The 72,089-nt window shown below is 32.7% G+C and overlaps 6 protein-coding genes and 2 long non-coding RNA genes across 11 annotated transcripts in view; 4 read left to right on the top strand and 4 right to left on the bottom strand.

The window, feature by feature from the left end:
- Positions 1–1,465: 1,465 nt before the first annotated feature.
- On the bottom strand, positions 1,466–25,978 carry LOC134692820 (uncharacterized). 4 transcript variants are annotated; one of them, XR_010102275.1, is made up of 3 exons: positions 25,743–25,978; positions 3,148–3,301; positions 1,466–1,746 (listed from the first exon to the last, which is right to left on the bottom strand). It is a non-coding gene; the product is annotated as an uncharacterized LOC134692820 (long non-coding RNA). The 4 variants fall into 4 exon arrangements; XR_010102277.1 differs by lacking the exon at positions 25,743–25,978 and adding an exon at positions 24,822–24,954; XR_010102278.1 differs by lacking the exon at positions 25,743–25,978 and adding an exon at positions 24,818–24,954.
- Positions 12,566–15,397, top strand: LOC134693180 (uncharacterized). The gene is made up of 3 exons (XR_010102360.1): positions 12,566–12,645; positions 14,014–14,164; positions 15,236–15,397. It is a non-coding gene; the product is annotated as an uncharacterized LOC134693180 (long non-coding RNA).
- Positions 15,962–19,280, top strand: LOC134693181 (3 beta-hydroxysteroid dehydrogenase/Delta 5-->4-isomerase type 2-like). The gene is made up of 2 exons (XM_063553896.1): positions 15,962–16,181; positions 17,593–19,280. Exon 2 carries the CDS (start codon positions 17,631–17,633, stop codon positions 18,147–18,149), a length of 519 nt encoding a protein of 172 aa, XP_063409966.1. The 5' UTR covers positions 15,962–16,181; positions 17,593–17,630; the 3' UTR covers positions 18,150–19,280.
- Positions 25,979–26,029: 51 nt separating the features above from the next.
- LOC134692819 (galactose-binding lectin) lies at positions 26,030–27,591 on the top strand. Its single transcript, XM_063553398.1, has 2 exons — positions 26,030–26,158; positions 26,903–27,591. Exon 2 carries the CDS (start codon positions 26,943–26,945, stop codon positions 27,393–27,395), a length of 453 nt encoding a protein of 150 aa, XP_063409468.1. The 5' UTR covers positions 26,030–26,158; positions 26,903–26,942; the 3' UTR covers positions 27,396–27,591.
- A 10,377-nt stretch (positions 27,592–37,968) lies between these two features.
- On the top strand, positions 37,969–38,456 carry LOC134692051 (D-galactose-binding lectin). The gene has a single exon (XM_063552412.1). The coding sequence runs from the start codon at positions 37,994–37,996 to the stop codon at positions 38,444–38,446; it is 453 nt and encodes a 150-aa protein (XP_063408482.1). The 5' UTR covers positions 37,969–37,993; the 3' UTR covers positions 38,447–38,456.
- A 3,997-nt stretch (positions 38,457–42,453) lies between these two features.
- On the bottom strand, positions 42,454–47,033 carry LOC134692230 (uncharacterized). The gene is made up of 3 exons (XM_063552681.1): positions 46,385–47,033; positions 44,945–44,980; positions 42,454–43,958 (listed from the first exon to the last, which is right to left on the bottom strand). Exons 1-3 carry the CDS (start codon positions 47,031–47,033, stop codon positions 43,792–43,794), a joined length of 852 nt encoding a protein of 283 aa, XP_063408751.1. The 3' UTR covers positions 42,454–43,791.
- Positions 47,034–47,993: 960 nt separating this feature from the next.
- LOC134692231 (uncharacterized) lies at positions 47,994–56,662 on the bottom strand. The gene is made up of 10 exons (XM_063552682.1): positions 56,557–56,662; positions 54,662–54,768; positions 53,538–53,631; positions 52,881–53,036; positions 51,843–51,995; positions 51,195–51,282; positions 50,585–50,620; positions 49,718–49,776; positions 48,920–49,010; positions 47,994–48,114 (listed from the first exon to the last, which is right to left on the bottom strand). Exons 2-10 carry the CDS (start codon positions 54,725–54,727, stop codon positions 47,994–47,996), a joined length of 864 nt encoding a protein of 287 aa, XP_063408752.1. The 5' UTR covers positions 54,728–54,768; positions 56,557–56,662.
- A 12,420-nt stretch (positions 56,663–69,082) lies between these two features.
- The window catches only part of LOC134693163 (uncharacterized), a 5,150-nt gene continuing 2,143 nt past the window's right edge, over positions 69,083–72,089 (bottom strand). Inside the window, exons 3-4 of the mRNA XM_063553877.1 lie at positions 71,330–71,401; positions 69,083–70,739 (exon numbers count right to left, since the gene is read on the bottom strand). Coding sequence (XP_063409947.1) covers positions 70,570–70,739; positions 71,330–71,401 — 242 coding nt within the window. The 3' untranslated portion in view covers positions 69,083–70,569. The remainder of the gene's footprint in view (positions 70,740–71,329; positions 71,402–72,089) is intronic.

Consider the following 72,089-nt stretch of genomic DNA (forward strand, 5'->3'; position numbering starts at 1 on the left):
GTGGTCTCCGGATTTTTACGAGGGTTACGCTCGGGTCACTATGCATACGGAAAATCCTGGAAGCAAGCAATGAAAAATAACTAAACTTCTTCTAAATGTGGACAAATTAAAGAATTTTCCTCATAAAAAATTATATGTACATAAATTGTATAATGAAAACTATCCATTTAGTTATAAAAAACATATGCATATTTTTTTCTAATTTGAGGTTTCTTATGACTTTAATTTTTATGTATTATAGAGACAAGCTATAATGGAGTATAGTTACTTAATAATATATATTTAATGTAAATAAATAATCTACCTTTAAAATTACTACATATAATTACTTTTATATATATATTTACATGTCTGTATATGCTCGGAAACGGGCCCTTTGATTGGATTTAATAAATATTCTTATTCTTATTCGTGTAACAAAAGACTCCTCGGTGACGCTCTTAGTACACGGATGCCCCATCTGCCCTATCACGTTCTATGTTCAGTAGACCGTGATATTGGGGGTCAAAACTCGTATTTGGCATAAGAATTAGAAAGAACATGTCATAGGCAACAGTTGTACTAAGTTTCAAGTTGATCAGTTTTCAACTTCATCAAAAACTACCTCGACGAAAAACTTTAAACTGAAGCGGAACGAACGGACAGACGAATGGACGAACGAACGGACGCACAGACCAGAAAACATAATGCCCATAAATGGGGCATAAAAAAAGTTAAAAAGGCCACAAAAAGGACACATAAAAGTACGAAGTTGATGAGCATTAATTTTATTTATTTATTTGTTGAAGACCGTGGCCCTGTTGATTTAGGGAATGACCATTTAACTTCAAGGGAGATGTGTTGTGTTATGTTTTTAAATAAATATTCTGATACTCAATTTGATGAGAACAAATAATTCTGATCAAGCAAACTTAAATGTCGAAAAAACAATCCTGACTCTAGATTCTTAATACCTTATAGTGTAAAAATGTTGAAATATTAATTTTGATTAAAAGCGTCGAAAATCTAAAAATATTTGTTTGCGGTTCGCGCGAAATCGATATATGAAATCGAAAAAAAAACCACAAACCTCCCCCTTGAATTTAAATGGTTGCTAACTTAGTAGGTTACGATGAAGTAATTCTTTACATAGGCGAAAATAACCTTTTTTAGGTTCTGGTTTTTCGCTATAAAAAGATGAAAAAACGGTCAACACCTTAGGGTGTGGATGAAAATTCCAAAAATTATATGGTTTAGCATTTATTTTAGAAAGAATAATGGCGATTTTGAACGATGCTCTATATTTCGGAATTTTCAAAATAACTCTCATCTACCATTTTGTATTGAAATTCAAATATTAACCAGTACAAAATTGCTACCCTATATGAAAAATTGGGCATTTTAATGTTGATCTTGGGTATACAATGTACTAGTTTTAGACATTTTATTCAACTTTATACAATACATTTAGTTTTACCAGAGCCTAATAATGGAATTTTTGAAATAACTACTGCTGATAGAAGATATAAGCAAATACATGTATAAGTCCCAACGAGCAGCGCTTCTAATTAGCTATAGGGACCACAGCTGTTGCTGCTTGTGATGTTGTTACCACATTTGTAGAGTGCGATTCGGTAATACTGGTACTAGTCATGGTAGTAGTTGTTGAATGAACAGTAGAATGCGTGGTTGTTGTCGTGGCAGCAGTCGCCACCGTTGTCGTCGTACTACCTCTAAATACGGATAGAAATGCCATCGCTGTAACAACTGGAATATCAAAAACGTTAAAAAATTACAATTATATAAGACAATGTAATAACTATTATCGCTATTTTGCGCATTTTTCTTTTGATCTTTTTTTGTAATAATTTTCATATCATGCTTCTTGCCTGAGATGAAAAAAATATCGCTAGAAACTAAGCAGGCACGTGCATTGCTAACGAAATTGACATTGAAATTGACAACGTTGTCATAGGTAAAATAGCGATAAACAGATTATCATTGGTCATCTCAACTCGATTGCTTTTCTCACTTTCGCTGTACCAGCTCAAGCGAGAAAATCAATCTCGTTGAGATGACCAATGATAATCTATAATAACATACAATAAAAATGAAAAGAGAAAGTGTTCATGGGACACAGATGATGCTGTCGCGTGCATATAACTTACGGTGTGATCAAGGAATAAAGGGACATAACTGAAGAACGGTAAAAGTGATCCCACCAAAATGTATACTTAATCTTTGTTTTGCAGTAAAAAGGATTGCTTACAAGTTTTGCAACATTGTGTTGAGGCAAATTCAAGTTCGATAACGGAAACCAATTTCAGTACGTTCTCCGTGACGGACGGATGTACAGCAGGACAAGGGTAACATTAATGCTCCTTCGCTGTTGTTTGTCGTTTGTTCCGTTTTTTTATTTTTTGCCAGCTCATTGTAAATTAGTTGTCGATTAATTAGTTTGAATATCTGTTTAGTATCTTTCCCCTATCTTTAAGAAAGTTTAGATGTAACGAAACATATTTTTTTTACAAAGCAAAACAATTAAGAGCAACTGGTTAGTACAGAAGTCCATCAATATTTTTACTGTCGCAAAGCGATGATATGCGCTACTGGTAACTCTTAAAACAATCGATTTGGCTATCGTGTATAACAAATGTCTGTTACCTTTTACAATTGACATCGAAATACGATCGTTGTTGCAATGGTGTACATAAGATTTTGACCTGTGTGACCTATTGCCTCTGTTTGGACAAAACCCCAATGGCGGATCCAGAACATTTTCGGACAAAAAGTGGGGGGGTGGGGGGGGGGGGGGGGTACCCCAGGCCGCTGGATCTGCTTATGTAGCCTGTAAAAGAGACTGAATAACAGAGGCGTTAATAACTAAGTACACTATACAGGTATCTTTAAAGAACCAGGGGTGGATCCAGCCATTTCAAAAAGGAGGGGATCCCAACTCAGAGTAAAGGGGGTTACAACTACATGTAAATGCTCCCTTTCAAATGCATTGATAGTTTCAAAAAAAGTTATGTTCCAATCCCCGGAAACATCCCCCTGGATCTGCCAATGAGAACGGAGTCGCTGGTGAATACCACTTACCTATTCACTGTCGGAAATGCTACGATGTTAATGCAAAAGGATCTTTTAACAGACGTTCAGTTTACTTACGCATTATTATCCCTGTAGGATCGAAAGTGTCATCAGAGCTCTCTGGTAGTAATAAAAATTTTTGTCCGCCTGGAACTTCAACAATATACTGGCCTTGTGTGTATATGACATTTAGTATGATGACCAGGAGACATATAACAAGTTCTCTGCACATCTGAGAAAGAATTATTGAATTAACTATATAATAGACTGATGTTTAGTAAAACTGTATCATGTATAGCCATATATAAATTGTTGAATGTTTAGATATAAGACAGTTAACAAAATAATTGAATACAAGTTGTACTGCGAGAAGTGTCTGGAAGGAGAACTCAGCCAAATCAATTATTCCTTAATAGTTATCATAGATACCAGGATTATAATTTAGTACGCCAGACGCTTGTCTACATAAGAATCATCAGTGACGCTCATATCAAAATATTTATAAGCCAAACAAGTAAAAAGTTGAAGAGCATTGAGGATAAAAAAATCCAAAATGTTGTGCCAAATACGGCTAAGGTAATCTATGCCTGGGTTAAGAAAATCATTAATAGTTAATGACTTTGAATTTTAAACATAGATAAAATTAAAATAGTTTTATTTTGTGTTATTAAAATTTGCTATTACAAAATGGGAGAAAGTTGAATAAATTAAGAAATGCATAACATTGATTCCTTTCGCGGATTTGGCTGGGTCGATGCCTCTGCTGGTGGACTGTTAGTTTCCGAGGGTATCACCAGCCCAGTAGCCAGTACTTCGGTACTGGCATGAAAATATGGATTGTTTGTGTTTATTGAAGTTTGCTGTTAAAAAATGTTAGAAATTAGTATAAATTAAGGAATGTATCTCCCTCATGCATAACTCTGATTCCTTTCACGGATTTGGCTATACTTTTTTAACCTTTTTTTATTAAAGCTCGTCATCTTTTATATACGCTTTGGATTTCAAATATTTTGGCCACGAACATCACTGAAGAGATATGTATTGTCGAAATGCGCATCTGGTGCAGGAAAATTGGTACCGTTAATGTTATTAATTGTAAGGTTGTGTAAATTCCAAATACTAGGAAAAGTACATAATGCATGTATGGGTTAGTGGGTTGCATACATTATATACTTAGAGTATTTGGTAAACGATGATGATGGGGAGAGTGAGGTGTAAACGTCCATGTGTTATGGATACGGGTCATCTCTTGTATAAGTGAGACAATTTGAGCCGGATTTTTTACTGGATACATACTTGTCTTTGTATATACTCATAATTATTGTGTGCAAAGCGGAGAAGCTTCAAATACAAATTTTCAAAAAAAGATAAGAAACAATGAGGACAGGATACACATATTGAATATTTTAAACCGCAGATTTCATTATTCTTCAATCAAATTTAATGTGGCATACTATTAACAATATTTCTTTACGCATTTTTCTGACAACATATTACACTAATTAATCTTAAAAACGATTGCTGCAAAGCGTCTTCTAAACAATAATAAGTACGCATGAGAACGCAGATTTGTAAGAAAGAACCCACTTCCAATGTCAGCAAAAAGATTTGAAACGAAAAGTTTCCGTAGCAGAGAGATTCGGATATGAGTGTAGTTATAACTTGAATTACGGTGTGGTTTGTAAATAACCATAGAAAATGTGAAAAGGAAAAAAATGTATTTACAGTGAAAATGAAATTTACAATATATGTTTGTTGGAACAAATAATGGTCGATCATTTCTGGAATACTGTACACAAGCCATTCGATTACAATAAATTATGTATACATACATAAACATACATATACATACATATACATACATATACATACATATACATACATATACATACATATACATACATATACATACATATACATACATATACATACATATATATACATATGTTCTTGAAAACCAACCGCTTTACGATGAAAAGAAGTGTAAAGAATCATTTAGACTTATTTTATTGATATTGTTTAATTTAATTTTCCTGGCAAGCAGACATATAATTAGCAATAAACAACGATTACGTCATACCTCGGAAAGAGACACGGAAAAGACGTCCAAACCACAAGAGAACTAGTTCCATCAATGAATACTTTCATTTGAACTTCAGTTGACCAATAACACTTACACGAAAATGTACTTTTGTAAAACATGTCTTACAAAAAGGTAGCTATTCGTTGATCGACGTTCATCCTTAAGTACACTGAAACTTAAACACAGAGGTATCAAAAGGTTAATAAATCAATTAGGAACAAAAAAAATAATGTACATGTCATCGTTCTGAAGGAACTTCCTATTTGTTCCATGTACCTGTTCCTAGCCAGTAGTTATCTGAATGTTGTTTTGTTATTATTCATGTTAATATCACAGTTGGGTGTTAATGGGAAATATGTCATTTATTCTGTTAGAAATTTAAATCAATTTCTATGGTGTCTTCCTCCTATTCCCACTATTTAAAAATACTATTTCTTCTATTCCCACCTGCAAATAACAATAGGTGTTTTGATAAATAATTTGTTTTTATAACAATCAAGATTAATTATAATTTTACCTAAGATTTACCTGTACTTTTTTAAATACTTAAAAATAAAGAAAAATAATGATAAATAGATTGGACTTAGACTTATTTTTAATTTGTACTCAGAAATAAAGATAAATTATGATAGAAGATTGTAGTTAGAATTATTTAAAAAAAAAATTGAATTTGTACTTAAAAAATTAAGAAAAATTATGATAAATAGATTGGAGTCAGATTAATTTTAAAATATTCGAATTTGTAACCTTAAAAAATTGTCGGAGAACTTTCCATCTTGCAAGAACACAATGTACAACAAACACAAGAAGAACCTTCCATTTTACCCAAACTGTGATCAAATCAATCATACTAACAGACGACAACACAGAAGGGCGTATGCTCATCTTCAGTACGCAAAAGAATATAACATACTTATCAGCTGCAGATATAATATATGGTAATCCACTCGTACCCAGTTTATTTCCAGCCAAGAGTGAACTAGTATATACATGGTTCCTGACTTTACTTAAAGATCTCTACCACAAACACCAACTAAAACTTCAGACTTCCAATATCTACCTGGACTACAAAGTCGCCATCTGAAATTCTGCCACTAGACGCAATGCATCTGGAGAAAAGCACAAGAAAGTGGACTTCAGGTCCCATACAAGGATGACGACAATAATCATCAACTAGTATGCTGTGCCGCTGTACTTCCACTTATACCCTTTGCTGAGGTTGAAGGTGTGTGCTTTAATGCCCTAACAGACATAGGTCAGATTGATACAACTAAACAGCCTTTACAGACTATGTAACAACATACTGGGTTGAACATAACAGTCACCTTTGGAACCACTACTTAACACAAGGATCAAGGACAACAAATCATCGAGAGGGATGGCACAGCAAGCTGAAGAAACATTCCACGCAGCCACATCCAAACATCTTTCAACAAATTAAACTTCTGTAACATAAGAACGCCTTGACCATGATCCAGTATGTAGCCAGTGGGAAGAGAGTGGCCCTTTAAAAGAAGTATGTAGAAATCAACAACAGATTAGACGAACTTAAGGTTAGACACCACAACCAGGAAGTCACAACAGTAGAGTTTGGTGATGCAGCCTCCCACCTTCTTCACATAGAACAGATTGTTAAACTTTAATTGACTTGTATACAGTGATTGTCTAATGTTTGTGCTAAAATGTGCTGTTGTATAATTTGTTTTTAAATTATGCTTGTTTGAATCTACAGTTAAATTTGTGCTATAAAAGTAATAAAAATAATTTACTCATATTTGTTTTAATTTCTTTCATATTTATTTTGTTTAACAAAAAACAGAATTCATAGATGCAAAAATAACTTATTACCTGTTCTAATAAAAAAGACACTGGTCAATTAACAGTTGATTAAAAATGTTTGTACAGTATAATCCTTTGTTTGCACAAGTTTTCCTCCTATTCCCACATGATATTTTACCTTTTCTTACCAGATTTATAAAAAGTGGGAATAGAGGGAATGAACCATTTCTATAGACCAGGGACGATTTGGAACTTGGATTTGTAAAGACACCAGTATATATTGAATTGTTTTTTTTTTTACATTCTTAGTTATTTTTGTATTTTTTGTTTTTGTATTACTACTATCTAAATTATTCAGTCATTGCTTCAAACTGGCCAGTTTTGTGTTTCATTTTATAACTGAAAAAAATATGAAGTATTACAAGGAGGTCATACCGGATTTTGTTATATAACTACTTATTATATTCAAACTAAATTATTAGGACAATTTCAACACACTATATTTATATTGTCACAATAAAAACTGTGGAAAATTAAAAAAAATATTAGAACTGTAAAGCACCTAAAAAAGATCAGCGAAGGTCAATAGTGTAAGGGAGATAAATTCCAATTGACCGAATAAAAAATTGTACTGAAATTTGTTAGGACAATATCAGCCAATCCACATGATCCAATTGCAAGAAATTAATCTAAATCAGAATAATAGTTCTTGTCATTTTTTTACTTGATAAAAAAACAAGAGCAAAAAGATTACAATTTGTATTTTTTTTTTTTTTTTATATTTTTTTATATTTCGTTATAGTTTGAAAATGTGAACGGGTTATTTAGTGAGATGTATGATGTCTTATTTGAATATTAAAGGAGAATAATACCCTTTATTACAAAATGTAACTCTGAAGCAGTTATTCAAATTGTAAAAGTCAAATTAACACAAAAAGGGCGAATTATGTACCAGTGTTTTGCTGAACTGAGGTCTCAAATTCTTCAAACTTGTGAAAGCAACCAACTGTTGTATAATGATACGAAATACACATAAATTTAAATTTCTTCCAGCTACAGACAAACGACGCTTACAAATGTGTTGCTTTAAGGTCATGCCCTCTTTTTTTTATATCGTACAAAGATAACTTTAGGGTAAATACTTTGTGATGGTTAAGTGTGAACAACATTATCATTGATTGATTATTTTTGATATGAAACATAATTTCTCTCCTCATGGTTTCGTTTCCTAAAACTGCATTCTTTAACTTAGTATTCAAAAGGTTGTTTGCTCAACGTTTAATATTTTTGAAGTTAAATTATGATTATGATAAAGCTTTTGAACTGATTTAACATGTGGCATAGGTTTTTTTTATATAGAGTATGACCGTGAGGGCATTTCGGTACTATGTTGCCATATACATTTCTACTCACGTGACTTTCGTTTTTGACTGATAACCGAACGTATTTTGTATACTACAGTAATTACACAGATATTGTCAGGTGCAAAATAACATTCGTTATCGCTTTTTATATATTTATTTCATTTAAGGAATGACTGTAATATTTGTTCTGTCTATGAAGAAATAACATACAAAATTTGGTGCACACTGATTAACGCGCGTAACGGGTTATTTAATAGTGTGCACCAATTTTTTTTATGTTATTTCGAACAGACAGAAAAAGATATTACAGTCATTTCTTATAATTTAATTCTAAATTCCATTTTCAACCCTAGAAAACCATGAAAAAACGTTGATGATGGCACGGTCACATGACTAAATTATGTCTATGGGCTCATAACAAAATAACGTAAGCCAATCATAAGACGCGTTACATCCAAAATTAAATTATCAATAGATATTCATGAAAATAATTTTTAAGAACATTGATAAACTTTATGAAAATGTTTCATCTTGAGAAATAAACATATCAATAACAAATCAGAAATATCGAAAATTTATGTAAACACATGTGGAAAAATATGTCAAGAACGTTTTGCAACAAACGCTGGAAAATATCAATGCTTACTCAAATACAATTTATTAGAAAAATGAATTATTACAGAAGAGTTCCCACCATGCACTTGTACTGCACTATCATCAGAATAGTTGGATATATTGACATACACATGGATGAAAATCATATTTAACTGTTATACAAATATCATTATAATATGCAAAAACAAACCAGAATATAATCGTGTTAACACATGATTATATAATTAAAATATAATAGTTATCACGGTGATGTTGGATTCCCTGTCATTTATTCAGCATCCACACATGAAGGTGACTCAGGAAAAAAAAATATATGTGCCTTAAACTTACTTTCGGGTATAGAGATATGATTTTTTCTGAGATATATTTTTTTCTGAGACAAGATTAGTGATTGTGACCATCCACCAGAACTTGCGGCCATCCAATGTTCAGTACTTCAGTACTTTGATTACTTTAGTAATATCAATCAGACTGTTGAACACAGTTATACCTAATAGAGTGAGAATCACATACGGAATCAACAAATATTACGAAGTCAGGGGGTAGAGTCCTGGCAGATTCTAGCTCGTTCTACTCCTGGAGCTTATATAGTTCATATGGGACATCAATCAGCTTTCAAAAATAGCCCATAACTGTTGGCAGTTTATAGAGAAGTATTAAATGACCCCGCCACATTATTTATGTATGTGTCGTCCCAAGTCAGGAGCCTGTAATTCAGAAGTTGTCGTTTGTTTATGTCTAACATATTTGTTTTTCGTTATTTTTTTTTACATAAATGAGGCCGTTAGTTTTCCCGTTTGAATTGTTTCACATTGTCGTATCAGGGTCTTTTATAGCTGACTAAGCGGTATGGGCTTTGCTCATTGTTGAAGGCCGTACGGTGACCTATAGTTGTTAATGTTTGTGTCATTTTGGTCTTTTGTGGATAGTTGTCTCATTAGCAATCATACCACATCTTCTTTTTTATATGTACTAGTAAGTAAGGCAGTGGACAAGGCTATTAAGGTCTGTACAATGCAATGAACGTCTACAGATTGCTGAGAATACATGTACGGTAATAAGTAGTGGATAGAGTTATTAATTGTATACAGGGTACATAAATACTTGTATCAATGATGTTAGATTGGAATTTGTTAAATAAATTACATAAATACTTGTATCAATGATGTTAGATTGGAATTTGTTAAATATAGATTCTCTCTCAAATATTGTGTTACATATTTTTTCCCCCCTTGCAATACAAACGAAAATTCGGTAAAAAAAAGTTAATCATTCTTCATTGATGCGTTTAATTTCTGTAGTTTTCAGTAATCATCACCACATAATTTATATACGTTAAAAAAGTAGTTCATATTTTTCGGAAGTTCAACATTTGGATATACATGTATATAGAGTTCATATATATTTTTTCGGAAGTTCAACATTTGGATATATGAAATAGTTCATATTTTATTTCGGAAGTTCAACATCTGGATATATATTTCATAATATTCCATTCACCATAATAGTATAATAATTGTTAATCCATTTCCGAATTATATATTCCGCTACTGTCTAGATGTATTATATACATGTACCTTATAAAACAGCTAAGTAACAATTTTAAAACACACATACATATATATAGGCGATCTTTAAAAAATATGTGTTTTTTTCTTTTTCCTTTGTTTTTTTTAGAAACTGCACGTTATGATTCCTTTTTGTCTGTCGTGTAACATTTCCACTTCATTATCTTTAAAATTTGGAGAATTTTCCAAAAGTAATAGATACGATTTGTTCGAGAAAACATAAGGAATAATTTGACCCTTCAAATTGGTAGTAGATTGGAAAGCTAGGTTGAAATTGCCTGCCTAAATATGTGGTCTCACTTTACCGGATAGCACGAACGTGCGCCTAACGGATGAAAATGTAGGATGTAGGTTGTCCGTTGACAAAATTGCATCCATTGGGAGTCTGTTGATGTGCTGACCAAATAAAACGGACGCGTAACGAACGCATAACGGACACTCACCGAATATGCAGCGTACGAGAAACGGAAACGTACCGGACAGAACGAATGTCGAACGTACATCAAACGGAAGAGTACGACATAAAACGGCGTCCCGGATAAAATGGTTGCACAAGATACACGGAAAATTAAAGGCGACTATTGTAATACATGTACATCGAATAAATATTCAAAACATTTATATGTAACTGGTTTTGGTTTGTTCTATAAAATTGCCATCAAAGGATAGTGTCTTACCTGAATAAGATCTGCTTTATGCCCTTATTCTAAGATCGATTATGAATAATAATACACTCAGGAAATCTGACATACAAATAATTGGCATTTCTGATACGAAATTTTCAATTGGAATTTATCTGTTTCAGATCCGTTCATCATCCGTTTTATCCGTAATACGTCCGGCAGAAGTCCGTTTTACATTCGTCCAACATTCGTTAAACGTCCGGTTGAAGTCCGTTGGTGAATTTTTCTACCAGACCTCCCACGGATATATAACGGACAAGTAACGGAGACAAAACGGACGCCTACTGGACCTTTTTCCACTGAACGGACAAAAAGTACGCTAAACGGACATGAACCGGATATGGGCGGACGTCTAACGGATAAGAACGGACGTCTAACGGATAAGAACGGACTTCTAACGAACATGAACTGATTGAAAAAAGGTGATCGTTCGGCATCCGTTCGAGCTATCCTTGGTTCGTCTTCAAATACTTCTTAACATGCTTAATTTATCGCGTTTATCTATTATACACGGATGCAACTGTAGCCAAATCAATATCTTAAAATATTACAAACAAATCATTATTTTGGCGTTAATATTGATTCACTTATAGGGTCTTTGCATCGGAACTAAACACATTTATTAAAAAAAACAGTTGTTGGCATGACACGGGTTATGTTCTTCTCATAATATGTTAATATGATGGTATGATACAAAACCTATAACGGGAAGGATTGTGTCTGACGTTCATATGATGAAATTATAATCTTTCAGCCAGTTTAATTGAAGTCTGGAGCTGGCATGTCAGTTAACTGCTAGTACTTAGTCTGTTGTTATTTGTGTATTAATGTCATTTTGTTTATTTTCTCATCAGACTCGGACTTCTCTTGAACTGAATTTTAATGTGCGTATTGTTATGCGTTTACTTTTCTACATTGGCTAGAGGTATAAGGGGGGGGGGGGGGGGGGTTGAGATCTCACAAACACGTTTAACTCCGCCGCATTTTTGCGCCTGTCCCAAGTCAGGAGCCTCTGGCCTTTGTTAGTCTTGTATTATTTTAATTTTAGTTTCTTGTGTACAATTTGGAAATAAGTATGGTGTCATTATCACTGAACTAGTATATATTTGTTTAGGGGCCAGCTTAAGAACGCCTCCGGGTGCGGGAATTTCTCGCTACATTGAAGACCTGTTGGTGACCTTTGCTGTTGTTTTTTTTTATGGTCGGGTTGCTGTCTCTTTGACACATTCCCCGTTTCCATTCTCAGTTTTATTTCATATTCATATTTGGTTTAATTATTAGTATATTGCCTTTAGTTTGCCTAAACATACTAGGGTATTACATACTAGGGTTTAAATGATCCATATGGGCATGGTTCATTTCTCTCTAAAAATCTCACCACACACTATAAAAAAAAAAAATAAACCGCGACCTGTTAAACAAAAATAGGTCAATTTATATATAGAACTAGTGTATTCATTTGATATCGGATATAGTTCTGGGTTGTAAGTATTGAGACTGTCATATTTTATATTGTCATATTTTATATTTATTTTTGAGTTAAAAGTCATTTTAGATATATTCAAATCTACTATCGATAGACAAAGGTACATGTACTTAACCGTCTTCAGATGAAATAGGTAACAAAGATCCGCGGCTAACGATTGTACAATCCATTGTACTGCATTATGTACAACAGTTATCGGAACAGATATATATATATATATATTTGGTGTACACGTTAGCAAAAACTATTTTTATAGGCAATCAGGAATGCAGATCCTTTTTTGTAGTGTATAATGCCTGCCAATAATAGGGTGTGCTAGTATTACAGCATATTAACCACATGAGTTACAGAACAAAATACATTCATGAGGGTCTGGATGGACTTTTCAGAGTAGAAAATATGCACCCACGACCCCTCCCCAAGGGCGGATCCAGCCATTTTAAAGATGGGGGGGGGGGGGGGGTCCCAACCCAGGACAAAGGGAGGGTTCCAACTATATGTTCCCATTCAAATGCATGGATCGTCCAAAACAAAGGGGGGGGGGGTTCCAACCCCCGGAACCCTCTCCCTGGATCCGCCACTGTCCCCCCCTTTCCACCGCCCAAAAATATATAACAAAGAAAGAATTAACAACAAAAATAACAAAGAAAGAGAATAGAGAATAATGGGGTGCTAATTATATATATAAAACAGTAAAACATAACTGTGGAACACAGGAACTTATCCCAGAAACAAATTTCCTGTATACCTGTTATATATAATATGTTGTATATCATGTTAATATAGCACATACTTGGGTAAGATTGCTACGGATGATTCCGTCAACAACAGTACACGTGTTATACACCATTGTGTAGAAAAAATTATGTAGATTTAAAATATGACAAGTTTAAGTGGGGTTGGCAACCGAGAAATCGGCATATAAGGGACTTTCGTGATCGGTTGACATTTTTCAAAAATGCAAGATTACTAGTACCTTGTGTTATCTTAATATAACACAAGGTACTTAACTTAATGCTTAAAGTGTCGCTAAACACCAATCAAACAACCAATTAATCAATCTAATCATTAGTTAATCATTTGATTGGTTTTTTTTTCGACAGCACAAGCATTGATTTCTGAAAAGAAAATCTTACATTATTTCGTCGGGATTACTTTTTGAGACCTTGGAGAGAACAAGCGACCTTTAGTGTGGAAATTAAGATGCTATAGATAGTCAATTAAGATTGGGGTCGAGTCAGCGAGTCAGAACATATTGGAATGATGCGTTGTATTTTATTGTTCTTCATCAATTCATGCTGGTCAGTCTCCCTAAACGAATCTTCATATTGATGTAAATTTGCACAATTGATTTTTTCTATTTCAGTCACCAACTGCAGGCATGGATTCACATATTGTACTGGTGACCGGTGGCAGCGGTTTCCTTGGTCAGCATGTTGTCAAACATTTAGATATGTTTTGTGATGATATCACGGAAATAAGAGTCTTAGACATCAGACAGTATAAAAAGAATTTGGGTAACAAACGTTTTTAAATTTTTTATATTTAAGTACTCTCAAATCGTATTTTCCTGTTGATACTGTTTATAATGCTTTTTTGTTATTTTGTATTTATATGGATCTTGTCTGTACACCAGCTTTAATTATTTGTAATATCTTCAACTTTTCCCTTATTCTTACAACATTTGTATAAACTTCAAGATTATAAAAAAACGGTTTTTTTCTAGAGTAAACATTGATTGGTTAAATATTTCTCAGTGATGTCCTGTGTTTGAATTTGTTTGTTAGCTTTTTGGTCATGAATGTTTGTCTCTAATATTTAATTAACTGTACATTTGTATTCAGATATCGCAGATCAAATTTATTCGTTCATTGTGTAATCATACGTTTTTTGATTGAGTTAAGCCTGCCAATTGATATTTTATCGTATGTTTTTCTATGTTGTGATGTTATGCTATTGTTTCAGAAAAAGGGAGAAGGTTTGGATCCATTAAAACGTTTAATCCCGCTGCAAATGTTTGCACCTGTCCTAAGTCAGGCATCTGATGTACAGTAGTTGTCGTTTGTTTATGTAATATATACGTGTTTCTCGTTTCTCGTTTTGTTTATATAGATTAGACCGTTGGTTTTCCCGTTTGAATGGTTTTACACTAGTAGTTTTGGGGTCCTTTATAGCTTATTGTTCGGTGTGAGCCAATGCTCCGTGTTGAAGGCCGTACTTTAACCTATAATGGTTTACTTTTTAAATTGTTATTTGGATGGAGAGTTGTCTCATTGGCACTCATACAACATCTTCCTATATCTATTAGCCGTCTCACCACACATTCATACACATCTATTTCGAATTACATTTATTACAATCAATTGCTCACTTTGCACAAATCCAAGACATAATGACAAGCTTTTCCATTTCTGGTCAATCAGTCATCTTTTAAAACTTCTATTACAGAGCAGAAAATTTACACAGTAAGATTATCACATCTTTCATTCAATATAATGGAAAGAATATTCTTTTTTAAGGCATGCAAATTGTCTCAGATAACATATTTTTCTTTGTTTTCATAAAAATGTTGAACGACTTTGTTGTAGATTTTAAAGACAGAAAGCCAGTTACATCAATTATAGGAAATCTTACAGACCCGGATGTAGTCAGGAAAGCTTGTAAAAATGTTAAATGTGTCTTCCATATTGCTGCGTTGGTGGAATATAAGTTGTTTCCAGATACCACAGCATTGAATGAGATAAATATTCAAGGTATCTATAACATTCATAAGTTATTACATTTATGTTAAATACAATATAAATATTAGCCAATACATTTTTATAAGTTTGTTTTATCAGCTTCGTACGTGTGGACACATTTTCTAAGTTCTCAATAACTGAATTGAATTCTGGGTCTTGATGAACGGGGACTATGCAAGTTACGAAGGGTATTTTACGGGGGTGGGGTGTTTTCTGGATTATGAACGGTAAAACCTTAACAATGGAAAGCAAGAATGCATACCATGTATACATACGTTAAACAGTATAAGCTACACATGTAAAACATAAATATCATCTGTAAATGAAAACATAAAACGGATTCCAAATATTACTTTCTCGAAATTCATCAAAACACTCAACCTTGGAGATGACTTATCGGCTCTCTTTGTCATGATTTTATTTATATGTATTTGTTCATGGCCTTTTCATTTCGACTTTGTTTTAAATGATTGTCTCCTTTGTAACGCTCGTCGCTTAACAGATCTGTGTAATCATTGTAAATAAATAATAATGTATAGTATTTTAATTTGTTGTCATTTCACAATTATTAATTTTCAAGGTACCCAAAATGTAATAAATGCATGTAAAGAAGAAGGGGTTGAAAACTTGATATACTGCGGAAGTATCTCGTCCTTTTTCGATGGGCACGAGGTATTAGAAGGAACAGAAGAAACTGTACCAATTGCGAAAAACCCGCTAAGTGAATACGCTGTATCAAAAAAAGTTGCATTAGAAATAGTAATTAAGGAAAATGGATGTGTTTTAGAAAACGGTTAGTCATACATTTAATTTTATCAGTCATTACGTTTATATCGTTTTCTGAAGGAACTATATACCCAGGATTTTTTTTTGTATATACAACTTTAATTTAGAATAAAAACCGATATGGATAGAAAACACAAATAGTATCACCATTACAAACACAATTCCATTATAATATTCTTGTAATGATTGGAAAAAAATAAACACAAAATGACACCAATGAATTGAAAATGACCTATACAACTAATTTTAGTAGCATTAATTTGCTCTAAATATAAGAAGTTCTTTTATCACTGATAACTATCCATCAAAGACGAAGAAGAACATGTGATTGTCACGTGCTATACAATAATCAAAAGTTCAGTTTTGACGCTGGCCATGGACATATAAAATATATAACAATTCATAAGAAGTGAAATCGTTCAAAGCAAAATAGCGTTATACATGTATTTAATAATGCAACAAATTCCACGACATTACATAAGCAATTATCATCTCCATCAACATGTCAACAATAACTAGTACAGTGTACATGTATGTTTAAAGAACGTGCTGTTATTTCTATAAATGTGTTTGCCTCTTAGAGACAAAACTAGAAGTATAAAAGTACTTTGTGTTAATACTATAATCAGCACTGATTGATTTATTGTGGTAGCTTGCGTCCAATAGTAAACATTTCAAACATATTTAGCACGATAACAAATTGACAATAAAGAAAATAGGTAGGTCCCGAAATAGAGGACGTACGGGATAAAGGTCGGAGTATTGAGACTGCCGCTGTCAAATGAAAGGTATATTGGATAGGGACAAAATTGTTGACTGGCATCAGCCTGGTCACCTCTGAACACCTCAAAGATTTTTTTCAATGGTTCATAATGGCTGAGACAGAGACAGCTACACCAGAAAGTGGATATAACGTCCTGACCCCATTCTGATCAGACGTGGCTATGCATTTGTACAGCCTGCACAACCAACGTACTCCCCATTTTAGAAAGGGTTTTACTGGCGGTCTTAAAAAAAACAAGAATGACAATATTTCTATTCCCATATCTATTTATTTGGAGAAATCGGATGTTGATTTTTATTGATTGTTTGTGTGTGGGGAGGGGGATAAAATTCTAATTCAAATTGGGTTTGGCTTTACTTTTGATCTTTGTATAAGGTCGTCGACGTTTGAACCAGTTTTGATCTCAGTTTTTACCTTTCAAATGTTACGGCTTCCAGTTTCAATGAAAAGAAGTTTATTATCGAAATGCTCATCTAGTAATAAAATTGGTATAAATTAGTATACAAGTAGTTAGTATTATTGATATATATATATTTTTTCTAGAAGAAATCAGATATTAGTGTGGTCTGTTTTACTGTACATTATTTGTTGTGCTTTTGTCATCCTTCTTGATTTTAATACATTAATTTTATAGGAAAATTTTTCCAGACAGCAGCTGTATTACCTACATCTATGTACGGAGAAGAAGACCTGAGGCGATTAGAAGTGGCATCGTTCTACAAAGAAGGAAATGTGTCTAGGGTAATCGGGAAAACAACAGCGTTGTTACCTCTTGTTTACGTAGGCAATGTGGCAATGATGTTTGTAAAGATCTACGAAAGGATGGGGAAAGATACGGGTATTGGTGGCCATTACTTTTTCACTGCTGACGACACTCCCCCTCAAACTGCTTTTGAGTCTGGGCACATTTACACACCGAAAGAAAATGTCAAGATAACTTTGTCCTGGTGGTATATACCAATGTTTGTAACCATGGCAATAGTTACATTGTTGTATTACATTTTCTTACCAATAAGACCATTTTATAAAGTTGATTTGCCAATATCGAACTGGATTATTTTACATATGAATAAAACTTGTCTCTACAAGAATGATAAAGCTAAGAAAATGCTCGGATATGAACCGTTATATGACTATGAAACTGCACTGAAGAATACTAAGGCGTTTTTTGGTACTGTCAGACAAACATGAATAATTGTATATTTTATGTAACATAAATAATATAAAATTTTATCGTTTTCTCATCATACACTCATTTAGAGTGGGTTTGCAATTGATATTTAATAAACTAATTTATTATTACCGTCTATTTTAAATACAGTTTGTGGAACATAAAATAACGAGACGCGCTTAATGTAACTGCATTTTCTGTCTGCACTAGTCCTTTGCGTTTTATGTAAAAATTGGGTTGCTTTTAATTCAAATATACTAGTAGATAGATGTAACAGACAAATTCTATTTATAAAAAAGATATCTGACACATTTAGATTGGAACAAACTGTAAAAAATAGTTGGATAGGGCTTGACTTTAGATTGACACGAATAGTAAAATACATATGCATGAAGTACAAAAGATGTGAAATACTCTGTACCTAGTATCTAACAGCACTTGCAATTACTGAAAGTAGTACACTTTCAACAAATTTAAAATTTCGTGTTAAGACGCCATATATAAACAGTCTCAAAAATCTTCTAAAGTGTAAGTATAATCTAAAATCTTAAATTTAAAACAAGTGTGGAAAATGACTAGTGAGTGTAGTATGTTTTTATGTTTGACAGTTGTTTCAGAAATTTAAAGAGTTAAAAATCTCTCGTCATATTAGTGTACTTTACTTTAGGTTTAAATGTACCAAATTGTTTATACATAATTAACCCATACAGTTTTTAATATGATTCGTTCAATTGATAGAGAAATAAGTGCGTGTTTACTCGTTCAGATGGAAGCTTATAATAAAAACTATCTCAAGGTCTTTTAACAGTTATATTGATGTCGACAGACATAATTGTAAACAATTAAATGAGCACGCATAAAAAACAAACTAAAAACAGAGTGTAGAGGTAACAATAGCAATTGAATTTAAATATTAAAAGGGAAATCTGAACCACAATCAGTGGGTCGGTTCATTTTTATTTAAATGGTCTCATATAAATGCAATTTGAAATAAGTTACATTTGCATAATCAGTTGTCAATATTATACAAAATAAAAACTATTTTGTTGACGATACGACTTATATTAATTTGCTGTTCATTTTTTAAAAGTTGCGACACCGCAAACTTATTTAATCTGCAATATTCTGTAGTTTTTGGCAGCATGCCACATTTTGTTCAATTTTTGTAAATAAATCAGATCGTTAGTTTTCTCATTTGAATTGTTTTATATTTCGCATTTCTGAACTTTTTATAGGTTACTACTTGTATACACACGTTATGTGTTTGTTTATTGTTGAAGGAAGGACGCGTACGGTGACATATTATACTTGTGAACTTTTTTTGTCATTTGGACTCTGGTTGAGTCTTGTAGCAATGCCAATCATAACACATCTTATTAAATATGATTAGTCTTTTTTATTTGACTAACTGGTTTCAATGTATAGAGTTGGCGATATCAACGATCCACTATCCTCTTTCTTGCTGTTGTATTGACCTCACTCGCGGCATTTGTCTTCACTTTTGGAAGTGATTGTAGGGTTCATGTGATGTTCCTTTAAATTTTTTGAATGTGTTGTGCCATGATCGATTGTAGGGTTCATGTGATGTTGTTTTAATTTTTTGCGAATGTGTAGTACCATGATCGATGATAGGGTTCATGTGATGTTCTTTTAAACTTTTCGAATGATCGATTGTAGGGTTCATGTGATGTTCTTTTAAACCTTTCGAATGCGTTGTGACATGATCGATTGTAGGGTTCATGTGATGTTCTTTTAAACTTTTCGAATGATCGATGGTAGGGTTCATGTGATGTTCTTTTAAACTTTTGGAATGCATTGTACCATTATCGATTGTAGGGTCCATGTGATGTTCTTTTAAACTTTTCGAATGTGTTGTACCATGATCGATTGTAGGGTTCATGTGATGTTCTTTTAAACTTTTCGAATGTGTTGTACCATGATCGATTGTAGGGTTCATGTGATGTTCTTTTAAACTTTTCGAATGTGTTGTACCATGATCGATTGTAGGGTTCATGTGATGTTCTTTTAAACTTTTCGAATGTGTTGTACCATTATCGATTGTAGGGTCCATGTGATGTTCTTTTAAACATTTCGAATGCATTGTACCATGATCGATTGTAGGGTTCATGTGATGTTCTTTTAAACTTTTCGAATGTGTTGTACCATGATCGATTGTAGGGTTCATGTGATGTTCTTTTAAACTTTTCGAATGTGTTGTACCATGATCGATTGTAGGGTTCATGTGATGTTCTTTTAAACTTTTCGAATGTGTTGTACCATGATCGATTGTAGGGTTCATGTGATGTTCTTTTAAACTTTTCGAATGTGTTGTACCATGATCGATTGTAGGGTTCATGTGATGTTCTTTTAAACTTTTCGAATGTGTTGTACCATGATCGATTGTAGGGTTCATGTGATGTTCTTTTAAACTTTTCGAATGTGTTGTACCATTTTCGATTGTAGGGTTCATGTGATGTTCTTTTAAACTTTTCGAATGCATTGTACCATGATCGATTGTAGGGTTCATGTGATGTTCTTTTAAACTTTTCGAATGTGTTGTACCATGATCGATTGTAGGGTTCATGTGATGTTCTTTTAAACTTTTCGAATGTGTTGTACCATGATCGATTGTAGGGTTCATGTGATGTTCTTTTAAACTTTTCGAATGCATTGTACCATTATCGATTGTAGGGTCCATGTGATGTTCTTTTAAACTTTTCGAATGTGTTGTACCATGATCGATTGTAGGGTTCATGTGATGTTCTTTTAAACTTTTCGAATGTGTTGTACCATGATCGATTGTAGGGTTCATGTGATGTTCTTTTAAACTTTTCGAATGCATTGTACCATTATCGATTGTAGGGTTCATGTGATGTTCTTTTAAACTTTTCGAATGCATTGTACCATTATCGATTGTAGGGTCCATGTGATGTTCTTTTAAACTTTTCGAATGTGGTGTACCATGATCGATTGTAGGGTTCATGTGATGTTGTTTTAAATTTTTTCGAATGGGTTGTACCATTATCGATTTTAGGGTTCATGTGATGTTCTTTTAAACTTTTCGCATGTGTTGTACCATTATCGATTGTAGGGTTCATGTGATGTTCTTTTAAACTTTTCGATTGTGTTGTACCATGATCGATTGTAGGGTTCATGTGATGTTGTTTTAATTTTTTCCGAATTTGTTGTACCATTATCGATTGTAGGGTTTATGTAATGTTCTTTTTAAATTTCTTCGAATGTGTTGTACCATAATTGATTGTAGCGGTAGAGTTCATGTTGTTCCTTGGTCTTTAAAAGTTATTATGATTTTTAGACCAATGTTTGTCTTTTTGCAGTCGTTAATAACTGCGTTGATTTTAACATATAATAGTTGAAACTCACGTCAGTCTAGCGTACTTTACATTGTCATTTCGAACCCTTTAATAGCTGACTATGCAGTATGGGCTTTGCTCAGTGTTGAAAGCCGTACGGTGACCTATACATGCTATAGTTGTTAATTTCTGTGTTATTTTGGTCCCTTGTGGAGAGTTGTCTCATTGACAATCATACCACTATCTCCTTTTTTATATATTTACTTGAAATGTACCGAATTAACTTTTTACAATCTTTAGTTCGAAAAATTTACAGAACAACATGTGCGTAATAAAAAAAGGACCTATGTAATCGTTCATACGTCATTCAATAATAAACAATATATTTTTATGTCACTTATTACTGTTATACTGATGCGGACAGCCCAATTTGTAAAAAATAATTGCGCACGAATGCACTATTAACGGTGTTTATAGACTGAGATAATTATAGCCATCGAATTTAAATATTAAAATGGAAATCTAAACCAACATCCACAATCAGTTAAATCTAAAACTAATGTTGTTACTCACTCATGTAAACTGACCCGTGTTGACCTAGGTTTTTTTTACCTTTCAAGCATAATATATCTATGGGTTTCCAAAATGTTTGTCAAAATTGAACATGATGATATTTTTTTTTAATCATAACAAAAATAAAGTAGGATACATAAATTTCTATCTTTCATTTTCATACTTTGCCGTCTGTGTTTATTAATACATTATTTGTACTTTAACGACGGTTGCACTTTAACAATAGAATTGGAGAGCTATATAGTGGTTAGTGCATCGGACTACTAATAGAAAGGTTCCTGGTTCGATCCCCGCTCCGGGGAGAAAATTTCAAGGTCTGAATTTTCGTCTCCCCTTGACACCATTTGCGGATATAGTATAAGGTACGATTTCGTTAGCTCTAAACCCAGGTTCAACACATCTTTTTTTTTAAATCCTGTAAGAAGTTAGGAATATGGCAATTATTGTCATATAATCCCCTTTTTATTAATGTTGGCGCTTGTTTTTGTAGCAGTTCAGTGCTCCTGGTATTTCAATGTTTTCATCAGATGTGTTTCCCACGGTTTTGGTTTTGTGACCCGGATTTTGTTTCCGCCTAATCGACTTATGACTATTGAACTCCGGTATACTACTGTTGCCTTTATTGGAATGATTTTTACCATGATCTATGGTAGGGTTAGTGTTCTTCGTCTTCAGTTATTGTGTAACGTTTGGCTTGTTGTTGTTTGTTTCACATCTTGAGCTCATAATCATATTTAAAGACATAACAAATCATAAGTTGATTTGCCAATGAATCGGTTGAATTTTGTGTCGGTCTAGTGTATTTCTCTTGTTTTAAAGAACTTTATTATGGAATTAACAATATTTTCTTCGATACAGTTGATAAAAAATAAGACCTCATTGAATCATTCAGACGGCAGTTATAATAAAAATATTTCAAAGTCTTTTCATACAGTTAGAAATATGTTAGCAGACAATATTATAAGATTTTTAAATAGGCACACGAATATAACTTGATATTTTTTTAGTATGCTAGTCATCATCGTCTAATGGTAATTATAGCAACCGAGTTTGAATATGATTAGTGAATTTATAGCTCTGCATTTATGACATAATATATAATGTATGAAAAAACAAACCACAATCAGTTATACATTAAGAACACTCTTAAAATATGTATCCAATAAGTGACATGTTACTATGTTGTTTTCGTTATATGAGTCCGAACCATGAAATGATATATGCACTTTTAATTTACATAAAATGAATTAAAAATCAAAACAGTTAGAACATGTAGAAGGCCGTATCAATAAAGTTATGAAATTGAAATGCAATGACAACCTGAATAAACAAAATTTGTAAAATCTTTACAATCATTAACAATGAAAAGCATAATGTTACCTAATCAGTAGGGTTAACTACCGCGTCTAATGTAGTTATAATTGTTGTATGTTTGCTATACTGCTACTTTTGCATAGGTATTATTTCTGTACATAACTTCTATAGTATTGGAAATTTACTTTTAATATTTAGTACTTTTTCTTTACTATAAAATTATTGTAACATTTTAGTACCAGTCCTGTATAATTCCAATATTTATCACAGTATTCCATGTTTGAATATTATAATTTTAAGAGATTTGAAATAGATAAACGTTCAAAATGCTTAAAATATATAACGGTGTTACAAAAAATATGTAGTACTTAAATTTCAAGTACAAATCAAGTACTGTAAAATACAGGTACCTAAATATTACAATAAATTTAAAGTAGCAAAATAGTACTGAATATTAAAAGTAAATTTCCAGTACTACAGATTGTTGATACAAAAAAAAAGTACCTATGTAAAAGTATCTGTGTAACAAAGTTAAAGGAAATTGGAATCAACATAATCCTTGCAGCCATTACCATCCATGCCTTGGAATAGATACAGAATGACTAAATGAACAATAAATCTAATACCGTTAAGTCTTTTGTTGTTTGCCTCACAGTCCACAAGGTAACCAACAGCTTGCATTGAAAGCCAGTGATTGTGTACTTGTAAGGATTGAATGATGTATTTTGTTGAACACTTTTAATAGATGCACATTACTTTAGTGTAGTTATACTTGACGGGATCCGATGATGATATGTTGTATCTGAGACCCTTTGGTTATATAGATTATTTAAAGCAGTTACCTTATTTGAAGAATGTTTTTGGAAACGAAAACCCTGGAGTATCTTATTAACTAGTGGATAAATACTTCATATTAGGGGCTGCTAGAATTTTTTTCTCAATAGATCTAAATAAAATTAATGTGCAAAATGTTGATCTCAAACGACTTAAATTTCCATTTTGTTGACGCAAATTCAGTATTTGAATGCCATCGCCTTGTTGCAAATACGTCGATTAAACGTTACAAATATTGTTTGGCTATTTTCTTTCTTGTTCTTAATTGTGTAGACAAATAAAATAATTAATTATGAGACAACTATCAACCTGAGTTCAATGACGAAGATGAAAGCAGTTATTGGTCCCCAAACGGCCATTTACTAGTATTTAGCCATGAAAGGTCCATACATAAATAATTTACAGCAGATTTCTGTCAGTATGTAGCTAATGGTAATATCTTTGGTTAGCTTGCTTGTTAGCTGAACCGTGAAGTCATTGTTATATAAGGTATACTACCCTCCTTTTAAAGTAGCTTAGTCCTACAGAGAGATAGATTGGTTATCTGTTGGGCTAGTCTACTATTGAAGGAGGGTAGTTTACCTAACCTAACAATGACTTCACGATTCAGCTAACAAGCAAGCTAACCAAAGATATTACCTTAAGCTACATACTCACTGAAATCTGCTGTAAAACAATACAAACGTGTTTGATTGTTGTTTGATTATTATTCTATTCATAAAGTGACTGAATGTTTTATATAAACTACTTTGAAAATTCACAAATCAGTAAAGTACTGAAGATATTTTACACTATTAAACATCTCAATAATATTATGAGTGTAAACAGCCACATGTTTACGGAAACACTTTAAAAAGGTACGGAGGCAACCAACCGCAGACAGATTGACACGTTCGGTTGCAAAATGTGTTGCACTATTTCTTCACATTGGCTAGACATATACAATAACAGAAGGTTGGAATACTAGTTTGTGCTTGAATTAATCCGCTGGTGCACTATAAATAAGTTTTGCTAAACAAAGTTGCTTTACTAGCATTATTTCATTATCCATAAGGACATCGTATTTCAAAAGTAAGTTTTTACAATGTACAACAGTACTTTCAGTGTAACTTTCGCAACGCTTTTATTATCATTTTGCTTTCTGTCGCTTGTTTGCTTTGTTTGTGTATAGGAAAAACCAGTCAAGGTATATTTGTATAATCAAATATTTGAAAGAAGTGTGAACTTTGTTTTTGTTTTGTTGGGAAAATTATCTGATCTAAGGATTAGCCTCTTTCAATTATATTTCCTAGCCAGATGAGTTTTTTTTTTAATTTTACACAATGATGTCTTCTTTTTGTTGTTGGAAAATACTTGATAATTTTAAAATCTTGCACAATTGCAGATTCGATTCATTTCGGTGTTTAGAAATAGGCTTATTGTTTAAAGTTTGAACAACTGTTTACAACCTAGAAGAGATGATAAAGTAAAATAAAGATGGCAAACTTTTTCAAAATGAACCTTGAAATAATTTTAGAAGAAATTAACTCTATTTTGTTTTAACAAATATTCTGTGAAAATCTTAAGCTACATACTCACTGAAATCTGCTGTAAAACAACACAAACGTGTTTGATTGTTGTTTGATTGTTATTCTATTCATAAAGTGACTGAATGTTTTATATAAACTACTTTGAAAATTCACAAATCAGTAAAGTACTGAATATATTTTACACTATTGTAAACATCTCAATAATATTATGAGTGTAAACAGCCACATGTTTACGGAAACACTTTAAAAAGGTACGGAGGCAACCAACCGCAGACAGATTGACACGTTCGGTTGCAAAAAGTGTTGCACTATTTCTTCACATTGGCTAGACATATACAATAACAGAAGGTTGGAATACTAGTTTGTGCTTGAATTAATCCGCTGGTGCACTATAAATAAGTTTTGCTAAACAAAGTTGCTTTACTAGCATTATTTTATTATCCATAAGGACATCGTATTTCAAAAGTAAGTTTTTACAATGTACAACAGTTCTTTCAGTTTAATTTTCGCAGTGCTTTTATTATCATTTTGCTTTCTGTCGCTTGTTTGCTTTGTTTGTGTATTGGAAAGATCAGACAAGATATATTTGTATAATTAAATATTTGAAAGATGAGTGAACTTGGTTTTTGTTTTGTTGGGAAAATTATCTGCTCTAAGGATTAGCCTCTTTCAATTATATTTCCTAGCCAGATGAGGTTTTTTTTAAATTTTGCACAATGATGTCCTCTTTTTGTTGTTGGAAAATACTTGATAATTTTAAAATCTTGCACAATTGCAGATTCGATTCATTTCGGTGTTTAAAAATAGGCTTTTTGTTTAAAGTTTGAACAACTGTTTACAACCTAGAAGAGATGATAAAGTAAAATAAAGATGGCAAACTTTTACAAAATGAACCTTGAAATAATTTTGGAAGAAATTAACTCTATTTTGTTTTAATAAATATTCTGTGAAAATCATGGGCGGTTGTCGTAGAGTTCTATTATCCTGGATTTATTGGGTATCTGTTTTAATGGTATACCTGACATGTTATTTTTGTATACTTGACTAACTAACCGTAATTATGTTGGCCGTGTTTTGAGTTGTAATACTATCGATCTATTATTTCTCACTTCAAAAATTGAAACTTCAAACTTATAAAAATAAGTATGGAGACAAATAAAGACTTAAAGAATACATGCAGCAACTAATCTAACTTATTTTTCCTTTCAGTCGGATATAAAATATCTAAACTTGGAAAAAATATAGAGAAATGACTACGTTTCTTATCAAACACAAGACCAGTGGAAAGTTTCTTCATCCCCAGGGTGGCAGTAGCAATCCTCCCAACGATACTAGTTTGGTACTGCACAGCAGTATCCATGAGAGAATGTACTTCCAGTTCGAGGTTGTTGATGAACGATGGGGCTATATCAAACATGCTGCAAGTGGGAAAGTTGTCCATCCCCTCGGTGGAAAAGCTGACCCAACAAATGAAACCAAGATGGTTCTGCATCAAGCCCGTCATGATCGTGCACTATTTGCCATGGATTTTTTCAACGACAATATTATACACAAGGGTGGAAAATATATCCATCCAAAGGGTGGATCCAAGAATCCACCAAACGAAACTTTAACAGTTATACATGGAGATAAACACCAAGCTATGGAATTCATTTTTGTTTCTCCAAAAAATGTTGACAAACGCGTTCTAGTCTATGCCTAAAATATCGTTGAAATGGACAAAACAGGCGTATACGTAGCTTGCCTACTCGTTAGCTGTTTTATAAATGTAACGAGTTAAACTGCTTTTGACTTTACTTGCTGAGGAATCAACACACATTTAGAAACCGCTCGTTTAAAAGATTGTTACAAATTTGCAATTGTTCTTCTATTTTGTCTAATAAATAATGCATAGTTGATTACAAGCGCAATCTTATCTTTTATAAAAATATGCAGTTCGCCTCACTTATAAGTAAGACATGTTAGAGACGCACAACCTGAATCTGTTAATCACAGGGTATATCGCTTATATAAGTAGAAGGAAGAAAGCAACATAATATGAAAGTAAGAAGGTATGGTATGATAGCCAATAAGATAAGTCTTTCGCGAGAGAATGGCGTTAATGGCTAGACCGACCTTCAAGAATGATCAACACCCTTACCACATAGCAAGCTACAATAGGCTCTGACATTGAACATGTATAACAACATGAGCAATTCAAGATAAAAAAAAAAAACAGTCATTGTTGTTATCGTCTGTGGTGAAACACATTTTTTTTTTAATAATTTAAGTATACAGATACAAATGCATGTTTCTTCATGGTCATGTGATACTTATAATATGTCGGCAATATTTGACCAGTATGAAACAAATTGATTTGAATCGTTAAAATGTTTATAAACCGTTAAAGTATTATTTTTTCTTTTTTTGGGGGGTCAAATTAATGCATTTATAAGTTTGTAAATAATAACATAACATAATACTCAACATTGTACATGTCTATAGATAATTATGAGTCGAGGACCAAACAATCTGGGAGGTTTTGCAAATACCGCAAATACAGCAAATATTTGCCTTGGGTAGACAATCCTTAGCGTTTATAGAAATTTAAAGTTTTGAAACAGTTAATTAATTAATAGTTCCATGGCAAAACAAATAGTTATCAAAGGTTACAGGATTATAATTAAGGTCGCCAGACGCGCGTTTCGTCTACATAAGCTTAATCAGTGACGCTCAGATCAAACAAGTACAAATTTAAGAGCATTGAGAAACCAAAATTCCAAGCAAATGTGTCAAATACGGCTAATGTAATCTATTCCTGAACAATAGAACAATGCAAAGGCACCACACCCACGACCGGTAGATGTCTGGCAAACCAAAAATCTAGTACTTGATCTGTGTTTTGTTGTATTGTGTATTGTTGTATTGTGCATTGTTTTATTGTGTATTGTTTTATTGTGTATTGTTGTATTGTGTATTGTTGTAATAAGCATTGTGTTTAAGTTTCGTAACATTTTGCTAAGACAAACCCAAGTTATAGAAAATAAAATAAGTTTGGGACGTACGGACGGACGGGTGGTACGGATGGATAAGATTATCACTTAATGTCTACTTCGCCGCGGCGGAGGATGACATTATAGGATGCGTTTAACCTGATTGTGTTTTTCATCCAAATGCTTTTCGTCTGTTAAAGGAATACTTGTATGTGTATTTTTTACAGCTGTTTTGAACAAAAATAATGAAAAATGTGTTTCTATTTTCGCGTATTTACTTTTTATAAGTAAGTTCAAACATATTTTTGTTATATTGGATTGGGAAACAAGTTTTGCAACTTATACATATTAAAGTAATCCCTTTCCACTTTGCGGGTGCGAGTGCTGCCTTGTAGCGACATTAGCCTACTATTTTCGAAATCTACAAGGGTGTCTTTTACGTGCAAGAGATGTGGCTTTCTCTTAACACAGGTCAGCCATTCATCGTCCACTTCCGACGGACTATCATCGTTTCCTCAAGACCATACTCGCAAACGGTGTCAAGGGAGAGCCGTAAATTCAAATCCTTAAATTTTCATCCCAGAACGGGAATCGAACCAGGAACCTTTATGTACTAGTTCCATACACTGACCACTACACCACGGCTCTCTTTTATGACAGGCTCAACATATTTAAAGCCATTAATAATTCAAATGTTAGATTTGAGTATAGCATACGGTTCTTGAAAGAGGGACGAAAGATACCAGAGGGACAGCCAAACTCAAAGAACGAAAACAAACTAACATAGCCATGGCTAAAAATTAAAAAGACAAACATACAAATGATAATACACATGACACAACATACAAAACAAAAGACTTAGCAACACGAACCCAACCAGAAACTGGGGTTGATCTCAGATGTTCCGGGATGTTAATCAAATTCTGCTCCACATATGGCACCGTTCGTGTTGCTCATAATATCACAAAGCTCATAATATCACAAAGCCGTTAAATATTCTACTGCGGTAGGTCACATTAAAAAAACGGGAAAGGAATTAACGTATACAGTTTCAGGAGAAATAACTATCAACATGATAATGAACGGGTATTGTATCGTTTAATTTTGGGTCTTCAACCTTGTACTTGTTAAACTTTATAAATATTTTTATATGAGCGTCACTGATGAGTCTTATGTAGACGAAACGCGCTCTGGCGTACTAAATTATAATCCTGGTTCCTTTGATAACTATTAACACCACTGGGTCGAAACCACTGCTGTTGGAAGTTTCATCCCCGGGTGTATAACTAGCCCAGTAGTCAACATTTCGATGTTTGCATGAATATAAAAAATGAGGTCATTTTTTTTTAAATTTCCTGTTTTCAAAACTTAGAATTTTTCGAAAAACTAAGGATTTTCTTATCTCATAGGTTACCTTACCCGTATTTGGCACAACTTTTTGAAATTTTGGATCCTTAATGCTCTTCAACTCTGTTTGGCTTTATAAATATATTGAAATGAGCGTCAGTGATGAGTCTTTTGCAGACAAAATGCACTTCTTACGTACTAAATTATATACCTGGTACATTTGATAACTATTTCGTTGGTTGTGTGTATGATGCTTAAAGATATTCTATTACGTGACTTGTAAACTGAAATCAAAAATTAATCATAATGATTGAATCTGACATGATATAAACAGGTCGTTTTGAAATATCAAATAAAAGACAAAATACTTGTGTTTGCCAGGACGTTTAGCTATTTTGCATTTCATCAAGAATTTTACGTTAAAGTTTTCCGAACGATACAAAGTTATTTTCCCTAAAAAATTGAGGCGATAAAAAGGGAAACACACTTTCAGATAAAACAAAAAAAACAACAACACCAAGCTCATAGTTTTATATTTCAAACAACTTTTCTTGATCAATAAAATATCGCAAATTAAAAATAAACAATAGAAACTATATCAACTCCAATTATTAGACCCCATAAAAACTTTTAAAGATGTCTTTTGTCACTGAGTACATAATTAAAAAAATATACTTGCATATTATTTTCAGCGTTGAAACTAAATTGTTAATTTGAGTACAAGGGACATTTTTTATTTGTTTTATTATCGTAATCGTATATCTCGGCATCTAAATACATTCAACTAGAATTACATGATCACAGATATCTCAAATTGCAGAAAAAGTCACGATTAATGTCAAAAACAGAATTCAAAATGAATAATATCTGGTTTTTTTTTAAGTATGATAGCATTTAAAAGATTTAATAAAATATGTTCTTCATTGTTATCCGGGAATTTTATAACGAACACAGAAATAATATACGGCTTCCGAAATCCTAAGAAATTTGAAAGCATAATTAACCAACATTGTCAGACATATACAATTATAAAAGATATATTTGTGTGTCCTTTAATTAATCCGCTGGTTCACTATAGATGCCTTCGGCAAAACAAAGTTGCTTTACAAGCATTATATCATGCTTTGAACAGACATCCTATTAAGTTAGTAAGTTAGAGTTTTCGGAAAAAACATAAAAGCTCTAAAGTAATATTTAAAATATTTGAATAAATAGTAAACTTTTTTTGTTTTTGTTTTGATCGAGAAATTATCTGCTGATTCAATTATTCGTAACCAGATGAGTTGCTTTGATTGTTTGGACATAACGATCTTCACCTAAAAAAATGTGTGGTTAAGAATGTCTTCTTTTTGTAATGGAAAATCCACGATAATTTAGGTTTAAGTTTGATGCATTTCAGTGTTATGAATTGGGCTTTATGTTAAAAAAAAAAGGGGTAACCTCAGATGTTCCGGAAGGGTAAGCATATCTTTTTCCACATGTGGCACCCGTTGTGTTGCTCGTGTTATTACAGACTAGGTAAACAGTCTCATTAGGCAAGTCACATTCGTGAAAAGGAAACGGGAGTGTAGTTACGACATAAGGAACTTTACATTTTGGATCTCTTGGTTTAAAAGATTCCTTGTGAGCAGCAACCTTTATCAAGGAAAGCAGGATAGGAAATACAAGCCCGGGAATATCGTATATAATGGTCTTTTAGTAATGGATCATAGAAATAATTATAAGCAATGACTGTAATATTTTTTTCTGCTTATGAAAGGATAACATAAAACAATTTGGTGCATCACATTTTTGATGTTATTTCGAATATAGACATTAAAAATGTTACATTCATTCTTTATAATTTAATTCTGTATTCCATTTTAGGCCAGCGTATATCATGAAGAAATGTTGATGAAGTTTCGGTCGCATTGAAATTATATCTATGAGCTGATAGCCAATCAGAAGTATAAATTTGGATTTAAAACCAAATTAAATACTCCAAAGATAGTATAACTCTCATTTTCAAAATCATCAATGATTGAGACATAATGCTCTTAAAAAATAAACTGTTAGTATTTGAGCCATATACGGTTTGAGAGTACAACAAACTTTATCTACAATCAAATCCAAATGCAAGTTGTTTCCATCAATTTCCATCTTTACTGTACTTTTCACTTAAAATTATTGTTAAGCATACTCGTTAAAAAGTAGAGAATACTATTTTCTTTAGCCATTGTGAAATGAGTGTCTTGTAGACAGTATCTATCCAGTTTCCAGATTAAAAAAATATGCATCAATCTTTTTAAATAAATAACCAACACCCTGACAGTTAACAAACATTATATTTAAAGAGCTGATCATGTTTTAAATATTTGAACATTCTCATTAAATAGGGATGCATTTTAACATATGATTATTTTTATTATACACATGATACACAATGGCATATACAAGAAGATACGATCAAAATATGTATATGTATGTATGTACGTACGACTGTAATTATATAGTTACAAGAGAGATAACTTTGTTTCTTTATACAAAGAAAGGAAAAAAATGCTAAATAATTTCGACAAATATCAACAACAAACAATAAAAGTCTCAAAACTGTTTCTAAGGCCCAAATTCTATTTCATAACATCTGTTCTCCTAAATGAATGTCTTCATAGAGTCCAAATGTCAGCTGAGATCCTTCAAATATTCTAACATAAATTCCCAAATATGACTGTAAAAATGAATGTGAATTTGCATTGCTGCGCGGTTTGTCTCGGTGTTTTATTTTTACATTCAACATTCGTGTATATGATAGGGTCCAGCATTTTTTATGAGTGATTTTTAACTACATCTATATCTTATCACAAGACTATTAGTTCTTTTGAACAGTTTGCATTTATCATTTTCTTGAAACTTATTATTTTGGTGTTATTTTGTAATTGCTGCTTTCTATATTAGCCTGTTTTGAAAGTCGACTTGTTCCATGAAGGTCTTTTGTAATTGTTATATTTAAATGCTATATATCTTGTATTCTCTTCTTCATGTAACCCTAGGGTGACTCTGTATACTAAATAAGTTCACTTGGTCTTCTTCTGACCGGCAGTAAAACGTTTGCCTAAGTGGGACATCCGTTTGGCTGTCCGGGATGTATCACGTCTGGTCAGCATGAGATCATTAAATCCGTTTCTTCGTTTAAAGAGAGTGTCACGTTTTTTGCATTGTAAGAATCTTTGCAAAAACTCTTTGCGGGGTCTGTAGGTGGCATGTTGCAAGGAAAAACATTTGCCCCTATCCGATATACCCTTATTTTCTAGTGACAGTCCTTTGGAGTAGGTTCGATAAGGCCCTTAAATGGCCGTCTTATTTCAAAGCGAGAGAGTTTAATCCACCATTTTCTACATTTGAAAATGCTTGTTCCAAGTCAGGAATATGACAGTTCTTGTCCATTCGTTTTTTATGTGTTTTGTTATTTGATTTTGTCATGTGATTATGGACTTTCCGAATTGATTTTCCTCTGAGCTCAGTTCTTTTGTGAATTTACTTTTTACCTTCAATTTCAAATTGGGATGTATTGACCAATATCACAATGAATCATAGCTAATACATTGACTAGATTGGAAAGAGCATTTTTGTTGAAAATTTCCGTTCCTGCGTTCAACAAATGACGTCACGAACAGTATTGAGTATTGTTTTTCGCGAAAAATCAATGAAAATTAGTAAATTTTGAAATTGTTATTGGACAGGAAAAATAGAGCTTCGACAAAAACGATCTTTGAATACAATGTTTGTAATGGAATTCTTCATGTTAACTAGAATATTTGGTTGAAGTCCGGCCAATTTTGTCAAATTTCGTCAAATCTGTTATTTTGACCTTTTTAGAGGAAGAAATTAACGCTTTAGAATAAACCTTTGACACAAATAGTTCTATTTTACTTTCCCCACATTACTTTAAGACAACCTACTCATTTCCCTGACCATCATCCCGGATGGCTTCTATTACAAGACCTACCTATTGTATCTATTGAAAACTTGTTTTTGTCCTGAACATGCATGGACGTTAAGCAATCAACAATAGATCAATTTTATTCAGGTCATCATTTTCTATGGATAAAGCATCCCATTTTTCCTGCATACCATTTCTAACCTCTTCATCTTTTTAGGCAATATAATTATACACAGATATTTCAAATTCATTCATTGGCTTTTAACAATTACAGTAACTACTTGATCAAGAGCACTAGTTTTTATCAGATTTTTGGTTTCTCTACTAAAGTCACACTTTCAAGTTTATTTTTATTCCCGCAATATCTCTTTAACAGTTCATTATACCATATAAGTCTAAACTATTGTTCGATTCCTTAGATACGTATGGTTTATTCTTATCCCCTTTTGCTGCAAATAAACTCATCATAGATACCAGGACTAAATTTTGTATATACGCCAGACGCGCGTTTCGTCTACAAAAGACTCATCGATGACGCTCGAATTCAAAAAAGTTAAAAAGGCCAAATGGGGTACGAAGATGAAGAGCAATGAGGACCCAAATTCCTAAACGTTTTGCTAAATACAGCTAAGGTATTCTATGTCTGAGGTAGAAAAGCCATAGTTTATCGCAAGCAATTTCTGAACAGTATTCCTATTGTAGATTTTAAACCAGCTAATTCTTGCCCAAACGTTATACTGTACATATATTGTCACCTCTAGTAGTAGAAATCAATAATCAAATATCGTTACAGATCATAAGATTTTTACTGTTGAAAATAATTCCATAAAAGGTGTTTCATTCTATTCTCCATTGAATTTGCTATAACAAAGTACCTAATTCACAAACAGTGTTTTCCAACATTTGCAAACCAATACGATAATTAGGAGCTTACTTTCTTATGTATTAGCTGTTCGGCAGCTATATGACATATTTTGTATACCTTATATGTTGTTAAACAAATCTATAGCGATTGAAATAGTATATTTGTCTGTATAGCATTAGGCATTTAATAATATCTAGAATCTACATTACAAATACGTGAGTCGATACAGTTTCAGAAGAGATCATTATTTACATGATAATGGGGGATCAATGTACCGATGTCATTGGTTGTTTAGATGATGCTTAACGCAATCCTACGACATGACTTTGAAGTGAAAATTCATATTTGCTCAAAATCAATAATAGAATCCAATACAACCTATTTCTTTGTTTTGAAATATTAAACAAAAGACAAAAGACAAGATTTTTAGTTATCTTGCACTGCATGAAGATGTGTTTGTATGACATACATGTAGTTAGAACGATATTAAATTATTTTCTAAAATATAAGGCGAAATTCAGGGAAATTACCCGAATGCTTTCAGCAAAAAAAAAAAGCAAACAAATTTTCTATTTCGTTAAACACTTTTTCTCAATATTTAGAATATAACAAAATTACAAAATTACATAAAAAATGACACTATAGCGAATCCCATTAATAGGCCCAACAAAAACGTCCCCCTATTCAATTTCTTATACACATTTTGTAAATGCAAAGGATGCGTCAACTTTCTTGAATACCGTAATTGCATATCTCTACATCAAAATACATTCAACTAAAATTATATGACCTTAGGCCACACCAATTTGATTCCTTGTTCGACGGACCCGCCCGCACCTATTTTTCTCAAAACAGATTTTTTATATTTTTTTTATATTCCCGCTTCCCGCATCCGGAAATGTAATCATGTCCATTTCCCGTACCGTTTTTTTGTAAATATTATAAAAATATATCAACATTTGTTTTTAAAATCACAGTCTAACCTGTATATAACGATTTTAAATATAAAAGCACACCACCATACTTCTTAAATATATGTGAGAATATTTGTTTCAGCATGAAACCTATTTATCCAAAGAAGGAGTGCTCCGATTTATAAAAGCGGAAATATATACCGGTAAAGAACAAAACATTGGTTTCTTTCCCCCTTACTTATATTCCCTATCAAAATATGTTCGTTGTTAGAATAAAGTACAGAACTCCTGAAGGATTTGCCTTCAACGGCAATTATATTGTATGCTGGCGAAACAAAACTATCCATAGCCGCTGCATGTTTATGCACCTGTCCTGATTGATTCAGGGGCCTGTCGTTCAGCAGTTATCGTTTATTGATGTTGTTCATTGGTATTTCCCCGTTTGGATATATAAATTGGATCGTTGGTTTTCCTGTTTGAATTGTGTACGCTAATTATTTTGGGGCCCTGCATAGCTTGTTGTTTGGTCTGAATCAAAGCCCCATGTAAAAGGTCGTACTTTTACCTGTGTTTGATATTATCAGGTTAAGAACAATCTTCCCTCAGACAAGGGGTAATTTTACTGATGTAGAAAAGAAAATAGAAATACCAAGGATTTGTATAGTTCTTCTATTCAAAACCTTTGAAAACTTAGAATTTTGTACTCAAAAAGAGGAGAGTTACATCATATTTTAAACAACTTTTTTTTAAAAGAGGGGTCCACTTATTTAGAATAATATTAAACTGTTAAGGTAAATGTGTTAACATGGTTAAAGTCCAGGAATATTACAAAATTCTTGGACATGTTTTGACCAATTAATACGAGATAGATGTATAGTTCTTTGAGAAATTATGAGCCCTTTTGTACAAACAAATAAATTATAACTTATATTGATCACTCATAAAACATGAAAAAAGGGATATTTATAACATTAAGGGGTTGCCCCCAAACTGAATATGACTTAGAAGGAGAATTGTCTCATTGTCAGTCACACATATATAGACCATATTTAATTATTTCTTGGTGAACAGGGAATAAATACTTCAGAAATTAAAGAAATAACAAAGTACAAGTGATACTGATAAATCAAGTTTTAATATTGTCGAAACCTACTATTTTATGTTTACAAAAAAAAATTATAAACGCTCGCCTTTACTTTTCAAGCTTCGCCTCAAGAATTTGCAAAATAAATATTTTTTTATTTAAATTTTCAAATCGCTCGCTCGCCACAAATTTTGGAGTCCAAAAATCCGTAGAACAAGAAATTAAATTGGTGTGGCCTTAGATATTTTCGCTTGCAATTAAAAAAATTCTCATTGTCATCAGTGAAATATTTACAGATATTTTGTATACCGCTTCCAAATACCTAACTAATGTATAGTATAATTAACCAAGATTTCAGTATTTCAAAATTTATAAGAATCTAACCAGTGCAATCGCATAAACAATTTAAAGATTCCTATAAAATTACCGTGCAGTCTTGGATTAAACGATGAAAAAAACAATACCAATGAAATGTTGTATGATGACCTAGAAGACATCTGCCCACCTGAGGTAAAAAAAAACACTTTATTGACAAATTGGCTGGTGTTTGCACTATGAAATATTGTAAACATTCACAAATCACTGAAGTACTAAATTGTATTTTACACTGTCATAATCCCTCATATTATGAATCATTGAATGTTTAACACTCCATCGTGTAAACTGAAACACTTAAATGGTATGAAGGCATCGCACCGTAGTTCGATTGAAACATTCTGCTGCAAAAAATATTGCACTTTTCTCACATTGGCTACACAAATACAAAAACAAGAAGATTGGATTACTAGTGTGTGCTTGAAGTAATCCGCTGGTGCACTATAAATAACTTAAAAAAAAAAAAAAATGCTTCACAAGTATAGTATCATAATTCGAATAGACACCATATTTAACTGTAAGTTTTTACAATATATCATAGCTATCTAAAAAGTATAAATTTAATTCAGTTTATTTATTACTTGCAATCTTACTATAATCGAAGTACCATGCTATTGCTTTCTGTTACTTTCGTTGCTTTTTTTAAAGTTAAATGTTTGAAAAGACCAACAAAGACTATAGATGTATAACTAAAATATATAAATACATAAAGTATGGCGACAGATACAGATTGAATAAAAACATAAGCAGCAATAAGTTCATCTTATTTTAAACTTATTTTTTTGTTTCAGTCGGAAACAAAATATCTAGACTTGGAAACAGAGATGACTGCGTTTCTTATCAAACACAAGGCCAGTGGAAAGTTTCTTCATCCAAAGGGTGGCACTAGTAACCCTACCAATGGTAATACATTGGTGTTGCATAGCGATGTCCACGAAAGAATGTACTTCCAGTTCGATGTTGTTGATGAACGATGGGGCTATATCAAACATGTTGCAAGTGGGAAAATTGTTCATCCCTTTGGTGGAAAAGCTGACCCGCTAAATGGAACCAATATGGTTTTGCATCAAGACCGTCATGATCGGGCACAATTCGCTATGGATTTTTTCAATGATAATATTAGACACAAGGGTGGGAAATACATCCACCCTAAGGGCGGATCCAAAAATCCATCAAATGGTAACTTAACTGTGATGCATGGAGATAGGCATGGCGCTATGGAATTCATTTTTGTTTCTCCAAAAAATAAAGAAAAACGCGTTTTAGTCTATGCCTAAAATATATTATTGAAATCGACAAACCAAATATAACCATAACTTGCTTACTCTTTACATTTAGATTGCTGATTTATTTGTATGTTTATGTAATGAACTCGAATGTTTGACATGACTTCCTAAAGTTATTGCTACAAGTAAACAACAAAGATTTAGAAACAGCTCGTTCAATTTTATTGCTTTTACATTGTTTGTTTTTTTCAGATATTTAATAGATAATGCAATTTTATCGTTTTTATATTTATGCCGTTCGCCTCATCAATAACAGTTTATTCTAAGTATGTGTAAGATACGCACTTCCACCAGGGTATATGGTTTATATGAATGGAAGAAAGCAAGCAACATGTATAATATGAATGTATGAAGATGTGGACTTATCGGCAATGAGACAATTATCCACCAGAGAACAAATGTCGAAGATGCATTTATAGGTTACCGTACGACATTCAAGAATGATTCAAACCCTTAGAAGAGCAAGCTATAAATTTATATCACATTGACCATATTAAAACAACATGAACAAAAGTTGAAAATTAAACGAGCATTTTTGCAAGGTTTTTTTTTATTTTAAAAATTAAAATCTAAAAATACATAATGCTCAATGAGCATTTGATAAATATATATTTCAACAACTTTGGACCAGCATTAAATAAAATGCGTAATTGAGTCGTAAAATGTGTATCCACCGTTACAGTCATCCTTATAAATGAGTCCAGTTGAGTGAAGAATATTATATTGTTTGTATTCCTTTTATTAAAAAAAAGAACAAGATTACAGAATATACATGTCGTTAGATAATCTCGAGTTAAGGACCACAAATTCCGGAAAAATTTTGCAAAATTATACAGAAAATGTACTTATATATTCCTAGGGTAGAAAGTCTTTGCTAGATACAAGTATCTTGTCTTAGGAAGGAACACATCCTACTTTGTAAAAAGTAAAATCACAAAAATACTGAACTTAGAGGAAAATCAATTCGGAAAGTCCATAATCACATGGCAAAATCAAATAACAAAACGCATCAAAAACGAATGGACAAGAACTGTCATATTCCTGACTCGGTACAGGCATTTTCAAATGTAGAAAATGGTGGATTAAACCTGGTTCTATAGCGCTAACCCTCTCACTTTAATGACAGTCTCATTAAACATAAACAAGCTCGGTTAAAAGTTGGTCAGGCTACCATTTGGCTTTAATTTTATAAACACCCTACAGGAAAAATGGTAGTGTTACATTTTCCCAGCATTAGGTTGGCCTTTTGTGTACCCAAGACAGGTGAAGGAAGTCAACTGAGAAGCGCTGTGATTGAATGTAAGGGTACAATATATTTTTTTATTTATCTATGAATAACTGAAGTGTGTAAATTTACAATATAACTTTTAAAACCTATTGAAATAACTTCTAGAGAATTATTCGAAAAGGCTTCCAAAATTTCATAAATTTGGTGCAAAATTACGGTGGCATGGATAACATAAACAAGGTATGTTGGAAATTGGTCATAATACTTTTGGCTTAATAAAGTAATAATTCCACACATAACTGTTTTATTCAGGTTTTTATGATACAAACTGGTTAATTTAGAAAATGTAAGTATTGTCGCCTATGGCAGAATAAATAGTACCGTTTTCCCTATACTCAAGATAGCAAGGGAAATCAAAATCAATCAGACTTCAGACATAATATACTATTTTGAAGTATTTGATAAGAACATTTGATTTTTATCACAAAGAATCGAATTTTTAATCTGAGAACAGTACTGTGTTGAGAAAAGTGATGAGTCATCATAATAAGTCAAATTGATGGGACCTGATATAAAACTTTAATGACAGAAAAGGATCACTCTGATTCAAACAAAAATTCTCTGAAACTGATATTATCAAGGTGCTTGATTTTTTGATTGACAACATATTTGTTACGTTCGGAGGACGTGTTTTTCAACAGACTGTCGGCATTCCAATGGGAACAAACTGTGCCCCTCTACTTGCCGACTTGTTTCTTTATTATTATGAGGCTGACTTCATGCAGGAACTTCTTAGGAAGAAAGATAAGAAGTTAGCAATATCCTTTAACTCTACGTTCCGCTATATAGATGATGTTCTTTACTAAATAATTCAAAATTTGGTGACTATGTAGAACGCATCTATCCCATTGAACTAGAGATAAAGGATACTACAGATACAGTTAAGTCAGCTTCATATCTTGACTTACATCTAGAAATTGACAATGAGGGCCAGTTAAAACAAAACTTTACAACAAAAGAGATGATTTCAGCTTTCCAATTGTGAACTTTCCATTTCTTAGTAGTAACATTCCAGAAGCACCTGCATACGGGGTATATATCTCCCAATTGATACGATATTCCCGTGCTTGCATTTCCTATCATGATTTTCTTGATAGAGGGTAGCTGCTCACAAGGAAGCTATTAAACCAAGAGTTTCAAATAGTGAAGTTGAAATCATCCCTTCGTAAATTTTACGGACGCCATCACGAGTTGGTTGACCGTTATGGAATAACCGTTTCACAAATGATATCGGATATGTTCCTTACGTCGTAACTACAATCCCCTTCCCTTTCATGAATGTGACCTACCGAATTAAACTATTTACCGGATTTGATATCACATAAGCAACACGACGGGTGCCACATTTGGAGCAGGATCTGCTTACCCGTCCGGAGCACCTGAGATCACCCCTAGTGTTTGGTGGGGTTCGTGTTGTTTATTCTTTTGTTTTCTATGTTGTGTCATGTGTACTATAATTGTTTGTCTGTTTGTCTGTTTGTCTTTTTCATTTATAGCCATGGCGTTTTCAGTTTGTTTTAGATTTATGAGTTTGACTATCCCTTTTGTATTTTTCGTCCCTCTTTTATAGAAATAAAATGTCTTGCAAATAGTTACTTCATTTATATTACAATGTCAATGAAAACGCATGTCAACACATAAGTGCTGACTAGTGGACTGATGCAAAATTCGGGGATGAACCTTTCCCTGGTTGTGGTATCGATATAGTAAATAAATATCCAAGGTTTGAAGTGTTTACGCCAGAGACGCATTTTGCATGCTGTACAAATGACCAGGGATAGGTAAGGTGACTAGCATGTGACTTTTAAGATGAAACTCCACATTAGTGCGGAATTAATCATGGAATTCGATACATTTGTAACATTGAACATTATGTTACCTGTATTTTTGTTCGATTGTTGATTATCTTCATTTTAAATAGACTTCTAAGTAAAATAACAAAATACTGAACTCCGAGGAATATTTAGAACGGAAAGTCCCTAATCAAAGGATGAAACACACCAAACGAATGGACATCAACTGTCATACATTCCTGACGTTTTACAGGCATTCTCAAATGTTAAAAATGGTGGATTGAACCTGCTTTTCTAGCGCTAAACCTTTCACTTGTATGCCAGTCGCATCAAATTACATTATATATGATAACGCGTGAACAAAACAGACATAATAGGTATAATTGTCAAAATAGGGATGCATCAAAACCGTTTCATAAATGATATGTTTGTTATTATTATCATCCGCAAACAAAACAAAAGGTTTATCATGTTTATGGAATCAATCGTGACATGTACGTAATGGTCCGTGGCAAAATTTTCAATTTCAAAGTTCAGTTCAGCGGTTATCATCATCAATGACATATATCAAAACGGCGTTGTTGGGGCCCTTTATAGATGTTTGCCCTGAACCAACTTAAAGGCTCCGTGTTGTAAGCCATACTTTGACTAATAATCGTTTTCTTTCACAAATTGTAACTTAGATGGAGAGTTGGTATTCTTATACCTACAAGGTAAGTAAGTCTATTTGTTTTTATTTTTTTTTTATTTTTTTTTACCTCGTATATAATTATAAGTGTTGAATGATGCATCTTAAAATAAAAGATAATTGCCCCCTGAATTACGCATTTCAAAACAAGCCAATTGAGTCCTAAATGATGCATGTATATGAATAGTGTGTGAAAGCCTTGTTTCAATCAATATGTGACACTATAATAAACAATTTTATTCTATTCTTTTTATTCATGCAAAACAATGACATCAAATGCACTATTTTTGTCCGAGTAGGCCTACTTTCACCGTTCTAAATTTGAGGAAGTAATTGGTGGTATGACACCTATCACGTATCATTATAACACTGTTTAAACTGTAAACTTGTGTTGTTTATAATTTAAATTCAATTTCTTCGTGTACATATTGTCAATATTTCATTTTATTACTTAAAAAAGATTTGGTGTAGAAAATTCAGGGGAGGCAGTTGCCTTCTCTCTGCCTCATAGGTAGTTACGGCCCTGGCAAAAACCATCAATATCACACTTGACTCGTCTTTTAATCTCAACGACATTTTGGCTGAAATTTCTTTTCAGATTAGAATTAAGTTATGTGACGGACAGACGGACAAATGAACAAACATGCACTATTTTGTTATTCATTTCTTTTATGCGGGGGTATCAGTTTGATATCACGAATCTTCAAAGAAATTACATGAAACAAAGCCACAGCCAAACACGAAACAACAAATTCTTTAATTTATATAAACATGTATATTAACATACAATATTTTTAAATAATTGTAAATAATGGTAAGCAAATAAAATTAAATCATTCATAATATAAAAACACATATATCTCCATATCGGATACAATGGCAGAAAGAGGTAGTCCATAGAAAAATAAAACATTATGGTCACCAGTAATTGTTAATTTCAAATTAAAAGTAGCACACATATAAACTTATATCTCATTGTATTCATAATTATGATATATTGTTCTATAGCAAATAACGCTTCTAATTTTGACTTAGTATACAATAAAGTAACATAACAATTCAATAACATTAAGTCGATCCCCAGCATTGAACACATATTTGGCAATAAATGCGATTATTATTAGTTATAACAAGAATGTGTCCCCAGTACACAGATGCCCACTCGCACTATCATTTTCTATGTTCAGTGGACCATGAAGTTGGGGTCATACCTCTAATTTAACATTAAAATTAGAAAGATCATACATGTATCATAAGGAACATGTATACCAAGTTGCAGGTTGATTGGACTTCAACTTCATCAAAATATACCTGGACCAAAAACTTTAACCTGAAGCGGGACAGACGAACAAACAAACGGGCGCACAGACCAGAAAACATGATGCCCCTTTACTATCGTAGGGGGGGCATAGAAATGCATTAACAATTCTTTTTAACCTGAATTGTAGTTCATTATTCGTAAGAACCAAGATTTCAGAAAATAAACATATAAAAGTTATTTTCAATTATCCTTCAGGTTTTTTATTGAAGGAAACTTTTGCTTCGTTTAAAGGAATATCTTATTCATTCAAATTGTCTGCTTGCAGTCGGTTTTGTTCACACTTATTTTGTCACTTATATTTTTTTCAGGAATAAAACTTCCGTTTTGTATAGACTTCATTGTATCTCCAACCAGTCCAAAATCATGGTTTTCTAGATTGCTCATCAGGCTTTCTGTACTCTCTGTATTTCGACCTGAAAGAACCAAATAAAAATGAATGATTAAACCAAAACTGTTTTAAAATAAAAAAAAAAATAATAAAATTGAGAATGGAAATGGGGAATGTGTCAAAGAGACAACAACCCGACCAAAGAAAAAACAACAACTGAAGGTCACCAACAGGTCTTCAATGCAGCGAGAAATTTAAAGCTACGTTCTGTTATATATATGTTTAGAGACAATTTATAGCAAAAACTGCATATAGTATTTATTTCGATTATCTCCTAGTAAATATAAAAGCCATTCCATTCAATCAATATATGTATGAGGGTTTGGATGGGGTTAAATGATTGAAGAATAATGCCCTTAAAAAATTATAGAATAACGGGCCAAAAAAATGAAGATTAGAGAAATGCGAGGTCTAATTTTTGAAGATTAGAGAAAAAAGGGGTACATTTTTTTAAGATTAAAGAAAAAAAGGGGATTTTTTTTTTGAAGATTAGAGAAAAAATGGGTGAAAATGTTTACAGAATAACAGACCCCCCCCCCCCCCCCCCCCTCATTCAGACCCTAATGTATATTAGACTCCCTATCACCAAGACTCAAACAAACAGAAACAACAATCAATCGTATCGAGTTTGTTGTTTGGTGTAAAGAAGAAGTAAACAATTCATTTTTGTTTAGGTTTGTTTTACAAAACCTACTTGTTCTTATTTTTAACATGCATGAATATTTTTTCACTAGGAACAAAATTAGGAAACTATGTATTCTCAATGTATCATTCTAAAAGATCAAGCTACAGTTAAGCTGTAATATTTAATTATAATTGTATTCAGAGCCCCCATATATTTTACATGTTTTATGTAACGGGATTTTTATGTTTTTAATGTGAATAACATTATCATAGAAATATGAAACCCACTATTGACATTATTGAAGAGTACATTTAATAAAAATATCTATATTCCTACAACTGATTGCTTTTATGAAATGTTTAAAATGAGCAACAAAGCATATATACCTGCTGATTCATATCCGCTCGACTGTTCATCTGAAACTACAAATTAGATAGCATTTTACATTTGATTCAAATCAAAATTGCAGATTTAATTTTCTATCTATTTTTCACTGGTATTTTATGAAAAAAAGAAGACGTGATATAATTTTCAATGAGACAAATAATCACTATACACCATACACTAGATAACGTAGATTTTAATGTCTTCATGTTAAGATCAACATTAAATTGATAATATATCATTTGCCTTAATTGTTCACGTAACTGGATACATTCACAAATCGTCCGACGTATACGTATCGGAAAGGTTTTTATAAAATAATAAAATATTGATTGAACTCCATCTTCGCTAGCCAAGGGTTACGATCCACTCCCGCTCTCTTCAAGATAGCGGGTGAAGATAGCGGGAGTGGATCGTAACCCTTGGCTAGCGAAGATGATTGAACTCCGACCTCAATTAAAACTACATTAAAATTAAATGCATTATAAAATATATTCATCGCGACCAACTTGACTCAATTTAGCCTTCCCTCATGAACGTGTTATAGACAATACGTCGATAGACATACGCCAGCAAATACACGAATAATGTAAATGCTCTAATTAGAATAACCCATTAAAGAACAGACAACACCATGAGCAGTAAGCTAGGTATACAAACAATCCACAATGACAGTAAAATTATAAAGTAACAGCTATTCTACTCTACACGTGTTTCAGACGATATCGTCTACTCAACATTGTTGCAGACGAGATCGTCTACTCTACACGTGTTTCAGACGATATCGTCTACTCAACATTGTTGCAGACGAGATCGTCTACTCTACACGTGATACAGAAGTGATCGTCTTCTCTACAAGTGTTTCAGAGGAGATCGTCTACTCTACACGTGTTACAGAAGTGATCGTCTTCTCTACACGTGTTTTAGAGGAGATCGCCTACTCTAAACGTTTTCAGACAAGATCATCTACTCTACACGTGTTTTAGAAGTGATCGTCTACTCAACATTGTTTCAGACGATATCGTCTACTCAACATTATTGCAGACGAGATCGTCTACTCTACACGTGTTACAGAAGTGATCGTCTTCTCTTCACGTGTTTCAGACGAGATCGTCTACTTTGCACGTGTTTCAGACGAGATCGTCTACTTTACACGTGTCACAGAATGATCGTCTACTCTACACGTGTTTCGGACGTGATTTTCTACTAGACACCTTTTTCAGATGTGAGTGTGAACTCTACATGTCTTTAAAAGGTAGAGTCTACCCTACACGTTTTTCAGAAGTGATTATCTGTTCTACTAGTGTTTAGAAGTATTATACGTGTATATGTTATACAATCAGTCTAATAAGTCATACTAACGCTCTAAGATTTACTTTTCCTCATTTATCATTGAAAAAATCTCTTTAATATTGCTAAAATCAGTTAATTATTTAATTTACCTATATAATTACCGATTCCATCCTCCGAAACTTGTGTAATTGGAGTTGACTTCTGTTCGGAAAGTTGTGTAGGTCGAGGATTTTGGCGTTCAGGTAATCTGTCTTCATTTTTATCACGAATGTGTGTTAAATCGGAACTTACGTTATGACCCAATAAAAAGTCAGTGCTATGTTTTCTTTGGTAGTCTTCTGGATATTCTTCTTGAGATAATTCCAGTGAACTAATGTTATTGTCATTTAGGCTATCTAGTACGAAATTGGTTGTATTCGTCGATATATTAGCACAAGATTCGTCGTCAGAAGTTTGAATAACTTTTTCATTATTTACAATCTTCGTGATGATCTTTGGTAAAGCCTCTGCATTTCTAATTTCAATGCTTTTTAATTTGTTTGGGCATCTGTCGTCGGGTATTGAAGATTTTTCCATTTCGTTAGAACTCTTTACAGGAGCATCATGTTCTTTTTTAACTATACTTTCAACCATAGGTACACTATGAATGAGGTCTTTTGCCAAGTTGGCGTTCCGTAAATTATTTTGTAAATGACCTTTCGCTTCAGCATAGTGTCCATTTGTTCCGTTATTTTGTTGATGGTTAAGAAGTCGACCTTCTTCAGCTATATCAGCACCTAAAGATAAATGAATTGGCATTTCAGTATTATGATTGTAATCTTAAGTGCTGCAAATCATAGATACCAGGACTCAATTATATATATATACCAGACGTGCGTTTCGTCTACAAAAGACTCATCAGTGAGGCTCGAATCCCAAAAAAGTTGAAAAGGCAAAATAAAGTACGAAGTTGAAGAGCATTGAGGACCAAAATTCGTAAACGTTTTGCCAAATACAGCTAAGGTAATCTTTTCTATGCCTGAGGTAGAAAAGCCTTAGTATTTCAAAAATTCAAAATTGTGTTAACAGTTAATTTATAAATATAACCATATCAATGATAATTCATGTCAGCACAACACGAATTTATTAAAAGATACTAATATTTAGTGCAGCAACAGCGTATATCATAAGATACTGCTATTGTCGAATCAAAATCTACATTTTAGCACCGAATATTGCAGTATTCAGTCAGAGTCGATCTTCTTACTAACACTGTATAAGCTCATGTAAAAGTATGAACTGCTAGATCCTTTGTAAAGTCGATCTGTTAGCACAGTATCAGTACATACAGGGAAGTGAATCGATCACAGTATCAGTACATACAGGGAAGTGAATCGATAACTTTCGTTTATAAATATTCGTATCGAAATTCACATTGAAAAATACATTTTTGATACAGATTTCAGAGATACATGTTAAAGGACTACGTAACACATGAGGATAGTGTGACACATACCGGTATTAGAGAACTACGTCATGCATGTAATAGAACCATGTGTGACATGTTAGAGACCATCATTGGTGTTCGCTAGAAACCAAACGATTGGCAAGCCAAACACAAAAAGATTTGAGCGAGTATTTTAATGATACAACATTAAATGATAAATATTTCCTTCACTTTTTGAGGTTGAAATGATAATGGTTAACAATTAAACATGATAAATGCATTTTTTTTTGTCTTCTGTAAAAGTGTTGTCCATCTTCTACTGTCTAACAATTCTAGTATAACAAAAGTAATAATCTCTTAATCTCACCATCTTTCTTTTGTCTTGTGTACTTCAGTAGTACACCTGCAATCAGAATGATTCCCACAACTACCATTAGTACCAAAACTATTACGCTAAAAATACAAAACAAAACTATGAATAATAAGACTCGAAAAGATTCAGAGCTTGACATAATGTAAAAACACGTCACTATCCGTTTGTTATTGAAGACCTTAGATTGCCTTCTTTTTGTCTTCGAATATTATTGGTGTTGAGTTACTGCATCGCTGACGATTCCACATCCCCGTAGAGGGTGTAATAATAAAAAGTCTGGAATGTCAGATGACTCTATATGTCGGAAGAGTATAAGTTAAGGAACAAAATAAGTTAAAAGTATTGGTAGATTATGAAGCTCCTGTAATTTTGAGATATATATTATTTTAAAATGTTTTATGAACTATCAGAGTATTTTGTGCAAAGAAAAATGAGTATTCTCGGGCAAAATATTGTATTCTGTATCGTAACGGATAAAAAAAACAAAGATCCCGAACATGTTTCCCATATTTCTAAACTTAAGTACACCGTATTACATCCTTAATTCGTGATATTGTAACGATGTTCAGTTATGCGCAGGACATTTATTTCAATGTTATACATTTTGCTTACTTAGTTGAAATTGGAAATATAAGTGTTGTGCTTGTCTACTTTGTTGCTGTCCTACATGCCAAAGGCATACCGGGCAGTAAGTAAGTACTAATTAATTCTACAAAGTTATACGTTGCCGTTTACTTGTATACATACAGAAAAGTCAAGACCAAAATGACAAAAAAGTCGTGACATTTCACGAGAACAATTTTGTTGTTTAATTTAAATCGATTATATTATTCCATTACATGTTGAAGGTCACACTTCATTCAAGGTTAAGTGATGGATACTTACATGGCAACTAACCAGCTAGATGAAGGCTCCATAGTTACGCGTGCAACTGAGGGGATCGAAAACGATTCTTTCGTTTGGGTAGTGGTACTCTCTAGGTAAAAAAGACATTATAAAGTTTCATTATAAATACAAAATATAAAATAGAAGTCAACTACCAACGACATTCTTCATTACCTATGTAAACAATTAAGAAAAGAAGGCAAAATCATATTATGATTGATAGACATGCAATAAAAAATCTTAATAAACTATGCAAAAAAAGATCGCTGTACATATTCCATCTATATGAAGTTGGACTTTGATTGCAGTTGACTAATTAGTTACTTTTCTTTATTTATTAGGTAAGATACAATGAATCCTCGAAGTACACATCAATAATGGTTAATCCAAAACTCATTTTCGCCAAAAAAAAATTTATCGATTCGCTGTTTAATTCATCAATAAGAAGATGGGTAACGGAAAGTCTTTACTCCATCACAAACCATTTTATTATGGTTAAGTTCATATGTCTGAATGTGTGCTACGTGAAGACATCTTGACACAAATAATTTCATTTTTCCTAAATTTTACTTTGGAAATTGCTGAGCTGTTCTGTGCGGTTTGTTTATTATTTGTATTCGTCAAACCGTCTATAACTTAGTCATATGCGAGCTTATATTGTTGTTCATATCCCATCAATGACATTAACGTTTTTGAATTTCTTTTCGTTCTTTGCCAATTATCTCCCCTGTTCTTATCAATTACTTATCCTGTTCTTAATGTCACATTTATAATTCATTCATAAAAAAATCAATTTACCTGATTTCTCTGTAGATAGTATGTGAGATTCTGTTGTGCCAACTTTAATATTTTCCTCCCTGTAATTAAAACACAAATAATTAAAAGGTTCTTTAAATAATTAAATATTTATAGATGAATTTAACTTGTTGAAAAAATCTGTAAAAACTCTATTTTTGCTATAGTTTTTTTATTGGCAAGTTTTATTGGTGTTGGTAGATGCTCCATGAGCGGAATCAGCCTAATATAAGAAGGAAGGGTCCAAATATATGTCCCCATTCAAAATCATAGATCGTAAAATGTACAACCCCTGCTCATTTGGATTCACCTCTGTGCTCAATAGTTTCACAAAAAAAACAAGATTCCATTAACCATCAACATTTTATTGTTGAATGTAAAAAAATGATATTCAGCCAAAAAATCATTAAACAACTTGGTTAATGGAGATCTCCTATATTAGTGAGGCCATGCATGATTGATCGCCGTCTATGAATGCCATGCTAGAACGATGTTAACATTATATGAATGTTTGATTGTATTCTTTTTTTATTTCAGAAAGTTTAAAAGATGAGCTTTTTGTAAATATCGGTTTGTCGATACGTGTATTACACGCTTCTATAGACTTTTTTCGCTTATTTTTGTCTTTTGAAAGAATACCTACTATGTCAATTACTGTCATGCCGTCAGTCAGGTTTAAAACCGAAAATCTGTTAGATACAAAGAGGAAATGTTTAGTTTGAACCTACTAGATAAAAAAAATTAAGTGTACCAGCTGAGAGTTATATGAGTATGTCTGTAATAAATCAAGGCTAACTATGAAAAAAAACCTGTTTATTCCTACCCTGGAATGATTGCAAAATCGAACTTAACAACTAAATATGGTCTTACCTTTTAACAGGCTTCTTTGTAGTCTGTACCGTGGAGCTGAAAGTACAATCAAATTGAAAAAAAACGGTTCTTTATATCAAACGAAGCGTTTTTATTTAAAAATCAAGAGAAAAAACAGAGATCAGTTACAATTAAGCATAAAAGCATTATGCATTATCAAGAACAGTAAGTTTATAATGCAAGATTGCATCATGAGACTCAATTGAAAAAAATCTGTGAAGTTTTATGTAGACTGTACTTTGTCTGTGTTCGTAGTTTTTTTGGGTTTTTTTGCATTTATTTTTTATTTTGGATTTGTTGTTTTTGCTTTTCCCTGTGTAGCTCGTGCTTTTTCATCAATTTCATTGTTGACATACTGTTTTTTATTCTAATTATTTAAATTATTTTAATTTTTTTTAACGAAAGGTGGTATGAGAGAAGCATGAATTCTTGACCCTTGTGTTTTTTGGTAGGGCCATGAAAATAAGTAAAGTTTGGTGAACTGTTGTTTGTATTTATTTCTTTTTTTTCTTTTTTGAGTTGAATCTTACACTTTTGGTTCTTGGTTGCTTTATTTTTATTTACTGTAGGCAAAAGGCTAACTGTAATATCAAAGAAATAAATAACGCACCTTTTGACTACAACACTACCACCTGTGCTGATACAAGGGCCACAACCTGTTTCGTTCTTCCATGTACCAAACGGACAATGCACACATGCTAGAAAAAAAAACATGTTGATCATAGTCATTATAGAATTAAAGTTTAAACAGTTAACGGGTTGTCATATTTGAGAAGGATTTTCTAAATAATTTTATTTGTCCTGATAACTTTAAACTTTTCCGTACTTTAGATCTAATACCCCCTCTCCCCCGCCCTAAACTGAATTCCAACTGGTTGATATTACCACAACAGTGATGGATCCAGTCATAACCCCTTTTTTGGAAGATGAATGCATTTAAATGGAAATCTATTGTTGGACCCCATCCTTATCATGGGTTTGGACCTTTTTTTAAATGGCTGGGTCCACCCCTGTACAATATGGTATAATGGTGTACAAATAGCAGTTAATGTAGATATGTGTACAGATTATGATTGCAATTTGTGGTTACGACTTCATATGTGTAAATAAGCAATAAGCTGTGAATATTAAACACAGCACACCAAAGCACTGCTTTTAACACAAAATATATGCTGGATGTATTTATGAACAAAGGATTAATATAGTATACATATTATATTTCAAATTGCATGATTATGCACAATTTAATTTGACTTACTGCCATTTTCATTTAAAGTTTCTCCAACACCACATGTCTCCATCTTTTTCATGCACGCGCATGGATCTCCATAGTAACATTCGTCAGTATTACACTGGCAGAACTTGGCATAGCTACACATTTTAGCATTGGAAGTACGACTTGGCTCAATATCTGAAATTGACAATTTTAAATCAGTAAAAAAATAAGTTTACAAATCACTGAAGTCACTTTCTCCTCTCAGTTGTTCTGAGCCAATAACAAGGCACCGGACAGAGTAAAGGTAGATGAAATTCAATATGTAGGAGAAAGTATTTGAAAAACGCTATAAGAATAAGTTCAGAAAAATATCATTGAATTGTGTAATATATGTCGGTAAATGTAGAAAACAAAAACAAAAATAAACAAAAGACAAAACAACACAAAACACACAGAACAGAACGGTTATATATTAAGCAAAACAATTCCAAAAAATAATACCGTATCAAAGAATGTTCTTATCGACTAAATATGCAAACATAGATACCAAGCTGTCATTTAACCAATCTGTCACTTTGTTTCCCTTTTTCCTTTTTTTGATTCGAGCGTCACTAAAGAGTATTTGTTTGACGAAACGCGCGTCTGTCGTACAAAATTATATAATAGTTTAATAAGCGCGAAATCTTGGATGAGGTTTTTTTCTTTATATTACTCAATTTTACTGCTTGCTACATATATTAGAAACATGTAGAATGAGATTCACATTTCAAATTTTGAAAATGAAGGTGGTACCTGACACTACAGGGAGATAACTCTGTAAAGTCAGCTAACGTTTTAATTACGTTGTGTTGTAAAGGGAATATTAAGCTTCTCAGTGATCAAAATTGGTGTTTGTCAAACTGATAAATATACTTACCTGTGGAATTTTTCTGATGTAATGGTTGGTTCAAAGTTTCTGAAATTTTTATATTTTTGTTAAAGGGCCAAAGTAAACACTTAGTCAAAATTTCATGAAAATTAAACGAGCCAAATTAATTTTAGTGAAAGTGTTGGGTACCAACTTAAGAAAAAACTACATACCTGATGCATGACATTTATCCTTGTTTTTGTTTTCAAAGCATTCTGTTTGTTTTGGATCCTGTGTTGATTGGATGTAATTAGGTTGGACCAACTCCAATGGACAAGGTGTACATATATCTTTGGTATGATCATAACTACATGGTAAAATCTCATGTCCTGTTACAAAGAAACACAAGTATAACTCTGTTAAAAAAGACACTTTCACTATCATATAGTTAGTAAAACTGTTCATAAATTTAAATGATAAACTGAAAAATACCAAAACCGTGAAAAGTACTTAACAATTGGTATAAACTGAAACAACTAAATGTTCTGTTTAAGGGGGTACCTAACACTACAGGGAGAGAACTCTGTAAAATCATCTTAACGTTTTAATTATTAAGTTATATTGTTAAGGGAATATTAAGCTCGTCAATGAACAAAATTAGTGTTTGTCAAATTGCTATATAACCAGTGTAATATTTCTGACAAAATGGTTGGTTCAAAAAAAATTTTTTTTTATATATTTTTGTCAAATTAGGGTCAAAGTAAATACTTTGTCAAAATTTTATGAAAAATAAACGAGCAAAATTAACTTTAGTGAAAGTGTTGGGTACCACCTTAATCTATTTCTTTCGATCTTAATATTAATATTTTTAATTAAGTTTTGACTTTTACCTGGTGGACAATTAACAACTGGAATACATAACCTCCTCTTATTTCCAATAAATCTAGTAATATACTGGATATCTGAATTTTCACGAACAACAGCCTGAAAAGAAATATGCATATCATCACAATGAACAACAACCAAATAACGTATGACGAGGTCAGTAATTAACATGTATGCAACATTCGAAAATTTGAAAGTGTGTGAGTATTGACTTTTGTATTAATTAAGTCATGAAGCAGCTTAAGCATTGTATATAAAATTGAGAATGGAAATGGGGAATGTGTCAAAGAGACAACAACCCGACCATAGAAAAAAACAACAGCAGAAGGTCACCAACAGAGCTTTAATGTAGCGAGAAATTCCCGCACCCGGAGGCGTCCTTCAGCTGGCCCCTAAACAAATATATACCAGTTCAGTGATAATGTATGTGCGTTTGTCAATTGATCTTGGAGAATATAGAATATATTTCCTTTAAAAAAAATATTTTGTCAAATGGTACATTTATAATTTCATATCCCGTGGCATTTGGTTTAATCGTCAACAAAATTATTCACTAAAAGAAAACATGTAGTCACTGGTATTTTGTGTATCGTGATAAATCAAATACTAGTGTATATACTTTGTTTTTAACTATAATAAACATATATGGGTATATTTTTCAGAGAAATCTGCCTGTGAGTTGAAGATGTCAGTGAAACATCAGTTCCTTTCGACTTTGCTGAATTGTGCTTCTTTTGGGTCAAACAACGCCTGCTTAAGGTGGTACCCAACACTACAGGGAGATAACTCTGTTAAATAAGCAGAACGTTTTAATGACGTTGTGTTCATAAGGGAATATTAAACTTCTCAATGATCAAAATAAGTGTTTGTCAAACTGCTATATAACCAGTGTAATTTTTCTGATAAAACGGTTGGTTCAATTTTTTGAAATTTTTATATTATTGTCAAAGGGTCAAAGGTAGTACTTTGTCAAATTTTTAAGAAAATTAATCGAGCCAAATTAATTTTAGTTAGAGTGTTCGGTACCACCTTAATTTCACAATGGGGTTAACACATAAGTAAAACTGGGGAGGATATTCAATTAGGAGAATGTCACATGACTGTATACTATTTATTCATCTATACTTACCAGGACAGTGGTTAGTCCAAACACGTATATATACAATTGTAATTTACACATTTCCATAGGTTTCATAATAATGATGAATTCCTGTGGTCACAGTCTGCTATATACAACTGGAAAAAAAATATGATAATACAGTTGAAATGGGTAGTCTCGCTAAAATCGATTGATGGATTTATAAAAAAGTGAAATTTCAAAAATACCGAACTCCAAGGAAATTTCAAAACGGAAAGTCCGTTATCAAATGGCAAAACCAAAAGTTAAACACACCAAACGAAGAGATAACAAATGGTACATGTATATTCTGGACTTGGTACAGACAAACGATTGATTGATACAATGATTGATTGAGCATTGCTTAACGTCACGTTAGCAGAAGAAGAAAAAATCATCATATTCAAATTAATGCATGTATTTTTACTTTTCGTTTTCAGCATATCATCAGAACTTAGTCTATAAAAAACACTATAAAAATTAAGAAGAGAGATAAGTGAAAAAAGGTGCAAACGTACACATTATCAACATATAAATTAATAATACTACACCATGATTCACAAATTGAATATAGAACATTAAATAACAGAAGGAATTGAATTTATGAAAGCATTCATTTAAAATTCTTTCCATTTAAAGTTTTTCTCCCGGATAAGTGTGACGTAGATTTAAATACTAGGCCTGGGATAAATATTTTCAGTCGACACAATCGCCTTTGTTATTTTGCAATTGAAATACAATACACTAAATATACTGTACCCGGAACTACGAAATAAATAATTCAATACTAACAAAACATTTATCTGTAATTGCATCACAGAATGATAAACGTTTAACATTTCTTTAAGTTTCAAAAGCAAAAGATATAGATTAGTGTATATTTAAAGCATTGCAAATTTTCACTTCTCATTCCATATTTCCAAATTTTCAGGAAGACAATGCCATATTTAGACTACATGTATTCTTTCAAGAGTTTAGTGTAACCTACCTGTTTCTCATCCTTTGAAGATAAGAGCTGATAATCTATTGAACGATTCAAAATATTTATCAGTTTTATCTTTCGTAATATTTACCAAATTGTTGAAAAGTAAGTAGCATTATGATAGCCAACTGTGTCAACGACCAAGCAAAAATCATCTGTCCACATGTAATTGAGGAAAAAACTCGATTGTCTTTGACTGAAGTTTCATATAAACCCTAACCCTCCTGTCCAACCTAATATCTCGAAAAGAGGGGATAAGTGCCTTGGACATTATATATTGCAGATATATTTTTAATCAACAGTGTAGCTTAACTAGGGAAAGTATAAAAAAAAAATATTCAACTTCTAGTCAAATTTTAAAAAGAAGAACAATTTGAAAGACTAAATCAAATTAACGGAACAAACGGAAAACATTGGCCATATTCCTGAGATAGGAAAGGTATTTTCCGAAGATAATGGTGGGTTAAACCTGGTATTGTTACTATCTTAACCTCTCACTCTAAGTGTTTATAGTACCATTATACTAAAAGAAATAGGTTAAAAAAAAACATACAAAAATTAGGCCGTTAGTTTTCTCGTTTGAATTGTTTTACATTGTCATTTTGGGTACTTTTATAGCTGACTATGCAGTATGGGCTTTGCTCATTGTTGAAGCCGTACGGTGATCTATATATAGTTGTTAATATCTGTGTCATTTGGTCTCTTGTGGAAAGTTTTCTCATTGGCAATCATACCACATCTTTTTTATATATAAGAGGTTAACATGACAAGACCGAAGCCATACAAAGTTATAAAATTGAGAATTGAAATGGTGTATGTGTGAGAGAGACCACAACCCGACAACACAGCAGAAATCAGTATTCAAACACCAGTTGTTAATATAACAAATGTAGAAAACTAATGTGTTCATATACTTTATACTCACGTTCAAAAACCAGTTAACAATCCGTCTTATAAAATAAAAATAAATTTGTGAATCGAACCACTTATTCCAAATTGTTTATAAGGGGAACCCCCGGTATGAGTATCTATGCAAATATTTTTTTATTTAGTGTTAAAGATTACCAAGAATTTAAATTTTCATATTAAACAGTCTCGGGAAACACCTGAAGATACTAAAAATAAACTTGTGTACACGAACACTTTTGAGAACTGCTGAACCATAATGTTTAAAATACATACATTGTAGTTTTATCTATACAATGTAATATAAAATCAGAGGTGTGGGCGAAGTGCAGTACAATATGAATTTGTCATTCATTTTTTGAAATGATCAGTTTTTGGTAAACCGTTTGGAATATGAAATATGAATACCTGGGTAGTGGAAAATTCATTTTGAGATTATTTTTTTTTACAAATATCTATTTAATCAATGACTAACAGCTGATTAGAACTAGTATGAGTGGTTGTGATATCTTACCAGAAAGATGATTATTTCACAGTCGCCTATTTTATGTATGTTAAAATGATTTTAAAGTAAAGTTACAGAAATATTGACTTATAGTGGATTAGGAAACAAGTTATTTCAACTTATACATTTATATCAATCCCTTTTCAATTTGCGGGTGCAAGTGCTGCCTTGTAGCGGCATAATCCTGCTTCTTTTTCGAAAATTACAAGGCTGTCTTGTACACGTGTGCTCTCTCTTAACACGGACCAGCCATTTATTATCACCTCCGACATTCAAAAATCGTTTCTCAAGACCATACTCGCAAATGGTATCGAGGGAGAGCCGAAAATTCAGTTCTTGAAATTTTGTACCCGGGATCGAATTATGATCCTTTGTGATTGTATTCCGACGCGCCAACAACTATACCACAACTCGGAATTTAAAAGTTTCGTTACCTATTTTTTCAATGTTGATAAACATATTTACCACATATTTAGTCTGTAGCTCGATAGTGACGTGTTGTAACGTCCGTTCGCGTGTCAGAACCATTAGACACATGCGTCCTGTTTATTCGTAACTTGAATGCATATGCTAAACACTACAGCGCGCGCATGGCTATTGTAATATTGTTTTGATAAAAGCAGTCCATGCTTCAACATTTTGCTTTCTTGCTATCTAGTTATGCTTGAAATATTTGCCACTGGACATTGAGCAAACAAGCAAGAATCAATAGGTCGATTTACTTTCATCAATCTATTTATTTATCAATACAAGCATATTTTTGACAGACTTGAATACGTTATTCTATTTGATTCCATGAGTTAAATCATGGCTCTTATAGCTTATCTAGGACGGCTACTGGATATAAGAGAAAAACGAAAACTTTTGTAAATATCTAGACATGCTTTAAGTTTGCTGGACAATCCATTTCTACACGTATAACACACGTACTTTAAATACATGATAGAATTAATAATTAACTTGGTAATTCTTTTTATGCCCTATTTATGGGCATTATCTTTTCTGGTCTGTGCGTCCGTCTGTTCGTCCGTCCGTTCGTCCCGCTTCAGGTTAACGTTTTTGGTCAAAGTAGTTTTTGATCAAGTTGAAGTCCAATCAACTTGAAACTTATCTTCCTTTTGATAAGATCTTTCTAATTGTAATGCCAAATAAGACTTTTGACCCCAATTTCACGGTCCACTGAACATAGAAAATGATAGTGCAAGTGGGGCATCCGTTTACTAGGGACATATTCTTGGTCAAGGTAGTTTTTGATGAAATTGAAGTCCAATCAACTTAAAACTTAGTGCACATGTTCCTTATGATATGATCTTTCGAATGCTAATGCCAAATAAGACTAGAGACCCCAATTTCATGGTCCACACTGAACATAGAAAATGATAATGCGAGTGGGGCATTCGTGTACTTGGGACACATTCTTGTTAATGTATATTTTTTCTAGCTGCGTTGAGGACCAATTGGTGCTCTTGGGTTGTTTTCTTTTGAAACTTTCCCCGTTTCAATCATCTATTCTATTCTTTTGAAATGTTAACCTGTTTAATATAATCGAATATAATTATTGAATTGGTATTTACCAATTTTGCATAGCAATATAATATTTCCCACAGAAAGTAACCAAAAGTTAGAGTGCAATAAATTCCAATACGTCATCAACGTTAAAATCTTAGTTTAAATCAATTTTCACTTTCAAATATTATATTGCTATACAATAAAAGGGTTATTGCATGAATATTGGGGAATATTGTTCCTCGTTGAACATATATAGCACTCGCAAGCTCGTGCAATATAAAATTCTACTCGGGACAATATTCCCCAATATTCATGCAATAACCCTATATTATCAACAATAATATAGAATGACAAAAGCAATTAGATAAAATGCCAATTGTGACAACAGACATTTAAAAATATACACATTTGTGTGGGTGAGCATACGTCATACTCTTTTTATCTACCAAATAACTGTATGCTACTGTTTTGTGACACACCAGTGAGGAATTGAATATCTGGAATAGCTTACTTCATATCTTACCAGACATATATGGATATACGTTTATTCGAGAGTAACAACAGAAATTATAAAAATATTTTTTTTACAGTTATTTAGATACAAAAAAGGTATACTCTATCCGACTGGACGCTTGTAACGTCACGATCATCAATGCGTTTTAGTACATTAACATTCGCTGTAATTAAACAGATATATCATGTTATTGAGGGGTATTTGCGAAAAATACCAGTCTTGAGAATGAATTTTCCTCGCCTTACGGCTCGTGAAATTTAACATTCTCTCGACTGGTATTTTTCGCAAATACCCCTCCTTAACATGATACCGGCATATCTGTTCACTTTTGCTGATATAATGAATGATCCATGTCTACAGCATTTGACAGGGCACCCCTGTAGTGTTAGTTTTACTGAACGAACAGGGAGATTGTTCAGTAAATTAATAATAATGATAAATGGTTAGATTTACATGTAACAATATTATGTATACAGATTACTACAGAAATTAATTTCCGGAAAATTTAACGAAAGTAAGCTATTTATAAAAGAGAATTAGTAGTACTAAAATCATGTGATGAGGCATACCTTTTAATTATTATTTCTGTGACTGCATCTTACAATCCTTTACGATAGATAATTTAGCTAATCTGCAATCAATTTCATCGTCATGCCTCATATCATGTATTGTGCTACTACTCTAGATTCTACTGACGAGGAAAAGGTAACAGTATGCCACCAAAAGCTGAAATTTTAGTTCAGTCTAGGTAACAGAGTGATCAAGAACGCTGGACACAGTGCAAACGGTGTTATCTCCATATATCACTAGAATGAGTTCGAATCCCGGCTAAGAAAGAGTACAAATTTGCAGATTTAACATTGTTGTGATGATATATTTTGATAGGCTCACCTCAGCAGGAAAGAGACATACAATCAAAATGACCCGGAATTTCAACATATAGTCTTCAACGACAGACAAGTTATCATAATATATCAATCTTATTCACCAGAATCTACCATTAATAAAAACAAGAACTATCTCTAAAAAAGATATCCGACGTATTTAAATTTGAGTATATGTTTAAAACTATCATTTCGATAACCTAAAGAAGTACAATGACTTAATGATGCAGGACCTCTTTAATAAAATATCCATCTGGTAACTACAAGAAATTCTTTACTAAGTCTGGTTATATTAACAGGATCTACAACGTACGTCACGAGTCACGTGATATTTGTAAGTTTCAAGCCGCCATTTTTGCAATTTCGAAGTGAACAAAGGTAAGAAATCTATGATTAATTTGCCATGAAAGCATGTATAGGTAAAAATATATTGACGAGCACATAGCAGGGGTCAATTCTGATATGGTTTAGCATTACATTTTTATGTTAAACGTCCTTACTTTACAAACACTCTCAAAAACCGTGAGCGGATCTTGCATTGTCTCAGTCTGCACCATGGCACAGTGTAAACACAATGTAGATCATTCTTTTATTTCCTCAGTAACAGAATGATAAATGATAGTATAGACCATATAGATCAACAGGAACATTAAGCAAAAGCAAGTACACCTACTCTCCTGTAAAATGGTTTCACGACTTTTATTGATACAGGTTCTGAGAAGTAATGAAAACAGGAAAAATCGGGGTTCTGGTTCGTTCCAATACAGCTGTGATTGTATAAATTTAATATCAATATCAACATTATTAATTCCTGTAATATGCTCTAACCATTTGCGGAACCCGGCCCCCCTTTTGTCTGAAAAAATTGGTGGATTATATATTATAGGGTATCACTAAAGCATGACTGGACCCCGCGCCCCCTCCCCCTCAAATGGTTGTTCGACAAATAAATAAATATAATATAAAAGTAAGCGTAAAATAATGATATATAGTTCACCAATTTCGTGCATTTCATGTGGTATAGCGAATACCTTTCTCATTCGTCCTGCCATTTCTCCACCCCCTTTCCCTGTCACTCGTTTCTTCAGCAATGATTGTTTGGAGATTGGTTCAAACTCATTTTTCTGTGAAACCAAGTTGCAAAAAACTGTCAAAAACCAGCGGGGAAATTTACCTGAGACAGAGGGCATTCAATTCATTGATCGAAAATAACATGACAACGCCACGGCTGAAACGAAAAAGACAAACTGGCAAAATAATATTTCAGTACACAAAACAGCATAGAAAACTAAAGATTAAGTAACAAGCCTCCTCTCAATTCTTTTCCATGCCCCCCAGCTCTATCTCTGTCCACCTTTTTCATGTTTATTTTAGTTTTTTTTATTTACCAAATTTATGCTAACGGTCACATTAAAAAAAATATATGCTAACGGTCACATTAAAATAAAAAACTGCTAACGGACACACATATTGCATGTTAGTAATCTATTTTCTATAAAATGCGATTACTTTAATTTAAAATCATATGCTTCTTTTTGTAAATTCATTGAGGTGTCAAAGCGTTGACCGCAGTACATTTTGTATGAAGTGCACGGTCAATGATTTTACAATCCTATGAAATTACATAAAGACGCATTCAATACTTATTATTACAATTTTCGCTATGATCATAAAAAAAACCCGATTATTACCAAGGTTTTCTTATATATACCTATGCACTTTATAAATATGTGTAGAAGCTCATGTTAATGAATGATTTCAGAATGACGAGAGATATCTGTTAGCCAATCATTCTATCGTATTGTAATGAATAAAGGCAACAATAGTATACCGCTGTTTAAAACTCGTAAATCTATGGACAAAAAATCGAGGTAACAATCTTAAACTGATGGAAATGCATTAAATATAAGAGAACAACGACACAACATTAAAATGTAACACACACAGAAACGGAATAAGCATAAGCCAAAATCCGATGGGCATAACAAATATAACAAATGAAGTTAGTAATCGCCATACTGACGGACATTGGGTCAATTATATCTTCAATCATTACTGTTGACAAAAGTGTTTTTCTACCTTTTGCTACTTTAAGCCAAGGACCGTTTGAAATATTGTCAAGACCCCCTTTGCAGCATTTACGTCTAGCTCTTGTCAATAGATGAGTTGAATCGATGCATTTTACTTCAATCTGTTGTCGAGAATTGCTATAATCTGGTTGGTAAAACCAGTAGTCGGGTTCAATTTCGTGACATTTTACATTATTAGAATTCGTGGATGTTTTTTCCCATTTTGCAAGTTCATTAATCCAGTGGTATTCGGAGTGAGCAATATTCAAAACTCTTTTAGGGACTTTTGTCTGCAATACCTTTATACATATTTCTGCAAGTTTCTGGACAATCTTTGTCTGGTTTCTTCTGCCAGTAGTTTTCCATTGTACACTTCTTGAATCATACCCAAATATTGTGCATAAATTCTCGAATTTTACTTGTTTCTTATCCGATTCTTTGAGTTTCAAATTTATTACAATAGCTTTAGATTTAATATGTCTATTTATAAATCGGATCAACACTTTAAGGTCTACATCTCGCAAGAGTTTCATTTTTCCACTTGAGGACAAATTACCTTTCAAAAAGTTAATGTCTCTGTCGTCCCAAAGTCCTTTCACATTGGTATGCGAATCTGCCTGTAACATTTTTAAAAGAGTATCCAACTCCAGATCCACAAGCGCAACTGTTTGGCCAAGTTCGACTGGATTGCCTAAACCTATTTCACTAGTAACATTTTCCTCTGGTTGTGCGAAAGTTTCCTCTGATATATAGTGTAATTCGTTAGTCCATGCCTCATTGTCAATAGGACAGGTTGCAATTTCTGCAACTGCCTCGTCATCCAGAGTAACATGTTTTAAAACATCATTCATGCTTCCAGGTCTACTGTCCTCCTCGTCAGATGATTCGTTTAACGGATCAGTAGAAAGTACACTTTCTGGTATGACTTCTTCCAGCGATACTGTCTCTGCTGATCCTTCCTCTGCATTAGGCTTACTAGTTTTCTTCACTACGAGTTTTTCACTGTCAAATCCTGAAGACGTAGATGGTAGCCTCTCTTTACTATTTGTTGCAACGATCCCATTTTCTTTCCTCCAAGTAGGAGATTTATTTAGTCCGCTAAATTCTTTTATAATATCTGCTTTAGAAGTTTTCTCTGAAGATTTCCATACATCTCTGTGAAGTTGTAGTCTTGTCAAGGGCTCATCTGCAACACTTCTGAAGGCAATGGTGTGCCACTGGCCATCAAAAGCAATTGATGGAACATGCAGTCCCTGCTCTTTACATTCATCCAAGACCCTCTCTGCTATGTTTCTCATAACCTTTGATGTAAGACTGTATCCTTTTGGAAACCAGCATATAGGCGCCCATTTCAATTGATTCTTAGACCAGTTCCTATTTAAATCAAATAATAAGAAAACAACAGCCTCAGATGCTTTTTCTCGCCTCAACTCGTATGATTCTTTCACTATATCAAGGATTCGTTTGTGCAGAATATTAAGAGATTTTGGATTTGTTTCCGTAACTGTTGAGTTGGTGTCACATTGAATACTTTGCGTAAGGTTATTTTGATCAATTACTACTGTTGACTGAAATTCGCCTAGAAATGAACATCCTGCTACTCCTTCCTTTATATCTGTCCTTAAATTTGGTAGTTCTTCTGGTAGTCTAGTTGGTCTCTTTGGTTTTATGGTACCATATAACTTCTCAGCTACAGCTAAAGCTTTGAAAAACACGACATCATTGCGGTTTACTTCAAAGACCGTTGTGACATTCTGAGTCCAGCTTACGAAGAGTAAGGTTTCAGCATCGATTGCATACATTGTCGCAAGGCATTGTAGGTAGTATCTGTCTGGTATGCAACGATGGACTTCTCTGACTGGACATTTAAACTCTATTCCTATCCTTCCTTTTAAATCAGGCGATTTTCCAATTGTTCCATCTGGAGAGACAACCATAAACCCATCAAAAAGTTTCACGCAACCTTCTTCATAGAATTCCATATCCGGAAATAGGGACGGCAGGATTTTACCAACAAGTGTTGACATTGCATTTATTTCGTTATCTGTGCCATGTTGCATTGCCGCAATTGTAAATTGATTTCTCGGTGCCTCTTTCAAATTGCATATCACATTGTCAAAATGATCCCTCATGCTGCTCAAATTCTCTAGCCCTATGGCTTTATACAATGTACTTCCTGTTACTTTTGCCTGTTTTCTTATACTGAACCATTCTTCACTTCTCTGTTTTATCTTTCTGGTATCATTATTTGTGTCTTTGTTGTCAGTCAGCAAGTTGCAATTCATTTGTTGGTCTATGGCTATGTTTCTTCCGGAAATAAAAAGATTCTCAGTGGTATTTAGATGTGCTAGATGACAGCAGATTTCGTTTATCAACTCAAAATGTACATACAAATAACGATCTATGTCGTACAAATAAGCATTAATGGCGCTTATTACGTAAACGAATTTACCGCTGCGCCATTCCGATCCACCACGATCAATGAATTTTGACTTGGCATACTCTTTTTTAACTTTGATTTTCCTAATTATATCAGCAGTTGTAGATAAAACTTCTAAAAAAACTCGAAGTTCCTTAATGACATCACTCTGTATATCCACTGGTATGCACTTCATCGATGCTTCATCTTCAAATCTCTTTAGGATGTTGATGTTAGTTTCAAGAGCACTAACTAATTGACACAAGTCGTCTTTTCGCTGTTGCAATGTTGATCCATCTTCAAAACCTAGTTAGTCAACATCTCCTGCATCAGTGGTCAAGCCTTGTTTGATTTTTTTCCCGTCAAACGAAATGCACAAACTCTGGTCTTTCATTGATAGGGATACTTTCTGCATAACGTCGATAAAGATGCCAGGTAGTCTTTTCCCAGAGCAATCATTTTAATGTGTATATTCACGTAGAACATCAATGGATGGAACGGCAAAATTGATGTCAGAATTGGATGGATCAAAATATCCTGGTGGTGATTCACCGTATAACACGTCTGTAGTGTTCTTGTACCCACTCATAAAGCGAACAAATTTCCCTCCAAATAGGTGCATGCCAAGCTTCCAAAACTGTTTTGTCTGTTTTAGGTATCTCATCCCAGATGTGTTTTCTAAATTAAACCATCTTACAACTTCAGTCCACAGCAAAAAGGCAATGTTGTCAAGTGGAAATTTTTTATTGCTGATTAATTGAAAAAATTGCAGCAAAGTATCTTCAAGTCCTCCTTTACGAAGTTCTTCAACAACTTTTGGAGTTAGATCAATTATTGATCTTACTAAATGGTCGTCATTGCTTTCACATAAACTGTCAGATTCCGGTTCAATTGTATCATTTTCAGTATCTTCGTTTACATCTAAGTCTTCTGTAAGATAGCTCCCTAATTCATTATTGGATGTATCACAATCATTTGCCCAGAATTCATCATCTAATGGAATATTTGGGGATGGTGTGGAAAATTTTATTTTTTTACAAAATGGTGACCTGGTTGGAGTTGATCGCGATGATGGATGTAAAGATTTGATTTTTGGTGTAGATCCGATTTCTCTCTCTTTTTCCACTGTATCGGTGCTTTTCACAATTATATGGCTTTTTTCGATGCCTTTCTTTTTGTCTGTCAATTTTCGTCGTCGTCTTCTTGACCTTTGTTTCTCCAATCGGGATTTTTTTCTGCTCATCCTTTACACATCTGAAAGATTGATAATGTAATTATGATTAGATATATTGGCCGGGTATTGTCTTACATTTCTTTAGAATCATCATACATTTAAATTTGGTCGATATAACATATATGTATATATGTCTCTGATATAACTTTACAACAATGTGACCGTTAGCATATTCTTTCAAAGATGTGACCGTTAGCATATTTCATTCAGAGATGTGACCGTTAGCATATTTCATTCAAAAGATGTGACCGTTAGCATATTTTATTTTAAAAAAAAACAGCTGTCTAATCGCCATTTCAGTTAAATGTGTATTTGGTTACTTGTCTAAATCATCTTGTTTTTATACATGAGATGCTATGCTAGCCTTTTGCACATTTATATCTTTAAAATAATAAAAATATCAGATGCATGGTTGTACATACCCAAATATTTCGTTTACTTGCAGCATTAAGGATTGAAACTCTTGTCTTGCAAACTATTATATTTGTTTAAATCGGTTGAATGTCAAAACTGATTCTACACATACAAATACAGAGACAGATAGAGAGGAACCGGAGGCCGGTGATTTTTTACGTTCGCTTTTCAACAAGTTAATAAATGTCATGAAATATTATCGAAGACGCTATATTCTCGCCTCGTGTTACTCTATGTTATCATTTATCTTTCTACAACGTACAAAAAGAAAGAACATTCTGCAAATATCAATGTTGTGTTTACACTTTGCAGACGGTACATGATCCGCTCACGGTTTTTGAGAGTGTTTGTAAAGTAAGGACGTTTAACATGAAAAAGTAATGCTAAACCATATCAGAATTGACCCCTGCTATGTGCTCGTCAATATATTTTTACCTATACATGCTTTCATGGCAAATTAATCATAGATTTCTTACATTTGTTCACTTCGAAATTGCAAAAATGGCGGCTTGAAACTTACAAATATCACGTGACTCGTGACGTACGTTGTAGATCCTGATTAAGGCAATAATATATTTATAAGAATATTGTGATGACACCTAAAATTTTTATTTGTCAAAACATCTAGTGTAAATAAAAAGAAACAAATATACATTTACTACTGTTTATATTAAACTTAATACATGGTTAACAAAGGTAGAAACTATTGGTAGTATAAGTAGTATCTTTCTGTTTACATTCACCAAAACCCCACGGAAATCTCACATGCGTAGGTGCGTTCTAAAAGTCATGTACGTTCGTACAACAAAGTTTACATTAAGAATTATAGTTGTCCCGAATAAACAGCTGTCATGGATGCTAAGAGCTATTAGGGAAACAATTATTTTAATAAAAATATAAATCTTTGTAAGATCTAGTAGATCAAATACTTATAGTTTTTCACTTGCTTTCCATCACGATATAATTTTCCAACACTGTGACAACCGAATCACCCACCGTGACAGCATTTTGTCCAATCACGGAAAGGATTTTCGAGCATGCGTAGTCTGTTGCCATAGTGAAGCGTCCTTAAGTTCAAAGGGCACAAACCGAAACTATACCGCGGACTACGTCGGAAAAAATATAAGAAAGAAAATACCAAAAAATTACGAATAAAGGCAAATTGACAAGCGAGGTTCCTTACCGGAAAATGAACAAGCAACAATATAGCCTTTTTAGTTTTTCAACATTTCCATATTTTTTAGTTACAAAAGATACATTATAAAGTGCAAACGTGTATGACCAACATTTCGACAGAGACAACATTTTAGAAGCCTACCAGTAACTAAGAAATGAAGAACAGCCATGAAACATCCTTATCGTGTTTGTTACTGTGCGTAAAAATTGTTTTCAGGAATGTAAAATTATTTTGTTTCCTGTGCATATGATGATTTAATGATCATATATGTGGAAGGACAGTTTGACTGTACCTGGTGTGTGTAATGATTTTTTTTTTCATGAGGGATTGTTTTTTTTTCGTGTGTGTGAAATGATTTTGTTTCACGTACGTTAAATTATTTTATTTCATGTGTGTTAAATGATTTCGGTTCATGTGTGTGAAATATTTTTTCCATGAACTGATACATCAATTTATCTCTATTGTTAAAGATATTTTGACTACGTAAACAACATATATAAATTTAAACAGTATATATACTATAGTGACATCCTGTAATACGATACATGATACAATAACGCCTGTAAATATAAGCTTGAGGAATTCAAAATGTGTATACAACAAAAGATTTAAATATATATGTAATGTCAGAATCGGATACAAGGTTAGATAATTAGATAGATAATATTCTGTCGTATATTTGACAACAATTTTTCCATTGAGTTCAAGCAACTTATGCATAACGATACAGTGTGTGTTCAGGTGTTACTGTCATAACATACATAACAGGAAGAAAAAAAACACGGAGTTGCTTACCTTTTAAAATGGTACACTAATAATATTATTTAAAAACAAACACTGTTTATGCTTAAATGTTGTTTTAGCAAGAACGCAGGCAAATTTATTTTAAAAGAACGAAGATTGATATTCAGATAAGTCACTTGTGATTACAAATCAGAAAAGATACAAACAATATCACATATGCGGGCGATGTTGGTGTATATCATGTATATATTGCTTCTAAAGTAATGTGGAAAGGGGGGGGGGGGGTTCTAAACCATATAAAAATCGTCCGTTTGTAAAAAATTCTGGTTCTGAGATGACCATTTAGAAATGTATGTCAAAGTTGAGGCATACGTTTAAAAAATGAGACAAAAAAAGTCCCGTCGTTTTAGTTTGGTTCGTAAATGAAAGAACATCATCAATATAAATATGTGAATGGAAATTGGGAATATGTCAAAGAGACAACATCCCTACCAAAGAGCAGATATCAACCGAAGGCAACCAATTGGTCTTCACTTCAGCGAGCAATTTTCGCAACCGGAGTTGGGCCTCAGCTGACCCCTAAATAAAAAAGTGTACTAGTTCAGTGAAAATGAACATACTACAAAACTCGAAAACATATAAATGAACTATTAAATGAAAACAAAAGACACCATACAAGACTAACAATAGACAGAGGCTCAAGACACGGGACAGGCGCAATGGTGTTTTGTGAGATCAGAAATTTCCTTCTATACCTCTCGCCAATTTAGAATAAACAAACACACAAATGTCTCATTGGCAATCATACCACATCTTTTATTTATATATATTGTACAGTATACAAACAGTTAAAATCAGTTTAAAAACAGTTCGAGACTGATGTAAGAATATAACTGAATGTGTAATCAAATATCTTGTATCTTTGATCTTCTTGTTTGACAATAGTCTGCAGGATCTCTGACTCTTATAAGAGTGTGTTTTGCCTATTTTTGTCAATTACCTTCATAGTTATTGATGACTGTTTTATATTTGATATTCTCCCAATTTCCACAAAAAATCTAAACATTTAGTTCCAGACGATATATTTATTAAGGATATATAACACAAAAGTATCATAACTGCATAACATCAAGTGAATACACAAATACTATAATGTCATATTACTGTTAACAGGAAAATAACAGTTTGTTAGAACAACCAATATAACTTACATTTTATTCTTTGTAAATTATATTTACCTTTATTTTTCTATGGTTCATATGTCGAATACAAAATTGAAAGTTTCTCTTTCAATCCTTTTCAAAATCAGATGATGCATTTATTGATAGTCAATTAGCCATATAATAAAAATATACGAATTTACACGACAACACAACGTGCTTGGTATCATAATGCGTTATAGCATGTTTTTCACTTATTTTCTATTAGAAAGTTAACTTAGGATAATACAAAACAGATTACGTTAATTTGTAAAAGGGTCCAGAAAAGGGAATTTATTCACAAATTATACCTTATACCTAACACAAGTTACCTGCTTTTTACACATGTAATGCTGTTGTAACTGGCGGGGGAACAAGTCTCTCATTAAGTGTCCATTTTACCAGAAAATTCAATATATCCAAAATATAAAACATGTTCATCTTTTTTCTTTCGTTTGGTCATGCTTTTATCTTAATTTCTTTGATTTGTTGTTATTGATGATATCGTTTTTGATTTCTTTTTTACTTTCATCTATACAGCGATCCATATTTTTATTATACTAAGTCTGGATAGCTTATTATAAGTTGAGTTATAACTTGAATTGACAAACTGTTGCAGTGGTAAATTGAAGCAAATAAGATCAAAGGACCGTAACTCGGAGAGAAAAAAATGGAATCGTAATTTCTTGTCCATATGTACATCGACATAGTATGTCATATTATCTAAAAAGTTTTCATAAAATTATGTTGTGTGGTTTCCGAGGTGTTACAATGGCATACAGTAGTATAATGAAGCACATACATTTTCGAAGGGCATAAACTCTAGAAAAAAAATTGAAACGTAATTTCTTGTCGATATGCACATCTAAAAAGGTTTCATGAAATTCTGTTGTGTGGTTTAAGATGAGTTAACTTCTGATAACAAGAAACCAGACAGATAGATGGGTAAAAAACATTATTCCCTCCACCCTTTCGTTGCGTGGGGTATAATAATGGAGAGTTTGAACAAAAGATTTACGTCACATGTGTAATGAGATTCGTAGGTATTGTATAAGGCCTAAGGTTACATAAAATGTACACGAAACGTCAATAAACAGTACAATCTAAATAGCGTTGATTAATGTATGTTTAAAAATACAATACTATGTACACGAACAACACATAAAAAGTTTTTCAAGCTGCCTATAGTAAAAACATATTGTGGACTTTACTTTTTTTCAAATTCAATCTCCCTTCTTGTATACATTTCTTGTATAATCCTGTTCATAAAGGTACAAAAAAGCCATGCATTTGCTCTGGTTTTACAAACTCTCATATGATTATCAAATTAAATGCCTGTTAACTCTATTGATACATCATCAGCGCTATCCATTTCCATTGTCAAAAACGCCACTATCATTTCTTACAATAATCTGTTTTGGTTGAATACTTTCTCTATGAACTGGTGATGTCTGTCCAGTTAATTTATGATTATAACTTTCTAGACCGCTTGTAATGACTTCTGTTCCTTCAGTGCTACCATTCGAAACTGAAACTATAATAATCAGAATATGTTATCAATAATACAAAAGTAACAAAGAAGAACTTAATGTATAGGCTGATCAAAAATCTTTTCTATGGCATTGTTTGTTATTTTGAAGCCGTCACGTAATATATTAGTCTTAGATAGCTTGTGTGAAGATAAAAATCTAGAGATGAAATTATCTGATAAATTTGATTGGATTGACAAATTTTATTATTATTTCTAAAATGCACATAATCAAAATAACCAGATTACAAAAATTGTTTGATACAAAACATTTGACATACTTTACTTACTATCCTTACCTGTTAAATAAATGTAAATCAAATTCCAGCAATTCTTTAATATCTGAAGGTAGTGATACTATAACATGTATTATGTGATAAAAAGCTTTGGTTTTAGTTCCAAACTTTACATTTTTCATTGATACCTATTTAGCCCCATTGTTAATATTTCCCAAACATTATCCCTTCTAGCTAATAGATCAGATTTCATCACCAATGTTTTTATAGTTAAAAACATCTGTTAACATCGCTATGTATTGGTCCATGCTTCAATAGCCCTAATCGAACATTTACTGGTATTGATGTTATAATACCTACCCGAAACCAATTCACCATATGTCTGTAGAAAACCTGATTCTTTATCACAGGACATTGGCGGACGTGGAAATTCTGAAAAATACAATGGTATTTTGTACACGAACATGTTTTCCAATTATATAATATAGCAGGTTATATAAATATAAAAAGGTCAAAAAATCCACCAGTCGTCACTATTGAGTTAATAATTTCATAAAAGATTGATTTTCAAAATAACTTATAATGAATAATATGTTGCATGGTCAATATTTCTTGAGCAATGGCATTGTATCGTTATACTAATGATCGTGATATAAAGGTTTTTGCAAAGCTCGTCACAATCATTTTGATTTTTTCTTAAAGTCAACTTCTGAAAATATTTTGTAGTAAATGTAAATACTAGTATTTGGTTTTGTTTTTGGTGTATAGTTATGTCGAAAAAAATTATACTTCGTTTTTGTTATTCCTATAGATTAGAAAAAAATCAGCAGAAGTAGAATTATCAGTTGTGTTGGTTGTACTTATAGTTGTGTTCTGTGATTTTGTGTATATGTTTAAACAAGTACGACGTGAAGACTTACCTTCAGACCCGTGTTCTGTGATGTTGTTTATATGTGTAAACAAATACGACGTGAAGACTTACCTTCAGACCCGTGTTCTGTGATGTTGTGTATATGTGTGAACAAATACGACGTGAAGACTTACCTTCAGACCCGTGTTTTGTAATGTTGTGTATATGTGTAAACAAATACGACGAGAAGACTTACCTTCAGACCCGTGT

This window comes from Mytilus trossulus, chromosome 12 (assembly GCF_036588685.1).
Source record: "Mytilus trossulus isolate FHL-02 chromosome 12, PNRI_Mtr1.1.1.hap1, whole genome shotgun sequence".
In the NCBI taxonomy this organism is placed as follows: domain Eukaryota; kingdom Metazoa; phylum Mollusca; class Bivalvia; order Mytilida; family Mytilidae; genus Mytilus; species Mytilus trossulus.

What these genes read in the sequence shown, in the direction of transcription:
- LOC134692819 (XM_063553398.1), top strand. Translation starts at nt 26,943, where the DNA reads ATGACTACGTTTCTTATCAAACACAAGACCAGTGGAAAGTTTCTTCAT.
- LOC134692230 (XM_063552681.1), bottom strand. Translation starts at nt 47,033, where the DNA reads ATGCCAATTCATTTATCTTTAGGTGCTGATATAGCTGAAGAAGGTCGA. An exon ending in TGGAATCGGTAATTATATAG is followed by an intron (nt 44,981 to 46,384) that starts GTAAATTAAATA and finishes TCTAATTTGTAG; the next exon opens with TTTCAGATGAACAGTCGAGC. An exon ending in GAGCGGATATGAATCAGCAG is followed by an intron (nt 43,959 to 44,944) that starts GTATATATGCTT and finishes TGGTTCTTTCAG; the next exon opens with GTCGAAATACAGAGAGTACA.
- LOC134692231 (XM_063552682.1), bottom strand. Translation starts at nt 54,727, where the DNA reads ATGAAACCTATGGAAATGTGTAAATTACAATTGTATATATACGTGTTT. An exon ending in GGATAAATGTCATGCATCAG is followed by an intron (nt 51,996 to 52,880) that starts GTATGTAGTTTT and finishes TGTCAATTTCAG; the next exon opens with ATATTGAGCCAAGTCGTACT. An exon ending in ACTATCTACAGAGAAATCAG is followed by an intron (nt 49,011 to 49,717) that starts GTAAATTGATTT and finishes TTTTTTACCTAG; the next exon opens with AGAGTACCACTACCCAAACG.
- LOC134692051 (XM_063552412.1), top strand. Translation starts at nt 37,994, where the DNA reads ATGACTGCGTTTCTTATCAAACACAAGGCCAGTGGAAAGTTTCTTCAT.
- LOC134693181 (XM_063553896.1), top strand. Translation starts at nt 17,631, where the DNA reads ATGTACGGAGAAGAAGACCTGAGGCGATTAGAAGTGGCATCGTTCTAC.